Genomic DNA, 65,447 nt, shown 5'->3' on the forward strand with positions numbered 1-65,447 from the left:
AAGACAGTTAACCGCGACGATGGAAATTTCAAACTGTCTCCGCGAGAAACTCACATCGTAACTTCGCTTTGCGATGCGTAGTTGGAAGGAAATTGCACACGCTCTTTCGCCTCTCTCTCTCTCTCTCTCTCTCTCTCTCTATTTTTCTCTTTTTACATTGACAAACATCATTACGATCTATAGTTTACAGATGTCAAGAGAAATCTCAAAGACCTAGATAATAATCAGATGAATCACGCGTTTCCGTTCGTCAGTTGAAGTGAGAACTCGAGATAACTCTTGGACGGAAACCTCGTTAACTCTTTCATTTCGAGTTACAAGAGAACTTACACGGGAAACAGATTCGATTACTTGAACAAGAATGATCGCGAATGAAACACGTATCGATCTTCGCGTTTCATCGTTAGGAAATATAAAGCTCACGATGAATTCTTTTTAAATGTGGAAATATAGCGGAATGTCGCAACAATTGGCTAAAATGGAATCTACGTGCTCATTACGACATTTTTTGTTTCGACTTCTATCACATCTTTTGTTCGCAATACCTCGAACAGAAAGGGGTAAAGTACGTGAATCTACGGACACCAAAATTGATTTATCTAGACAATACTTTTGCGACAGAGAAAAAAATTGGATACAGTTTTCGATCGTAACTTGTTCTCATCCCATAGTTAACTGTGATACAAGAATAGATTCTCAATAGTTCGATCAGCTTAATAGCGCGAATAAAACGCTATAATGATTATCAAATATACGTCATGACTTCGGGATTTAGCTCAAACGCGTCATACTTTCGCAACCTTCGCTTAAAAAAAGGAGAGAGATATACATATCTATAAAGTGTAGGTTTTGTACGCACCAGTTTTATGATGAAAAGAAAGTAGCTTGGGTCTCGGGTTGCGACTATTTTTGTTATCCTATGGTGAGCGGGGTAAAATGAGGAAAAATTAGGTCTTTAACAAGTCAACCAGGAGTCCAAGTAAAATCTCAATTATAAGATAAATACATCCTCGAACTTAGAAATTGGATTTAAAAAAAAGAATGGCATACATTTCGAAATTATTAATTGAAATCGAAACCTAATCGGAACGGAATACAAATGCATATATACAGGCTGTCATTTGTCATTAAATGACAAAGACAACTTTATTTTGCGCTAATATATTCACTTCAGCTTTTGGTGGATCGACAAGATCTCGCGGTATAATGACAATACGTCAACAGACAGACTATGTACTATTCCTGGCGAAAGGGTATCCAATTTGCAACAACGGATAAACAGAAGCACGGTAAATTATTCGTGACGCCCGCATGCCCCTATTACTTCCATTTTATCGTAATGGAGAGCTCTGTGCTCAGAGACCGATGTCCCCTTGGAATGACTCCAACAGTGCGACGCGATACGTCGATATATGTAAAAAAGCTCTATCGAGTTGACGATAACGGAAATGATGTGCCGATATTACATCGCGACATTGGCAATACTCGTATATACAAATCGCAATTTTTAAAATATTTTTAAAGAAAATATCAAATAACAGAAATGTATTATTAATATTGCACCGCATTAACTAAATTTTCAAAACACGGTAATAAAATCTATACAAATTTTGACGTAAAAATATATACTTAATATAGGTAAATATAAAAACGGATTAAACCATGAAATCCTTAATACATTTTATTATGCTGTTAAGTAAAATCTGTATTTCATAACTCGAAATATTTACATTTTTACTTTCGCACAGTTTAAATCAGTGTACAACGATCACTTTAATAGTGCTCTTCCAACGGAATTCGCTATATGTAAAATATACGCACAAAAATGCTAGGATACAAAAAATCTCAAAAATTATAAAGAATATTTCGTCTGTTTATTTAAAAAAAATCTATTCCTTCAATGTCACATTAACTTCGAAATTAGCCCCGGCAAATTTTAAATCGGAATAGTCCGACTTTCATTTGCGAACAATCGAACACGAGATAAGTTACGTCTTGGCGATTGGGTATCGATTACCACGAATGGGTTACAGCGAGAAAATCGAGGGAGAAAGAGGGGAAAAAGGCACACCGTCTCCTTAACCTCGCTTTCTGCTTCCGCGAGCAAGGCAAACACCTTTCAGAATCTACCTCATGCGAGCTCTTCGGACGTGCTGCACACCGGTTCCACTTCGAAATGTGGCGACGTTCATCGCAACTTCATTTCCAGATAAGTGCGAGATACTTTATCGGAGGCAACTGTGCGTCATCGATCTCAATCTCTAGGGCAATTCTAGGAGGTGTGCGCACGTAAAATACATAGACCCTATTAACTTTTTAAAAAAGAAGTTTTTTTGTGGATATATCAGAGCTCTGTAACAAGTTTATAGGGAACTACTGGACTTAATTAGATACTTTTATGCTTTTAACAGGAAATGTTACATGTCTTTTACAAGAATTTACATAAATCTAGAGAAGTTTGTAGAATATAATTGTGTAACTTTTATCTATTTAGTACAATTGCTATCCTTTATGAATATATTAGAGATGAAAATTATTTGCATCGCACGAAATATTAAATATGGACTGTGATTTTAATTAATTAATTTTTAATTAATTTAGTATATCAACGAATATATAAGCAAACTTGTCGTCTCAAGATCGACAGAAACGTGCTACCTATCGTAATTAGTCAAATCGATATCCAACCAACAAGCCCTAATAAACTCGATTAACTGACTCAACTGTATTAAACAAAAATTACATGATGCCAGTTTCGTTGATTGTCCAATCGCGTTGTTTTAACAATTGAAACATAACAAGTTCTTAATGAAGCAACAATTACTCTCTATTGTGCAGTCTAAACTATTTCCCGATAAATGTGTTCGTTTTAAGTGCAGTCTCGTTGGCGCTTAGTAATTTATCGGACAAGCTTCCTGATTGTCAAATTTAACGAGCAAATAATGAATCACGGTTTATACTTAATTCCTCTCAACGACAGGGAAATCCATTCGCCAATAAATGCCTCTGTTTCATTGTCAAGCCTCGACATCGATTGGTTCATGACATTCATGAGCTTTGAAATACAACGCTACCAAATTCAATGCGACTTCTCGAGATAATTATATTCTTTCAATAAATACGATATGATCCCTTTTTTTACGCCTAAACGAACATTTATATAAAATTTGTATATAAACTTATGACGATTTGCTTATGTTACGTTATTTTTCATGACATATCAACGAAAAGTTCGTCTTCTGAATTAACAGAGTAATTATATATAGAGAAGTTTAATTAATTCTGAAGTAATAAAAGATATGTTATAGGTATTAAATACACGTATACTTTTCAATCCGTTCTAAAATCTCTGTTTACCATCTCTTCCATGAAATTACTCCCAGCAAATATTCGCTACCACGAATTTGTTAATACCAATGCCATTCGGTAGCTCGATTAACCGAAAAGCCCTTCAATCAACTGTACGAAAATGGGACATTTGATCAAACTTTTGACGTTGAACGCGGACGAATGAAGTTTCCGAAAGAAATAACGTCTCGATTGATCCCTTTTGGGGTTTCCAGATGGATGCTTACTCACCCTTTGTCGATCACCCAAGGGTCGGATGCCCGCACAAGGCTATGACGTCGTCGGCGGGAAACGTCGCACAGATCGGGCGTCAGCTGAAGCGAGCGAAGTATGACGTGCCTTGCAGCAGCCGGTGCTTGCAGTGGCGAGAACGACGAGGTGACTTTTCACCACCGAGCACAACCGTCCTCACCATTCGAGGGTGCGCGGACGACTGAGGTCCGACCGTTGTCGTGGGTGTAGCTGTGCAGTGGCAGCTGGCTCCCTCTCACCCTCTCACCCTTGGCGAGAAAGCGCACGCTCTCTTTTATCCCCCAAGTTCTCCCCTCTTTCTCTTTCTCTCTCTCTTTCTCGTTCTCACTTGGTCACGAATTCTCCCTTAACTTCTCGGAGCTTTCCGTCCTCCTCGCGCTCGTCGAAGCGCGTTCTTCGTTCATCCGCAACTTACTTCGTTCATCCAACGCTTTCCCGCTCAGTCCCTCCCTTATTTTCCATTCCACACTGCTCTTTGCTCACACTCTCGACTATCCTCCGCTCTCCGACGTCGATCTGACTCCCTCTTCTCTTCGCGCGCTCCTCTCTTTCGCATTCTGAACTAATGTATCCTTTTTCTCCGATGTGTATACATAATCCTCTCTTCTTTTATCGCTTCCCTTTACAACATCTCTTGTTCTCTTGCTCAATCGTCTCATTCACCCTGCCTTACGACACTCTAGATCGTCGCTAGATCGTCTCCTTTCTCTTCATTTCGCATTTTTTTTTCATCTTCCGCTACCTACATCTCTCTTTGATCTACTTTTTCTCTCCCTATTGCATTATTTCATCTCTCTTGTACACGCGCATACTATCTTGGAAAATTTCGCACCCTGTGGCAACCCCACACCCACAGCAAGAAACGAACACTGGATCCGATCCGTCGACCGAGTTTACCCGACTGCGGAGAAAAAGAGAGAGAGAGGAGTTAGCTTCGATGAGGGGTGAACGAGTGAGTAGTAGCGGTCTGGTCAGCGGAAACGACAAAGACAAACGACGACAGCACGATCGTCGAGGTAAAACGAGCGAGAGAGAAAAACGAACGGTGCATCCGAGCGTCGTAGACGGGAAGGGCCCGATTTATTGAATCCAGGGGACCTATCATGAAACTACTTGCAATTCCAATCGAAAACGCGAGTTTCCGACAGCAATATTGTACGTGTTTTGCAACCGTGAATCTTTTTCAAAATCGGTTTATATCAATCGTAAATGAAAGGAAAAAAGAGAAAAATGTGAATTGGTTGGAACTGACTTCAAAAATATAATGTGCAAAGACATTTGACTGATTACAAATTTTAGTTTAATTAGTTTAGTATGTAGGGTAAACCCGGTATATACGCCGCACCTATCGAAAACTTAATTTATCAATTATTATTTACTATGTTTAAAGCAAATTAATTATACAAATAAAAACTTTGTATCATCTACTACTATAAAAAAAATATTAGAAATCTAAAATAATTTATTTTCCATATTAAAAAGTAACTTTCAAACCCCTGCATTTTTACCATTTATCCCATAGGGGGGGGATAATATGGCCACTCGTATATAATTCATAAGAAAATCACAAATAATCTATAAATAAGATGTAAAATGACGGCGTAACTTGCATTGTTTATTAATATATGACAATTTTTATTGTTCAGAATGAAAATTGGAATACAAATAGGACTTAATACAATTTTTTTAAATAGCTTCAAATCTTTGAAAATAATCTTTAAACGTTTAAGATTTATCAACATTTATGCATTAATGCAATGTATAATTGTTAGAATTAACAAAAACTTTTTAAATAGAGCGTCTGTGCTGCGGCACAGCATCCCGCTCGCTAAAAATGCCGTATATCCCAAATAGATGAGATATATATGACAACTAATTAAACAAACAATACAGGAGCAAAGCACTTGTATTTTGCTATACAACATGCTTTACTATTCCTCTACACATATGTATTGCAAAATAACCACTAAGTCTTTTACACGCTCTATAATAATCATTTTATGTAGATTATAAATTATGATGGCACTACTTATTACAGTAAAAAATTGATTTAACTCGCAATAATTTCATTAATATTAATAGTAAAGAACTGAAATCATAACATAATACTAATATACCATAAAGACATGTAACAAAGTAATTGACGGAAAATTATCCCCACTCCTTCTATTTTTTTTGACTTCTGCGGCGTATATACCCGGTTTACCCTATTTTTATTTAAAAAATTGTCTTTAACAATATATTTATAGAAAATTTAAAAATAATTTTATAAAAAATTAAAAATTATCAAAATTATCGTAAGTTTAATAATTTATATAAAAATAAAAGACAGTTTAAACGCTTAATGAACTAAAATAAATTAGACTTTACTTCAAATGCAATCTAAATTGATTCTTTTATAAAAAAAGATTGATCAAATCTATCCATTGCCAGCTATTACACTACTCGCATAGAAAATCGAGTTATTTAGGAAAGTCGTCCAATATGTTACGGTCTTTTAATGTGAACATCCCTTGCAAAAGGATCTCCTTTAGTGCTATGTTAGCGAGATTCAACGATACGTACCATATATATCAGAGCAGAGATTTTCAGAAGATTCATATTGCACGGCGTGTAACGAAATTTATCGCAACATTCGTTTTCGAAATAGAACGAATGTGTGCGACGCAAAACAAATACCGAAGAGTCATTAATCTCGAAATCGAGTATAATTTCAAAAGCTTTTTTCCCAATTTTAATAAAAATGATCAAATTATGGTTGTTTGCAGGCAATGACATTTAACATAGATTTAGTTTTCATAATTTAATATTTATCACAAGATTCAAACATACGTCCATGATGAAGTATTATATCTTATTTGTCGATTTCATCTTTTCTCTCTTCTCTTACATTTACAGCATTCAAAGTTAAGCGTTATAACCGCACAATTCGTTTAACTTTAATTCGCATTTTCGCGCTTTGCACCTTCATATTGCTCGTAACGCATAGTCCAGCCATATGCGAAAAGCTGAAATTAACAATTTCTCATCAGACTAACTTAAACAGTTTGTGTGAAAATAACCGTGAGTACCGACGATGACGCGTCCAGTACGAAACATCCAAGCAGACAGCTTTCAATTTGCCACGAAATAATTTACACTTTCCAGTACAGCGATTCCGCTGGGAAATTTATTGTGAATATGCATGCAGTACTTATGAATATGAATATGAGAAAATTATTATGCCAACGACGGCGCGCGATACAGGAAGTTCGCACGCAGAGAAGCTCTTCTGTCTCCATCTCTCTTGCTTTGCTTCCCTGTCTCCTTTCCTCTTTCTTTCCTTACATATACTTATCTTTCTTCTCTCTCTCTCGAGCACGCTTATTTTCAAAATCCTCAAGAAGCTTTACGCGAACGAATAGAAAAGTTACTGCATTGCATAATCGACGGCAGAAATTAAATTTGCTCAAATATAAATGACCTGCATCTGAAAATCGCGACTATATGTAACAGTGCAACAAACTACGTTTTAGTACATAGAACGCTTCTGTAATGTTTCCTAGGTGAGTCACGACGACCACATTACTCGTGATTTAGCGCAATGGTCAGGAAACGTCTGTGTGCAACACGTGCACGCATTAAAGTAAACTTTAAGCTATTTATTCAGAAGTAGAAACATGTAAGCTGCAAATCAACTTGAATGACGTATATATAATCTAACGTCACAAAAAGTAAAGTTTACTCTATCCAAATGAATAAATCATGGAAGATATGTATATATCAAAATAATAGAAGCATTTATGAATAAATTAATAAATATTTCTAGGAAAAATTTGAAATCGTATTCACGTGATAACGCGATGCACATCTCTAAAGCGACTTGACGGAATAAATAATGTGAAACTCGCAAGGAATAAAAACCTTCCTACAATATTGCTTTCATGAATTTTTTGTTTCCAAATTAATTTTCATAAATTTGCATTTACAAATTTGCATATTAATATGAATATCTAATTATCTTTATGTCTAGTTATTAACTTCGTTTATACACTATCAAAATTATTTTTAATACAACATATTAAAATTTTTTTTTTAAATCGAACATATTTTAATTAACGTGAAATTTATTAATTTTAAGATAATCTAAAAACAACTTTTTCAAAAAATTCTTTGTCGATATTATACATATATATATATTTTTTTAACCATTATTTTTTATGAAAAACAGAAAATTTTAAATAAATTGAAAAAATATAAAAATATTTGATCGTAAACAGAAATATAATAAAGGATTAATTTCAGAACAGTCAAATGGCATTAATTTAGAAAAGGATACCCGAAGGTCTTGACAATTCATATTTTTATATTTACTGAATCTTATCTCTTAAATAATAAATTTCAATGTTGACCTTTAAAATAAATTTACTAATATTTAACAAATTAATACATTATGTCGCTACATATTTCATTATGTCACGATCCCTTAACAAGAAAACATCACTTTCTTTGATTTTTGGATATTATTTACACTATCTGACAAAGAATATTATAATAAGTCATATCTATAAAAATTTATTGTAACTTCAATCTCTAATTTGATAATTTTTATTTTCATAATCTCATTCTTTGAATTTTACGAACGACTAACCTATGAACACATCTTATCATTATGACTTATATAAAGAATTTATGAACTTGACTTTACTTTTTTCTCGTTTTTAAACGAAAAAATGGTATTTATTATATCTTTGGATTTGAAAAATGTCACACCTTGTAATAATTTTTAATCTAATAGATAATTTGTCCAGCTTGTCATATGATCTTATCTTGAATAATTTCTTATTGTCTTTTTCAATTTAACTTTTCTTCGTGGCTGATGAAGACTTAATTAAGTTAAAACGTTCCTATTTATTTATATTTAAGAATTAATAAATTATTTTGAATTGTAATCCTTAATCATATATGCTCTTTATTGACCTATTTTTTATTTTTGCTTATCAAAAAGCTAGATATTCGAATATTTTAAATAAATGTTTTATATTTTTAAAATATTGACAGTTTAGATATTAATTTTTTTTTATTACTTTTTATTTTTTAATATTTATTTATAATGAAAAATTTGGTCATTTATAATTTATATTGTATTTAAAAGTAAATATTGAGTAAATGAAATTATTAAGTATCTCATGTCCTCATTTCTATATTATTTAAATCATTTACTCTCTTTATTTTAATATTATTTACTTTTATTATATATATATTTACAGATTACCTCATAAATTTCAGGTAAATGGTACATTTCACAATTAATATTGCGAAATGTAGAAATGCAACAGAACGTAGCAGTCAATAACAAGCATTGACGAGTCCTATTTTGTAAGCTTTGCATATGAATATACAAATACATTTTCATATACATAATAAATCTCATGTCAATTAACAACAAACAATTACAAAATAAATATTTGTTTTAATATTATTTAGTGTTACTTGCGGGATTGCCTTATAAATTTCAGACAAATAATATATTTCATAATTAATATTCTAAAATAAAAAGGCAACAAAGCATAGCGGTATATCAATTAACCATAATATTAATCATATAGTCTGTTGCATCCATTTTATATATTTAACACAATGGATCTGAGATGATATATTTATCTGTACTATTTTCATGTATTATAATTTAATTGTATCTACATGTATCTAGATAAGTGTCACACAAATCCACTACAATAAATTACAACAAGAAAATTACTTTGTCACTCAACATTACAATATGCAGTAGATTACATCAAAACTTTGTTAATCTGTAAAATATAATATTACAAGAACCACAGATCACAGCAACGCTTACAATAATAAGTATATTTATCAAAATATTATTGTGTATATCAAATTCTATGTATTTATTCTTTCAAAATATTTATATTTAATAAAATGGTTATGTAATTTTTGAAAAAATATTCGATTTAAATGTAAGCTTTTATAAATAAAACTCTGTTTTTAATTTTTGTTTAAAAATTGTCTTAATAAACAAAAAAAAAGAAACTAAACGAGAAAATAAAAGATTAATAAAGGGGTATTAATAAATTAATCCTTATAATAGTAGATTATTTTATATCCTTATCAAATTGCTCCATCCATTCCTAACAATTGCCAATGCCTTCTCTCAAGTTTTTTTTGTTGCAATTACACAAAACAACACTCGTGAAAACATTGCGCAAATTAAATATTGAATACGATCGCATAACAGCATTTCCAAAGTAAAATTAATTAAAACGCAATCAATTGTGTTAGCAACATAAAATAGATATACTATGATCACTTATATTAATTCATAATTTTCAATTTCTGTCGATTGGATTTGCACTTTAAACAAATAAATTGCGCAATGTATATGTTCGTTTCAATAAATATACCCTTCGATTCGCTTAAAAGTCTTTAATCACAAAAGTAAATACACGAACTGATAATCGTTTAATCTACGGAATAATCGTGTATGTTATCTCCTCCTATATCATGATTATAATTCTAATAGTAATGCAAAACATGAATCGGCACGCGTCGCTGCTTACCTGTTTGCATCTCGTCGTGCAAGTGACAACACTGCAGAACATGGAGACCTTTATGTAAGCACCGTACTAGGCTTAGAATCCGACTTGACGCGATAAACTTTTCATAATATATTAAACTCGGAATTTATCAGTACAATTCAATATTTTGTATTGATTTTATATGTCAGCGTATACCTAAGATTGTGTTATCATTCATGCTGTAAAATTGGAGCAAACAGGAAGTGTCACAAACTTAAGTTATTATTCCTTAACACGTGATCGTGATTATGAAAAAGTACAAATATTCCTTATAAAAAATTAATTATCACATTTATTGAATTGTTATTAACGATCTGTAAGCGCATTGAGATGAAGCTGCTTTTGCGAGCAGATATATCGTGCAATTATTATTTGCTCGAAGATGGAAATTTTAATTTATTGTATCTTAATACTTACGGATAATATTTCTTTAGCATGATGCTCGTTGATTAAAATATATCTCGCATCATGCTTTAAATGTTTCATAAATATTTAATTTGTTCATCACGATTTTCGGATTAAGAGAACGACGTAATATTGCAATCATTAGATCAATTAGTTCAAGTAATGATTGATACATAGAGCGTGAAATAATTCATGAATCACTAAATCGCGTAATTTACGTAATGGAAAGCTGCAATATATGCTGTCGTAATATATATCTGCCTATCTGTTTATCAACAACTAATTAAAAATATGAGGAATGAAATATTTGACCTAAAGTTATTTTATAAAGAGCTTTATGACAAACATACACACACACTGATTTTTTACGGTATTTAAAAGAGTGTATTGTTTACACATAAAATATTAGTAATAAAAAAAGTTAATTGTTTATTAATAATATTTTGTATACTTCGCAGGATTGTGAGGAGATACAGTTACCGATGTGCATAATATTCTTATAACTTTACTGACAATAAATAAAGATTTTTACTTTAGCATATTACAATTTGAACAATAACTATAATCACAATTTAACGAAATGACCTATAAAATAACTGCTCGCAGCAACAAGATATGATAGAACGAAACTGCTGGATTTCCGGATAAACATTGCGGAGAAAACAAGGATGGCGCCGCAACGTCGCATGTTTCTGGCGCCAAGCGTTCTTCATGTTAGAAGACACAAACATTAACAGTTATCCTATTTCTGTCAACAACAAACTCGCAAAATGCACAAGATATTCAATTGCATTGTAACTGTGTGATGAGAAATACATATATAATAATTTAAGAACATAATTATTAAATATCAGAATAAACGTATTTTAAATATTATATAATTAACTTTGATATAATTAACGTTAATTTAATTAAATAATTTAACTCATATTATAGAAATTAAAAAAATAGTTTTTTAAACATTTTGGATGTATCTTTTCCATAATTATTGCATTTTCAGAATTAAAACTGTATCAAACATTGATAGAATTTAAAGCATGTCTTTACATTACTCAATAGATACTTTATTTTACAATGCGTTTTGAATAATCCGTGTTTCTTTGATCTCGATACATTTTAATGAATTAAATGAAAATAATTGATGTGACTATTCGCCTTTATTTAATAATAATGTAACGTAAAAAGTCCATTTCATGCGCGCTGTTCCATTCTTATCCTTTTGAAAAGTTGCACGATAACCAGAAGTGATAGTGATTTAGCAAATATATCAAATAATCAAATGGAGTAGATGTCAAAATGGGACAAACGCTCATCATTTAACCTGCCGACTACGTGCGCTCAAAAATAGTTCAAACTCACTCATCTCGGCAATGTGTCAGCGTTCTCATAATTTATTCATCCCTTTGCCCTCTTTCTCTGATCTATCCTACGACGTCACAGTGACCCTCAAAGCCCATCCGGCTCTCGCGATTGCGTCGCAGCAAGCGGTCGACACGATCCAACTTTTTCCTGGCAAACAAACGGCATGGAAGAGAATTTAATATGAGCCGACAGCAGATCTCCGTTTGTTTCGCGAATACTATAAATTCGTAAGAAGAATCAGACGTGTTTGCACTCGCGGAATAATGCATTGTCCCCGCATGCCTGGTACTCTTTTGAAAATATCGTGGTAAACAGCATGCACATAGATAAATTATGCGAGACTCACACATATATATGTAAGTATACGTATACATTCTACGCATAAATTAAGTTACGATTTAAAAAATTTGAACAGTTCGATATAAATTCAATAATAAGTTAAACAAGGTCAGCTATATGAATAAATCAAATTAGTAGGAAAGCGCCAAATACGGCCGAGGTTAGATATTCATATACCTAATAATAATCTTTATGTAAAATTTAAATACATCTTTTAGTTATTTAAATTGCACTCCAATTGCTCTGCCGGACTTACAATTATAAACTAAATTAATCTCACAAATTAAATTAAGCATCGATTTAATAATAGTGCTATTAGTATCTTAAAATACTGTATTGAGAGAAAGAAATATGTCAATATATTCATAAATTTACCTTTAAAAAATTGAAGAACACAGGATAAATAAATGCACTTATTTTGTTTATTCACACTACACAATTGATCAACAATATTGTTATACTATCTGATAACTTGTTATTTTATCTGTCAAAAATTAATTATGACAAAGAGATGCAACACATATAATTTAATCTTATAAGTATTATAATTTCGTCAAAATATACAACATACAGACATCAAATATCGTAAAATATAACAACTAGGTAAATAAATGAAAAATAAAAAAGTAACGAAAAATAGATGTTATTGCGTTTCATCCGTCAGTCGCGCAAACGTTTAAAAATTGGGTGAAATTTCGTTCACATCCAAATTTGTTTTAATCGAGTTTTCGATATAGAAGAGCTCGCCAATTTGCGCTCTAATTATATGTACCGAATCAATTTCCCTCTCTCCCACCCACCGCAGCTTTGCTGTATGCCGACAGTCGTCGTTACGATATTAAGCCGAATATGTGCTGAGCATACCAATCAACGCTCGGCAAAGCTCGTTCATCCGGCGACATTAATTCCTCTACAATTAGAGCAAAATATCGGTAACGATATGGCAGTTGAATGTATTGGTTTTAATCCCCACGTTTATTGAAAAAAGCAAAAAGTTGAACGATGAATATAAATCTATATATTGTAGATTGATAATTTATTTTTGAAACGTTTTGTTTTCAGTTACATTAAAATTCACAAAGCAATTTTGTAGATTATAAATGTAAAAGATGATCCTAACATTCCAAATAATCAATTTTCCAAAATTATAATTCTGACAATTCTATCACTGCATATGTATATGTTATTGTATAACGTATCTTTTTTATTAATATTTAGATATATGTTATACATTATCAATTTTTATAATTATATTTGAGATTTATTAAACTTTATTATTGAAATTTATATGCCCTAATTATTTAGCCAAGAACATTTGTATTATAAGATTAAAAAGCGATTTTAGAAGGAGGTAAATGACATTAATCTCAAAAGACAAAAATTATACTAATTAGTATATAAGGACGAATTAGGTCAATGAAGATTAATGATATCAGCTTTTAAAAAATTATTATTGTGTGTAACAACGTTCTCCTTTTTCAAAGATTGACTATTGTATTGATAACCTAAATTCTCTGTACAAATATATAATTAAACATTATTTTATCAAAAATTATGTTATTCATTTAGCATTGGCGATTTAAAGGTTATACATTTTAAAGACAATTTTAAATACCTTTTTAATCATATATACTAATATAAATACATATAATAAAAAATTTTTTATTAATATTTCTTTATTTATATTTTTTCATGAAATCTTTTTTGTGTTAAAATCTATAATATATTAAGCTTGATATTTTAATTAATATTTGACATCTTAAAGGAATAATTTTATTTTTTAATAAATTACATTATAAATTTTATTCAATCTAGTTTGAAATCTTATTAAAATATTAAAAAATATTTTAGGATTAATCGATAGCTATTTTTTGCAAAACGAGAAAAATGAAAAAGGGAATAAAAAAGAGAAAATCACAGACGAGTCTTCTCGTCGAAACAAAACGATCGGCTCGTTATCGTTTTCTTTACTTTTACACTGTGGTTTATCCGCGAATACATTGAAGCGAAATTTCACCGACGCAACGCGTCGCATCTCGACCGGAAATGGAAGGAATCAGCGGGCCACCACCTTGTAATTTCCGGCAGGGCGAGATGGCTGAATCGCGAGAGAAAGAAGGAAAGAAATATCGGGAACAAATAATTCGTGATTGTTTCGCTATTGGGACATTGTGACGATAGTCTTTCTGCTTTTGTACGAACATGATTGTTGTTTCCGATAAAAAAAAAACATTTGATAGCACGAGAACTGTATATATATATATATTTGCTTAATATTCTTTTTTTATCATATACTCCACGTTTTATTAACATAGCGATATTACAACGACGCGATTTAGTTAACTGATAAGTTTATCATGACAAAAATATATTTTAAAGGCATGAATGATTTTATTCTTTTTGCTTTATATTGTCGATATAATGAATATACCTTCTTTTTATAAATAAAAAACAATTTCAAAATTACACAGTGCCATCATCAAGCTCGGTAAAAAATTACTGCAAAAAATGAGTAAAACTATTCTTTTAGAGTCACCTTAAGCTAAATTATTCTCATTATATCCACAAATTATTTTTGCGTCTCTTTATATCGCTCAGATATTGCGAGCTCGGGAAACCTACAATCTGCTTCGAATATTCGATGGTATAGTATTCTGCGCTTATTATCGCGTTCTGTTCTCGAATGTCAGCATGTTGGTGACAGGCCAGTCCTAATTGAATTTTCGCGCAGGCCTTTCATAGGGATACATTCGGCCTGTGCCTCTACATACTCTAGGTATGCCGCTACGTCGCGCGGAACTAATTAGCCATCGTGTGACATCGCCTTTGATCTCCGTAAATTAATAATAGCATGGCGCTGCCTCGACAGGGAATTGAATTCGGTTCCCGCTACTGATGTTTTCAGCATTCTCTCCTTTAGAAACCCAATAAAAGGCTTTGGTTTTATTCGCGCTGTGATTATTATCAGCAATTGTTCAAAAAAATAAAAATATCTAATATTGTGTGTGATATATATATTGAAATATTAAGTTTAATGTACAGAAAGAGGAAAATTGTCGATAATGATATAGGTCTCTTAAAGTGACCCCTTTTTTCCGCCTATTTTGTCAGACGCTCATTTTTACTTATTTTACGAAAAAGTTAATTATTGTAAAATTGTAAAAAGTATTATAAAATTGGCTATATTATCTGTATATAAAAGATAGTTTATAATCTGTATGTATGTTTCTAAAATTTTATTTTTAGGTTTTGTTTAAAAAATATTTAAATGTTTAAAAGTAATGTAATCATTGATAATTTTTCTCTATATTTACGGCATAAAAAGAAAATTTTAGAAAAAAAGAGTGAAATAAAAAAATTGAAAAAATTTTTTATTAATAAATATAAAAAAATAATGTTTTTATTATTAGATATTATTTATTGTTTTTTCTAATATTATCAACTAATCTAGTAGTAATATTGAAAAATAAAAATAGCACACAACAAACAAGCGAATTAATATGTCATACAACGTCAAAAAAGTAATAACCATTCGCCTCTATATTGGAGCTGCACATGTGAACAAATTGCACCAATAAACGTATTGGATTTTTAGCGTTCTCCCTTTTCCCATCGTATCGCCTTTCGGGTCGCTTTTATTATCACCTCGCCATGTCCCTGTGTTATATAGCCGTATGCGTGTCACTATTATCTTCGATTGAGATAGCTGCACTTTATACATTGTCCGCGACAGGCATTACTGTAACGCGAGACAAGAGCTGATGGAACAACGATAAAGTGGACGGACGAAACAGCAGTACGTGATACTAAAGGTGTAAACCAGGAACATTCCTCCTTGCGATTTTTCTCGCGTCCGTGATTCTTCTGAAATCGCGTGAGATAAAGATTGCTTGAATCTGCACTCTATACAGAAGAAGAATTATTCTGCGGACGTTGCTAAATCGATATGTGTTGATATATTTGAATATTTTTAAATAATTGAAATAGAAAAAAGCAATTTGCAATAGATAAATATCTCTTAAAACAGCAATCTAAAAATCCAGAAAAAATATATTGTAATAAGACGATTATATTTTTTCTATCTTTAGAGAAAAAGAATTATTCAAACAAACTCTATATTTATCTTTTTTGTTAAAATATCATATCAATCAAACTTCAAATTGTTTCTAAAAATTGTCGACTGTATTAACTTGCGAAAGTGTATTCTAAATAAATGCATTTGATGAGATCGATACAGAAATGTCACTCGGGTTGCGCTTCCGCTTTCTAAACACCAAAATATCACAAGCGACGGACTGTGTCGTGTAGAGATTTTCGAAATAAAATTATGGACGATTTTGTAGCAGTATAACAAAAAATTTATAATTGCATTTTCATCATTAACTGTGGATCTTAATGAGTACACTACCTCTAAAGCTTCTTAGCATCGTAAAAACCAAAGAATTTCGACTAAAAAGAAGAATTGCTTTTTCATTGCTTTACAGTCTGTCAATATCAGAAAAAATATCCAGTAACAAAATTCTTAAATTAAGCAATATAGTATTAAAAAGACAATAATTGTATTAGATACATTTATAAAATAATTCCTACTTTATTAGTCAAATTTACTAAATAAAATAAAATTTGAATTTAATATCTATAAAGCAACAAAATGTTTATAAAATAATATATTTATTTATAAAGTAATAAAATATATATACATTTTAAATAATGTAAATATTATTAAATTAGTTTGAGAGAATTTTTGTTCATTTAAACTGTAATTTTAAATAAACAAAGCCTCCCAAACTATATTAATGTTTATATATTTATATAGAAATATGTAGATATATCATTAGGGTCATTAATTTACATTAATGAATAAAAAGCAATTATTATTGATACAAAGTAATGTAACACTAGCAAATATGTTTATTTATGCAAATTTCGACGGGATGAATTTTGTTCCTTATCTGAAGATAAAATCTGTAATGAATATTGTTTTTAGTAATGAATATTATTATTAGCATAAACACTGTAAGCTGTCGGAAAAAGATGCGTGCTTATCACGTGTCTTTAGATCTCAATATCATGAACCGTAGCGCATCTCGTATGTTGTACGTGTAAATGAAGAAGCTTCGCAAAATGAGCATCTAATAATAATTCTATCGAAATTTTACCGAAAGAATAAATATATCTGAATAAATACAATTTTTCAGAAAACATACAATATAATACATTAAAATAGAGACACTATTTTTCTGAAAATTCACTTGTTAAATTAAAAAAGGAGAATTATTGTTATCCAGATTTAGAAAAAAGACTAAATATAGAATCTATATACGAAAAAATTTTCTTTCGATTTTAGAAAGTAAGAAATAAATTATTTGAACTATTTTTTTTAAAAGATAAAAAGATCCATATTGGGGAACATATATATTTATATATATTTCAAACAAATTTTTTGTACTTTATAAATTAAATCGAAAATGTAGGTATATAATTACAAAAATGATTAATTGATTATATACAAAAATTATCTTGAAAAAATATCCATTTTGTTATTAAAGGGTAGGTTTTAGCAATTTTATAAATTTTAAAATAAGACAAGAAATTTTTCTAGACATCTCCTTCGCCACCGCTTTAGTCCGGCGATCAAATTTTATATACCGGCTTTACAACGACGACGTCACACGCAAAATAAGATCGTTCATCGTCGGTAAAGGTTGACGCAGCGCTCACATCGTACAGCGATATGAGAGAAAGGGGAAAGGAAAGGAAGTGAGAGAAATATAGAACAAAAAATGGTTTCCACGTTGCTCTACCGCCCACGCTCCTCCCTATTTTTCATCATCCGACCTCGGTGATGCTCTCCCGACCGTTCTTTCATTTACGCGAGAGAAACAGGAGGCAAGAGCTGAAAGCTTTCTGAATTCGAGCCTTCTCTCTCTGGGTTTCGTATATCCGGGTCTTTCTCTTCCTCTCCCTCACTCTCTATTTCCTTTCGTCAGTATCCTCACGTTTCCTCTCTCGCATTAATATACCGACGACTCAGGATTAAGCACGTCTACGGTTTATCTCCTTCTTGCAATACGTTTAGGCACCTCCACACATGCCTCGACCTGCGTACTGCGCAGGATAGGATGAAAAGCTCATTTACCGAGGAGCTTTATCCTATTTCCGCCACGCGTCAACTCTCGAATCCGAGAGAGCAACTCGACGATCTTGACGAAATATGTACAGTACACGTAATAAAAACGCAGTAAAAGAATTGGATGCAAAAATCATATGACATTTGCACGACTTTGTGAAGATTCAACTTTTAAATGTGAAAATTCGAATTGATTCGAATCCATTGGCGCAGTGGAAAATTCAAGCGCCGCAGCTATTATTTCATGTAGAAAAGAAACGCAAAATGTCAAGTTGTACTTTGAACGTAAAAGGTTTCGAAGAATCGTACGGAAAGCACTGCGATAATTGGCAAAGAATCATGAAAATTTAGAAAATAGAAACTTCATTTCAGAAGAAACGGAGGTGTCACGATACTCAAGAGACTAAATGTACAGATACGATCGAATATATGCGAAACTAGGTCAGAATGCGTAATGAACACGGAAGAATGAACACATCCAAACCAAGTTTATTCGAAATATTCTTTTTATGTACCTCGCCATTTCGACGATATTCGCTCAGACAATTGGAAATACTTCTCCTTGTTAGTTTATAAGTGCCATAAAAACTGTAATTTAGTGAGTCGCACTTTGCATCGCCAATTTATTTTCGTTGCTCACGTAGATACTTTTATATTCATTATACTACTGTTGTCTTACTATCATCTCTTTTTACTATTTAAAATCTTAATGTTTTTAATTTATTTTAATTTCTTTTCTAACATTTTATTTTATCACACTAATTTTCCAATTTCTGCTGCGGTAATTAAAAATAAAAACATAAATAAATATATACTACGAATATTAATGCGACTACAAATAGAAAGCTAAATTATTTTCAGGTAGTAAAATTGCTTCTAGAAATTTCTCGTATAAAATGTACAAAAAGAATAGCTCTGCTAGAATTTACTTTATGACTCATCTTTAACGGACTCTTGAGTCATTGTCACATTCTCCAGTTTTTTCCTACCTGGCCCTTTTACTGGCCCATTTTGGTATGTTAAAATCTTACGTTATCGGTTGGACCTCTGATAGAAAACTCCGCCTCTTTAGTCAACAAAAGATCCTTCTAGCTCAGTTCGAGTTAGTCTAATTTCGTAAGCCGTACTCTCGCCATCAATCTTAGCTCGCTAGTCTGTAAGTTTGCTTGTAGCACCGTTGAATAAAACTTGATCAAAAGACAATCGTCGAACCTTTCCTCATGATTACAAGTTGTGGCGTTCTGCGCTCGTAACAACGCACGCACACACACACACACACACACACGCACGCACACACACACACACACGCACGCACGCACGCACGCACGCACGCACGCACGTACATATATATACCATATATATCTCTCTAAATTAATATACATATATATATATTTAGAATTATAAATTTTATATATATATCAAAAAATAAATGCAAAATTTATATATATGTAAATTTACATATAAATTTTGCATTACTTTTTTGATAAAATTTTAAATTCTAAATTTTTTACAGCTCGAATGAATATTTTGTTGCTAACAAGAATAAATTGAATAAAGAAGAGGGAAGCAGAAGCAGTAGTAATAGCAGAAAAAGAAAAAGAAGAAAACATGTTATCTGATAACTTAGAAACAAAGAAACCGCCTCCTAATTGGTTCATTGTGCAGGACGTAATAAATCGACAAATAGGTAGTAATCCGTTATTCCAAAGAAGATTTTATAGTTCTTTACATGCAGTAAATCGACTAGAGTTGAAGTACAAATTCTGTGATCTTGAGGTAAATTATTTATTTTGTTACATGTTGACTTATTATATACAATGTTTTATACTTTACTTTTATAGATCATTTTTATAGATTTTTTAAATCATGTATAGCGATATGTATTAAAATTTTTATTATTTATAGGATTTTACTGATGTGGAGGCCTTAAATTTCAATCAAAAAGGAAATTTATTAGCACGAGCCTCTGAAGAGTTAGTTTCCATTTGGGATTGGGCTGCAAGAAAAAAGCGTTGTTGCTTTTCAAGTGGCCATATTAGACTAAGACAGGTACGTATTTATATTATATAATATATATAAAGTATTGCTATTTGAATGTTTTGTAATAGTTATTCTGATTTAATTATATTTTTTTATTAATTTTTTTAATTTAATCGTATATGTATTTAGGCCAAATGGCTGCCTTTAGATGTAGAAAATTTTATGGTCACTTCTGGTTACGATGGTTGTATACGTTTATTAAATCTTGAATACAACTCATCGAAACAATTAATGCACTATGATTCATCCAGTCCTGATTCGCAACATGGATGTCCTTTTTCGAATTACTGGTCAGTGGCTGTGCATCCTGAAATACCCTATGTCGTGTTTTGTGCTGGACTCGATTCGATTTTATCCATAGATATCCGAGAGGATACACCAAAGTAAGTCATTGTTATTAAAAAGTTCATATGTAATAATGTTTCTTATATATTCTTTGTTTATAGCATGCAGAATGTCTACATATAATTTTTTGTGTACCAAAAATCGTTGTATTGGCTGCGTTCAGCAGACTCAACGGTTTTGCAACCGTTTTATAATTCGTCTCGCTGATTGGATTATATCTACTTTTAGATCTAAAGAAATAGTCCTATCTCAACGAAGAGTCATAAAATAGTTATAAAACTGTTGAATCTGCTGAACGCGATCGTTGTCTGGCGTTAAGTGTAGCACGGGATCGTCTTGTGTACTTATATGCAAATCAATCTCATTGTAATTGAAAGATGACTGGATCGTTATGACAGCTATAGCCCGGTTCAACCAAAATAATATTGATTTATTCGTTGAATATTATTCAACTTACTGTTAATCTTTTCCTAATTCTTATAATTGTTTCTGTTTTTTTTAATTCCAAGAATTAGAAAAACATGAACAATAAGTTAAACCGAAATTTACTTATATTGTTTGCACCGGAGCTAGTGCCTATTTTTAAAATGTAGATTAATTTTAATTTTTGTTCAACTTATACTTTGGACAAGAAAAAATGATAAGAATCTTATTGAATCGTACATTTGAAACTCAACAAACAGAAAATAGGATATGCTAGCATAAAAGATCCAGGTTCGATCATTATAACAAAAAAAGTTAAAACAAAATTAAATTTAATCTACGTTAATTAGTACAAATGAGCATAAGTCGATTAAATTCTACATAGACGCAATACTAAATTTTGACAATATTCAATACTGAAGACCGTTAATATAAGAACTTAATTAATACAAACACGAAGCCTACGCAGTCTAGCTTGGATCTTTAATTGCTTACATATACCGTGGTACTATCAGAAATTAAAACAAATGAATAATTAACTAATATACGTAGTCCCCCAAACTGCGCGTCGAACAATCGTTGGTCTTGAAACGCAATTCTAATAATCTGAAAATACTAAATCTGGAAATAATTCTTCTTATTGTGAAAAATATTACCTCGGCCGGGAGTCGAACTCGAATACCTTGCTTTACGCGCAAGTGTCCTAGCCAATTAGACTACCGAGGCCTTAGTAATATTCTTCGCAATAACTTGTTTTAATTGGTGATAATACCGCGGTAGTTTGTAAACAATTAAAGATCCAAGCTAGACTATTATAGGCTTCGTGTTTGTATTAGTTATACTAATAAATTTTGAGTTTACATGATAAAAGTGTTTATTTTTTATCTGTAATACACATGTTATATATATCCATTATAATATTATATACATTTACGTTCATATCCATAGATTGCTTGATATAAAGAGCCCTCGAAATAGTAAATTAAATAGTATACATTGTAATCCTTCTAATAGTAATGAATTTTGTGTTGGCGGTGATTTTCCCTGCGTAAGGGTGTATGATCAGCGAAATATTTCGAAACCACTTTATCAATTATGGACCACCAAGTATAACAGGGTATGTATTAGTTTGTTTCAACCCTATTACTAAAAAGTTTATCAATATTTAAAGAAATACTACAGTATTTATGTTTTTTACATGAGTTTTAATTACATATGTAATTTAAATGTATTAGAAGGATCGTGACGCCTTTGCAACAAATACCATGTATAATCACGATGGAACAGAGATTCTCACATTGTGTAATTGCTGTGAAATATTATTATTTGATAAATCAATGTGGTCATGTGGAGGAAATTCGAATCATACATTATTTGAACGCCATCAATTTAGTTCTGTACCTGGTGAAATGGACGAGAGACATGTTAGATGTAATTATATTATTATTATTATATATTCCCGGCATTTTATTTTTTTTTATTCTTAGAATTTTTTATTTTATGTATATTTCAAAAGAGAAGAAGCATACAGTAAGATTATTCAATGGTTTATTTGTTGATTAATTTTTATTCTGAGATTATTGTTTAAAAATTTTTTTATGTACATTTTTTATATTTTTTTCCGTATATGTAATTGAAAAAGCGACGCTTTAAATAATTCTGATTTATTAATAGTTGATATTAAGTTGTCTCAGTTATGTGTTGTGATTGCAGCGATACATGAAGTCAATTTTTTCGGACCTAACAGTGAATTTATTATATCTCCATCCCGTTATGGTGATATATTCATTTTTGACAAGAAAAGAAAAACTGCGGCACAGTGGTTGATAGGAGATTACAAATTCGTTAAGTATTTTCATTTTGTGCATTTGATAAACAAATTTTTCTTTTTCGTAGTATGTGTTGCAAAATAACTTTTATTCATTTAATGTATAGGTGAGTACTCATCTTTGCTTAGGTCATCCCCATATTCCTATCCTTGCAACGGCAAGTGAGTCCGATGTCCTGATATGGATGCCTTCGAGTAATAAAGATCCAACAGAATCAACATTTAAGACTGTATGTATAGACAATAATTATCTGTGTGTTTTTTTTGCATTTTCTTTTTCTTGCTTAATCATATAATTTAATAAATAAATAACATAATTTTTAAAATAACGTCACTAAAATAAGCAATATAGTTGAATACAATAGATTAGTGGTACCAATAAACCATAAAATTATGATTTATGCATTTCCTGTTCTTCATAAGTACATCAAGTTCAGTAGAATAGAAGGCAAGCATATAACGATTTCTTTTTCCGATTACTTGCATTACAAAGATATATTTGTCATAGAGAGTTTGTGAAAGTAAGTTTGTTCGCCTTATTCACATTTTTTACACTAAGCATTTTGTCTTCTTTCTCTTCACTCACACACACCCACACGCACGCACTACGTCCAATATATATCAGGAAATGGAAAATTACTCTTTTTAAAATTATTAAGTTACAGTTACTCGTTATAGAGTTAAAAAAGTAACGAGTTACCGTTACTAATTATCGCTTTTTAAAGTAACTCATTACAGTTACCGTTACTCAAAAGGTAACTTTTCGTTACGTTTCCGTTACTTTTTAAAAATTAGTCTGAAAATGTACTTTTGCAGTATTTTTTGTTCAAACGTTAATAGAAGCAATATGTACATATATAAATAACACTGACACTATGTATAGTTTTATTTTTTAGTTTTTTTTAAACACAATTTCGTAATTCTAAAACCTGTAAAATATGCAGCAAACTGAGATATACACATGTCCGATGTATCACATAGATAAAAGATAGAAGTGCAAAATAATTTCTGAAATAATGGTACTGTATATATTTCTTAGCTATCAAAGATCACTTCAGGATCGCTAGCAGTTGACAACTGTTAAGTTATTTCAGGAATTTTTTTATACTTTTTAGAAAACTGGAAGATTATATAGGATTGTATAGGACTATCTGAATTACAATATAAGTTAGAAATTAAAAGGAAAATTAAGAAATACACATAATCTGTATTACAGTTATATTTTTACTTAATCTATACTACTTTTAGCTGTATATCAAATATTTTGATAGAAAGAAAATTATAACGCTATATAATTAAAATATATAACAGAAGTTTTGCAAAAGAGATGTTTTGCAATTGCTCGACATAAATGTACACAGAAATGTACAGAGTAAAGTTACACAGCTCAATTAGAACAAATGTGTACGATGTTTAGATTAAGTTAAACTAAATGCTTGTACGCCTGTATTAAATAAAAACATTCAATGTACAACCACATTTATAGCTGTCGTAATTAATAACATGTAATTGTTATGATATGATAGAATAACGTGTCCAATCGTATGCAAAGTAACGATAAAAGTAACTGTAAATTTCGTTACCGTTATCCAAAAAATGTAACTACGTTACACAGTTACCAAAAGAAAGAAAATGACGCAGTTACCAATAAAGTTACCAAAAAAATAACTTGTAACTGACTTCGTTATAAGTAATGAGTTACTTCCATTCCCTGATATATATTTATCTCATTTTAAGTGTAAAAGTATAAGCCGTGTAAGCAAGGCAAACGAACTTATTATTGTGTCATAGATATGTCGATATTAAATTGACTATTTTGTGTCTTTTCTAGTATCTTCATGAAGATTTCTACGACTTAAATTATTTAAGCGACGATGACTACAATGATAGCGATTATTCCGACGATTCCTACAGTGAGTCGGAAGATAGTCACGTCCGAGGTGCCAGTGAATCACCAGTGAATCGCGGATGGGAGGCGTATGTTATTTTATATCTTTTGTTTTTTGGTTTTTTGGGGATTCTGTTAATATATATTGTAAGTGACGAATCACAGTGGGATGAGATAGCTACTTTTTTTCCAAAATTAATATCTCTGTAAATAGAATAGTTAAGAATATGCAATAATTATTTTTGTGTTCCTAAATAGTTATTCTTTGATTTTTACACATATGTATACATGTATTTTATTTTATGATAGCTTTTTGTGCAACAAATATTTATATAAATAATTTTTTAATAACTAAATGTAAGCTTCTTAAATATTCCATTTATTATTAATTATTCGTTATAATCATCATTCTTATTGTCGAATAACAATAAATATAATTACACAAAAAGTACGTTATTGTTGCTACAACTTAAAATAATAATATTTTTCGCCCATCAATGTTATTTATAAGAACTGTAGTCCGGTTGTGGCGACTATAAGGTTTTTTCCGTATATACACATTAAAATATTGATATTTTACTAATGTACATGTACCTCTAATCCAACAAAAGATCAAATACATCGGGATGAAAATCGAGTTTCTTCTTTGACAAAATTTTCCTTTTTTCCGATACTATTGGGTCTGAAGTAATGAGGAGCATATGTATGACGTCTGCATTTGTAGCAATTCTTGATCGTTTTCTTGAGTGATGTAGGCGTATGCTTCTGTAATTTTCATGTCTTGCTTCCAGAGCTTCTTCCGATAGTTGACCGATTGGATATGATAATGATTCAATTACTGCTGAGCTATGAATTAAAATTTTATGTAATCATGATGGCATGTAATATCATCCATATAACTCAACATATAATTTGAATGTGTCTAATGCGTATGCATCGAATTTTTTTGTATCTATACACTTTCCACTTGATAGGACTTGGAGTATCACCGAAAATCGTTCAATTAATCGTTTGTCGATCTTTGTTATGCGAGAAGTAACTTCTGGATCAGAAAAAAATCGTCTTGCGGTATTACCATCATTAGAAGTTCCAGAACCTTGTCTAGGAACATCTATTATTAAACCTAATTGTCGAAATTAATTTTGAATACGCTGCTTTTCTGCTGCTTTTTGTTTCTTTTCTTCGATTCCTTTTACCATCCATTTCCGAAAAGACAAATTATATGCAATATGGAGTACACATTCCATAGTTTTTATCCAGGCATGTAAAGTCGACAAACCAAATTCATAATTTTTATCATAAATATTTTTTCTGTAGGATTTGCTTGACAGATGATACAAGTTGCGGCAGATGGAGTAGATGTGATTGCCTAGCTGGGCTATACTTTGTCATCAATCATTGTAAGAAGAAAAACATGTTTGATTGAAGAATTTTGACCCAAGACAGTTTTATAAATTGTTTCTGAAAGTTGCGAAATTTTTAATTTCATATTTCCTGCTTCAGTAACTATTTTTTCATATGATCCTTTGGAAAATTCGAATTTGATTGATCTGCAGTATCTTACTGACAAAGGTAGTGGATTTTTTCATGTAACTGTATCATTTCTTGAAATATTCAAAGGTACCGCTGATATAACAAATAGATCAGAATCAGAAACATCAGCGACATTAAATGCTTGTTTATATTCTGCCTGGCCCGATGAACCATCACAACCCCATTTCCAAGTCATCATCAATTGATTCTCAGGCAAAGTTAGTAATATACTTTCTTTCAAAGAAAGAATTCTCGATACGGTATGATCTACAAGAGATTGTAATTCTACACTAGCTCCAGTTTCATCGACTTGTACCTATATTTTCAGGGTAACATTTCTTCTTATATGTATATACCTTACTATATGGAGGAAATAACGAACTATTATGTGCGATTGCAATCTGTCGTAATTTCAAGTATTGCTCTTTAGAAAGATTTAAATCAATCAGGAGCGCCAAAGCTTCTTCGGAATTCAAGAGGGTATTTCTGATTTTGCGTTTGTTGCATTTTTTGCCTTCATATTGTATGCATAGTTTATTTTTTCCATGCCATGCTTTTCAAAGATCTAGAGCTTTGTGTCTCTTTTACTACTAATAGAACAATCTTCAAAATTAATTGTAGGTCTACCTACAGAATATGAAGTCGGTCTGCTAAAAGAAACAGCAGTATCCACTTTGAGAACAAATTCTTCTTGAAGCCATGCTTTATGCTTGGTAAAAAAAATTTCTCTTAGAAAATTTACTCTTCTTCCATCTTCGCAAAAAGAGTTTGTGAAAATTTTCATATTTATCTTTTATTAATTGTACATAGTCATTTGACAACGCAAATTTATTCTTCGACTGCACTGCTAATGTGTTAAGATCTTTATCAAATTGTAATAGGATCGTAACTAATTTTTCTTTTTTAATTCGATATTCCATTCTCATTAAAACTTCTAATTGTATATAGCACGATATATGTATAGTCACCAAATCAGAAACGCACACGAATAAGTTCATGTTGCAAAGCATTAACTGAGACTGAATCAAACAAAAGAAAATGCATTTAAACAATTGAAGTCACTCAAATGTTTTAACTAAAGGCGCCAACTATGTGGCACGCAAAAACGTTCTCAGTGTTACCACTCTTTCTGTCAGCAAAAACAAATTCGCGTTTTGTGCAGATTTACGAATAATTTTAAAGGAAGTATTCTCTTAGATATATTTTAGAAACATTATAAATAACAACATTTTATGTTCAGTAAGCAATTATTAACATTTTTTCTTTGTTGAATTATTGTTTTCGCATATATTGTGTATACTGTAGAATATTGCGATAGAACCAAGGTTCTAGAATATTGCGTTTTAATGCGACCCGGGCACGCCAAGTTTTTTCTTCACTATAATCCAGTTGACAATTATAGTCACTTTCGGTCTGTCTTATGTGACTGGCGTAATAAAGAATACTTGGTCAATTATATTTATCTCATATCTGTTTTTGATCAAGAAGTTCAATATCTTTTTTATGCACTTAGCGTATGTTTTTTCTTTTTTTAAAAAAATGTTTTTTAAGAGTTTATATTTGTTTGAAAGTTAATACATGTAAATAAAGATTATAATTAACACAAAATAAACGTATTTCAATTAAACATATTTAAAAAAATCACGTTTCTTCCAGAATTTTAATTAATTTTTATCATAATTAATCAGAAATATATATTATAATGATTTATCATGATAAAATGTGATTTTTTATTTTGGTTTCTTTTTATTTATATTGTTCTTAACCTAACAATATTTTATAACTTATTAGAATAAGTTTTAATGTTTAGAATATTTCAGTTTTTGCATTTGCAATTTCGCTTTCACTTATATTTGTTTATATTATTTATCCGACAATTTATACGAGTGCATATACATGGATGATATATGGTAAATAACGAGAAAAAGAGAGAGAAAGAGAAACATATTTTAATTAATAAAATAAATAATGTTTTTAAGAGAGCATGCTGTGTGGGGTTTACTTATTCACTTTTTAATTATTTAAATATGTTCAACAATTTATTATAACAAATAAAAATAGGATAATTTATTACAATATATAGGATTTATTTGTTACTTGTCTTTTTTATAACCTTTAATTACTCATATTAAAAAAATTAATTTTTCCTAAATGATATCTAGTGATTATTTTAATAAATGGATATGTTGTTTAAAATTTGCAATCATGCATTTATTTACACATTAAGGCTATCCACATACATTCAAATAAACTTCAAATAAACTGATCAAATGGCTTGTGCATTCATATTTGACAAGTTTATTGGAATGTGTGGCCGAAGAACAAATCAAGGTACAATAGTTATTAACTAATTGATATAATGTAGCATATATACATCTAAAAATGAGATAGTTAATATTAATAAAATATATAAATTTATAAAATTATATTTCTATCGCATTTTATACGATATGATATTTATATTGTCATATACACACAGATAAGTCAATCAAAAAGAAAAGGTTATCAAATATCAATAATATACGTAGCACAATTAGAGTTATAAAACATTTCTAAGTATTTTTAGCTAATTTTTTCCTCATTAAAACCATTCTACTTGATATTTTTGTCTAAAAATTATATAAATGTTTTTTCATATTATATATATTCAGTTATTAAGGGACTGTACATAAATAAAAGATCTATGCTACACGAAAAGAACAATTTGGCTGAAAGCAAAAAAGATCTAAAATTTCCTAGACTAAAAGATTATATTCTATAAATAATTTTTTGAAAACTCAAGTCAATTATTTAAAATATTAAATTTTTTGCAACATTGTTGCTCTTTTTTTAATTTTCAATATAATTATTTTGGTAATCCAATAAAATTATTTTTATATATATATAATAGGTCTATATCTAACAAAAATTTAAATTTTTCAGCGAAATTATTGTACAATGTGTATAAATATACATATATATGTATATATACATATATATATAGATATATATATATATACACGTAAATGTGTGTGTGTGTGTGTGTGTATATATATAATATATACATATTTATATTAAAGATTTACAGTTTCATTGAACAAATTACTGTAAGCACAGATATACATAATGATATACATTCCCTAAAAATTACCTTCCGCCTAAATTATATATAAAACTATTTTTAATATTAATTTTATTTTCAAAATGATTTTTTTTATTAAAAATATATCATTTTAATAGCGTTAAGGCTTGTAACTTTGCTTCAATTTTGATCTTAAAATTTTTCCGCTCGGATTCTTCGGAATATTATCAACAAATGTGATTCCACCTAAGAAAAAGAAAAACAAATATAATGCACGAATTGTTCTAATAAAGTTTTTAGTTTTATCTATCTATAATTCTTATTGAATCTAGTTTAATCGAATTACGTGTAACAATTACTTTTTTCTCTAAGTTTTCTTTAAGTATTAGCAATATTTCTTTGGATATATACTCTATTCTAAGATAATAACTGTCCTAAAACTACATGCAGCAATCTATTGCTATGCTAATTAAACTAATCGCGTACAATTAAAAATGTTGAACAGTTAAAAGGGATCAAGTCATACCTCTCAATTGCTTGTAATCGGAAACCTTTCCTTTTATGAAGTTCTTAATGTCGTTCTCCATGGGGTTTTTACTTTTCTTCACCACTACAAACGCTTTCGGTACCTCACCATACCTCTCGTGCGGAATACCAATCACTGCTGCTTCCTCCACGTCAGGGTGCATCCGTAGCAACGCTTCTAGCTCCGCTGGTGGTACCTTTGACCAAGCAAAAATAACGTTAAATTGAAGCACGTTCTAAAATACTTTAAACGCCGCCGAGAAATAAAGTACCAAATCGTAAAACTTTAAAACTTTGTGGTAATTGATGATATTTTAGATATATTACAACTGTTATTTATCAATAAATAAAATAGCAAATGTTTTAATAATAAATCAAAATGAATAGAGAAAAGATGAGATTAATATAATATTACTTACAGTAAATTACATTACATTACAAATTTTTTTCTACTTAAAAGTATAATAATATATCCTGCAGATTTTAAGAAAATTCACGATTTATTTTCTTTATAAAAAATTCCCAAAGGTGTCCTTCTTATTCTGAACCGTTATAATATTTTCCCTCTTTAAATAATTCTTACAACATAAAATAATAATATTCAAATTATGAGATAATTTATAATCAATAAATAAATACTATATCAGATTTATGTATAAATATCAGAAAAAAAGAGGATTTTTTATTTATATATCTATGTATAAAACCAATGCTTTTTAAAATTATTTATACAATTAGAGTTTACTTATCACATATCAATCAACATTGTAAAAAATATATATCTTCTTATTTAAAGAATTATATCAAATTAATTACACTATAATTGTAAGATTCTTATTGAAATGAAAAGAGAAAGCTCTTTTTTGTCAGACTAAATCATTACCTGAAATCCTTTGACTTTAATAAGTTCCTTTAATCTATCTGTAATATAAAAATCAAAATCTTCATCATAATAAGCAATATCGCCCGTTTTTAGCCATCCATCCTCGGTTAGAGTATTCTTTGTAGCATCTTCGTCATTCAGATACCCTTTCATAACGTGTGGTCCTTTGATCCATAATTCGCCCGTTTGACCACTAGTACTGACATCCTTCTGTGTCGTTACATCCACCAAGCGTACTTGGCAACTCGCTATATTTTTTCCGATGCTAGAATATTTCTCTCCAAGTTCAATGAAGTTCACTGGCGAAGATTCTGTTAATCCGTAACCTTAAAGAAACACCACAAAACTTTAAATAATCAAACTTAATACCAAAGTAAATATTTTGTTACATTTCATCAATTTTCTTTTTTCTTCTTTTTTATATTTAGATATACTGAAAGAAAAGATTGGCTGCTGCAGTAAAATACAAAATGCTTTATAATAAAGAATTTAAATCAAAATAAGTAATCTTTAAATTATAATAAATAATTACTATAAAGATAAATATGTTGTGAAATTCAACGACGAGAAAACAATTCTACGAAAAAAATTACAATCTGATATAAAAAAAACAGATTTGCAATGCGTTACTGATGCGCTGTTTGAATTGTCAAACCATCTCTGAGGTCAAAAATAATTTTGCTGAATAGAAATTATGTTTATATAACTGCTGAATAAGTTACAAATTTATATATCTAAATAAAATCTGTCTGCGAAAAATATGAATAGATTTTGTTGTTTAATGCTGGCACTTTTTTCAAATAAAATTAATTTGTCAAATTTTACGAACTCGAATGTGCATCAAACAAGAGTAAAATTTAATGCAACGCCACTCTCGATACGACGAACTTTATTCGACTGCGCCGATTCGTTGGATCTCGTTAAAAATTGAATGTATACACCGCTTGTTCGAGCTCAAGCTTGCAAAGCCCACAAATGCAAAACTCGTCCACCCTCCTCTTCCCTCTCCTCGACATTTCTATTTCCACCAGAAAAAAATATATATATATCTGAGCTTTCAAAGCTCGCACACGTCGAAACGCGATCCCGAAATTCGATCCAAAAAACTCGATAAATATCTCGTTCGTTCGTGGATTGTGAATTTTGTTTCGATTTTGGCTCGATTTTATAGACACCCACCTTGACGGAATTGGCAGATTTTTGAGTCGACGTTGTACTTCTCGTAGAATCTATCGACGTCCGTTTTAGCGAGCGGCGCGGCGCCACTCATTATCAAATGCACATGATCGAAATGATGATTCTTCACAAGAGAGGAAGCCGTAAGAAATAACACTATGGGAGGAACACAAAACAGCGCGGTCACCTGTGAAGTGCCAATTCGTCGCGAATTTAATCCTTTTATAATTTTTTTTTTACATTCACAAAAACAATTACATTTTTCTATAATTGATGATATAAAAACATAATCATAAAAAGATTTCTTTTTCTTTACATTAATTTAAACATATTTACAGACAATTAAGCTTAATTTGTCATTCTGACATAGAAACTTTTTATTTAAAAAGCTTATTAAAATAAAATATCTAAAGAGGAAATTTATTTTTGAACATAACAGACGATAATTTACCTTGTTTTTTTGTAATATGTCGGTGAATATTTCCGGTACAAATTTTGGAATGGTGATTATTTTTGCTCCAAAAGCAAGACGTGGAAGTATCACAGCATTCATTCCATAAATATGGAAAAATGGTAAAATGGCAGGTACTACTTCTTGAAATGTGCCTGAAAAAAATTAAAATGTTTTAATATGTAATAGAGTGATTGTAGAAGATAGGAAATCATTTCAAATAAATGATTTTGCAGATAAGAATATCGGATTTTGTGAATACATATGTATACATATAATCAACATACAAATATATCAATTTAAAATTCGAACAATTTGAAAATCATGTCAAAAAGGCTGAAGTAATACACTACTCAACAAAATTAAAGCATCAACTGTTCCACCCTACAAAAATAACGAGAAAAAACTTACACAAACTTCATAAATCTTAAAATTTTAAATATGAAATTTGTGAGGTACAAATTTCGTATTTAAAATTTTAAGATTTGATGCATCTTTATTTTTGTTTGTGTAATTTTATGAAATATCGGTAAGATTGTTTTTTAAATAATAACTGTTCTGAAAAGTACAGATTTCAAGCTTTAAAATGCTTTTTTAAACATTTCGATATGATGATTTTTAACAAAGTTATTCTACCTTGAAGTATGTCTATTTTTGCAGGATAGAATAGGTGATGCTTCAATTTTGTTGAATAGTATAATTCGTTAAATAAAATAAAAGTTACTTGTAGGAAACTGAAATATGTCGACAGAGGATTGAACCATCATTATATTAGACACTAGATTGCGATGTCTTAACATAACACCCTTTGGTAATCCAGTCGTACCACTTGAAAATGGTAAAATTGCTACGTCATCACAAGTTGTGTCCGAATTCACAGGTGGCAATGATTTACCTCGCGTTATGAGATCCTGAAAAATTTTACATGTTTATATTTTTACTTAACTTTTTCTTTGGCAATTTTTAAATATTTTTGATTAATTCGCTTAAAATCTATTTTAATACTGACAGAAAAAGGTATGGAACCCTCCGGCATAGAACCAGTCTTATCGTCAATCACAATAAAAGGAGTTTCATGTGAAAGACATGCCCTTTTTGCAGCGAGCGCTGTAGATGCAACTGAGGTGGAAGTGATGACTGCTTTTGCATTGGCTTTCAATAGCTGAGTCATCATTTCCTCTGAAAATTTTCATTATGTCTATCAATATTACAATACACTTTGACCTACTTCCTTATCTTATTTTTATCTTATATAAGTTGAAAATATTTATTGAAAATTATTGTTGAAAATCTATATTATGTAAACCTCAAATAAAATAATATATTTATTGAAGTAAACCAATGAAGAACCAATTAATGAGAACAGGTCATAACGGTCTTTTATAAGGTAATATTTTTCACAATGAAAATTAATTATTTACAGATTTTAATATGTCATTCAACATTATTAAGATCGATCTAAGGTGCGCATAGAGCATCAAAAATTGTTAAATTTTTAGTTAATTTAACTCGTGATATTACTGCGGTAGTTTATTAGAGCTTGCAAGTTCGAAAAAACTTGGAGCGCAAATAAAAAATCTATATACGTAGTACATAAATTTACACAAAATTATATAGTAACACCTAAGATCTAGCTTGACCATTACAGCCTGTTCTCATCGATTTATTGGTTTAAATATTCACGGTACTTTAAGATTTAATATTATATATATATTTAATGTAAAACTTACCTGCTGTATACATCGGATTTACAGTAGTAACAGTAAATCCACCTGACAAGATTCCAAGGAAACTTAAAATTGTGTCTGGAAAATTGGGTGCCACTAGTGCTACCACATCGCCCTTTTTGAGACCTATGTTCCGCAAACTTCTACCGATATAACTTGTCGCATCTTTGGCTTGCGCAAATGTGTATTTTTGGCCATTTATACCACATTCCTGCAAAATATGTTATAAAATTTATATCGTATCTACATTCTCCACACCGTACATTTACCGGTTACAAATAAACCTAACAGTTAATTGTGCTTACATTTGATTATATTTTCCATCTTTGCTAGCATTCTTTCTTGATTTTTCCATATACACGCACAATTTCCCCCCACATTAAAATTTGTTAAATAATTCATATTGGTCTGTTTAAAAAAGATGACGCGATTAGTGTTAGAAACGTTCTACGCACACAAATAGAATATCTATCGTACATAAAATGGAAATCTAATAAATCAGAAAATTACCAAAGCAATATGATTAGGATAACGCTCGCTGTTATTCCAAACAAACTCATGGATCAAGGTTTCAGGATAAGTAATATCACCACTCGGAGACATAATAATCCTCTCGTTATTTGGTCCCGTCACAATTCTGGTTTGCTTCGAGGTCGATGCACGCCTTAATGTAGAGTTCAGAGTCCTTATTCCTGCATTCAGTACTCGACTCAGCCTCTGGATACCACGAAATGCGTGTGTTGCCATACTTGTATAATGCACTACTAATTTATCAGTAATTAATTACACAACTCGTAATCTGCAAGCGTAGTAGACAAATTAATGATAATGAAATCATAAAATAAAGATATACTATAATAATTTTATATATTAAAAATAATTGTAGAAATGTTAGTATTGACAAAATAATATAATACATTGAGTTATATATACATGTTATCGAACCTTTTTTATTACATGTTTTGAATTAAATCGCATATAAACTTCGCAAGAAATACGATTTATAATACATAATTTTTTTTTTCAGAAAAGAATTTATTACAGAAATGCTACAGGTATATAATATGTATACATATATATGCAAGATTTAAATATAAATAAGTAAAATATTTACTAAAATGGTTTCGACATAAAATGTGTTATGTTTATTATTATATAATGTAGAAATTCAATATAAAAATATGAAATATGAATATTTGTTTTGCAAATAAAAATCTACAATTATGTAATTAATTATCATGCAATTGAATGATACATGATTTACAGAAAAAAAACTGCGTAGTTACTGTCGCGCAGTCAGTAAATATAGTATGAGTATTTTAAGCGTTATATTCATTCGCAAATTTATATACTTACTCATTATCGCGACACTTTTTCATATATTATACTAAATACTTTTATAATCGACTATATTATTACTTCTTTTTTATATAAATACAAAAGTCATCCAAACAAAAAACTTTTATTTTCATACCGAATAAATCTATTTTTTATTAAAATTAATAATCTTTATGTACATATATGTATATATGTGTGTATACATATGTATTAAAGATTTGAAGAAAACAAACAATAAAAAATTATAAAAGAATAAAATGAATTTTGTTGTTCTTGTTATATAACATAATAAAAAAACGAAAAAAAGGAATAAAAATAAATTTCAATGCATTTTATGCAAATCAAGAAATTGATCACTACAATATTAAATACAATATTGAAGTAACGGAAAAAAAAACAGAAATGAAAAATTATAAAAGATTAAAGTAAATTCTTCTAAGCTCGTTACGCAATAGAAAAGTAAAAAGAAAAATATATAAATAAACGCGACGTTACTTATTTAATTCAAGAAATTGACTATTCATATATGATACATTAAATTGTTTTATGATATTATTATCAGAAATAATTTCCAGAATTAAAATTCTTTCTTTTATTATCAAATCTTATTGGACCGAGAACTGTTTTAAACTAAATAACGATGAGAACATTCTGTAATGGTCAAACTGAATCTTGGATGCTTTTAATATAATTTCGTGTAAATTTATATACTATACTTATGCAGATTCTTAAATGCGCGCCTAAATTTTTTTCAACGTAATGCCGTTGCAAGATCCGGCCTCAGTAGTCTAAAGGCTTAGGACGCATCGAATGCTAAAGATCTGGGTTCGACGTCCGACCGAGGTAATATTTTTTGCAATATAAAATAATTATTTACAGATTTTTAATATGTCATTCATAGATTTTAATGTCATTCAACATTATTAAGATCCAAGGTGCTATGAGCATCAAAATTGTTAGATCAAATGTCAATGTACGTGATAGTACTGCGGTAGTTTATTAGAGTTTGCGTTGTAAGTCTGAAAAAAATTTCGGCGTGCATTTAAGAATCTACATACGTAGTATATCTACATACATGTAATCTACATACGTAGTATATAAAATTCACACGGAATTATATTAAAAGCATCCAAGATCCAGCTTGACCGTTACGGCATATGTTCCCACGATATTCTTTCTTTTATTTTTCCTTTTTAAATAAAGAAGTTTCATTAGTGCATCGTTAATCGTATTAAAAAATTTCAATGAATTTTACAATGCTAAAATAAAAACGCTAAAATTTTACTTTGAATAGTTTCTTAAAAAAGTATGTAACAAAGTCCATTACATATAAAATTCATCAAAAATATGCGTGTAATACTAGTTCATTGTGTTTTCAAAACGGTTGTTATACATTACTTCTAAATCGTTACGAAGAAAATTGTGATAGCTTAATAATTATTTTAAAAAGAGATACACACATTTTGAAAATATTTTTAACACACAGTAGATGAAAACTCACATCTGTATACATATAACTATTTTTATATATAGTAAGTTCTTTATATAAATACAATATCTTAGTTTTATAAAGACATAACTTTATATAAAATTTAATAATATTCTCGATGAAAAAGTTGATATCATATGTATTATAATTTCTGTTTCAACGATTATAATAACTACATTTTGCGATAACAAATGAACTTTGTGAATTTATCGGTATCTCTTTATATTCTCTGCTTCGTCGTTTTTTAAATTGTTATACTCTATGGGTATTAATATCAGGGACATGTCTACCTCAATTGATATGAATACACCGATTACGAATGTAAACATGCTTACTCATATCCTAAGAATTGAAAAATAATTAAAGTTAAGAGCGTAGAATTTTAACATTACACTGTAAAAAATAAAATATTAATTTTAACTCAAAGACGTTGAGTAGATTTTCATGCAAAAATGTTAACATTAACACCAAAATGTTAATTTTAACATTTTAGCATATCTCAGAAAATCCACTCAACGTCTTTGAGGTAAAATTAACATTTTATGTTTTACAGTGTAATTAATCACATAACGTATAAATTGTCAAATGTGTAAGAATTGCTTTAATTGCTTTTTTAAGTTGCCAATATGTTCATTATTGTCAATTAAAAAATCCAATTTTCAAACGTATATTTTTAAACACTAAAGTATTTTTTATCTCTTTAAAGAGAGGCTCATTTATGAAAAAATTATTCATGTAAATATTATAGTATAATTCTATTAAATATCTGTAGTATTTATTAATACTGTCTCTTTCTACAGAGGAATGTATCTCTTATCTACTTTTTATTTTATTTTATGCAGTATAATATTTGCATTAATTATAATGTAAAGAATATCATGTTGAATAAAAAGTTTTATTCATTTTGTTTATATATATGTGTGTGTGTATATATATATACATATATGTATAAACCATGTATTTACATTACTTTTTCTTATTTATAATTACATACAGTGTAAAAAAGATTTTACAATAAAAAACAATTTTCTTTATAAAAATATACATTACTTAAAATATTTATTTGATACTATAAAATTCAAGAATTGTATCGATAAAAAATACATTTGTTTTCCGACTTCACAGATAAAACCATTTTTAATTTAACTGTTCAAATATTAGTTTGAGATATGACGGATATAATTATCTTTCCACTTCGATATCATGAAACTTTATATATTCAATGAAATTTAGTTCTATTCCATAATTAATAAATGTCAATAGCTTTTAGCAAACAATATTGTTATTATTGTATGTACAGTGACAAATGGTGTAAGAATTAAAGATTAAGTGAATGTGTAAATGATTTCGCGCTCATATGTATACGTAAACAAACATATATATATATATATACACATCCAAGTTCATGTGTTGCATGTTATGTTATAATTCAATATGCAGGTTTTATTTAAAAAGAAATAAATTTTAAAATAAACAAATAAATCAACTTTCATTTGATATTTATTGAAGCTTACTGTCCCTTTGTATCTCGACAAAAATAATATCGCACATCGATAGAATGTTAACATGATGGTATTGTTAATTATCATACATTACGTTGTATTATATTCCGCATACTTCATTATGACATACATGCAGATCAAAGTACAATCAGTACGAACGTTTAGATAATGCCTCTATTTTGCTTATTGTTATAAAAATTTTTTTACATAATTCATATTTATGGATTTATATGTACATAAATTTTTCATTCGTCATCCTCGCTTGACAAAATTAAATTATATTATTTTCAATCTCTTCGTCAGTTCAAATAAATGATCACATAAACACTACGTCATTGTGTATACATATATATATATGTTTGACAGAAGATAGTACTGTGTTTGATAAATATATATATATTTTTTTAACATACATTTTCTCATGTGACTTTATAATTAATGTTTAAAATTAATTTACTCAATATAAAAATGAATTAAACGAGTTTTTATTTCGTCTTTTAACATAGCGTATTTTTGTTGCAAAACATCACTTTTAGTATTCTATAATATATGCTAAATACCTTACTAAATAATTTATTACATTTTCAAAAATCACGATGCTATAAATTTAAATTGAATAGTCTCTTACGCCACTTGTTTCTTTCCGAGTGCAGTAGATCGCGGTTGATCTATTTTTAGAAATGTTTAGAAAGTTATTTCATTGACGGTAATATCTCATGATGTTTTAACAAGAAATATAACATCACAATATTGAAACGCTCTAAAATTAAAGACTTGCAATTTTTGCGCGCACATAATATGTATGTTATTTCACTCGCGCAAACTGAGCAACTGCCAATTAGATCGCCGTCGATCGGTCGTAATTTACTGACGTTTACGTGGCCGATTTCACTGGCAGACTGTCGAGTTTTCTTCAGACGAAGAGATATCGTCTGACTCCCCACCATCGACTTCTCATACTGAAGTATGACAGGCAAACAAGAAAAGAAGGAAAATGAAAATAACTAATTCTATATATTGTACTGTAACGAACTAAACGTCCTATGAAATTGATGATAAAATATATCAACAGTTATAAGTCGTGTACAGCAACTATCGACATCTTGAATTTATAAAAATGATTTTTCTTGAAAATAGTCTTCATACCTGCTTTATTAGTTGGTACAATGTAATGATACAACAAAAGAATTTTTTAATTATGTAAAAATATTTATTATGGAAAGACCAATAATAGATGTAAAAAAATAGTAAAAAAGTTTATTAAAAAATACTGAGGAAAATCAAATATCATTATTTTTAAGATATAAAAGATTTATTAATATGTGTGTGTGATTACTTTAGAAATAAATTACGATTTTAAAATAATAATTAGGTTTAAATATATATTAAATTTTGAATTAAGTTTCTTTTTTTTCCAGAATTCTGCTATTTTTATTAAAAAATTGTAAAATATTTAATTTAACAGAAAGAGTATGATAAAAAGGGATAATTTCTCTCTCTCGAATCAGTTCTTCACTTTTGAGTTAAAATTAGTCCTAGAAAAATTTAAATCGATAACAATACATAAACTCGTAATAAATAGTAAACACATAATTATTTGATATTGTACAATAAAATAAGGTTATAAAATTTACTTGTAAAATCTTTTGATTAGAATGTATAAATAAGTCTATAAGTTATGTTATATTTATAATTGTACAGATAACAATAACACATATTTTTACAATATATAATAAGAATTTTTCCAAATCTAACATATAATGTAAGATTTTATACACATTTTATAATTTAAAATCTAGTGTATTCCTTAAATTATAATATTATTTCTTTTATATTATACAGTTTTTTTTTCAAATTATGTTTAATGCTATGTCAATATTACTATTCATTCAATATTAATATGATAAAATACCATTTGATACGCATAACAATGATATTTACGATTTAACGATATACTTGTAATATTTCAGAACTTCTTTTTAACATTTAGTGCCATTCAGCAATAATTAATTTCTTATAAGCAATAATGAATTTATTAATAGTACAGCAAGTATAGTAAAATTTAATATATTGTATATCGTGAAATCAATAAACTACATGCATTTATGGATTTTTGTACTAATTGATACTCGTGAATTGATATTTTAAAATAACGACAAACTTTATGTTATATCGTGTTATTTATTATTAACACGCTAAAATAAATAATTTAATTTAATTATTAAAGCAATTCAATACTAAACATGTAATTTTGGCGAGATTATTATTATTCCAGTGATATAAAATCGTATTTGAATTTATATTGCATGACTTTGCATAAAAATGACTATAAATATAATTAGTAGAAACAGGAAAAGATTTAAACATCTCTATCTATCAAAAAGCTATCAAAGTAGTTAACAAACTTGTTTTATTTAATTTTATCATCAAGCATATCAAATAATCAAAGACGTAAAATATTAAACCCTATTGCCATCTAGCGTTGTACCTAACGTAACGAAAAGTACGTTGCGTTTACCATAATGGATCAATAATATTGTACTAACACACGCGATTTTTATACATATAAAAATATAAAACATTTTGAGTATTTACACAAAATAATTCAAAAACTTTCAAATATTCTCAATTACATTTGCATATAATCATTTTTTAGAAATTTATTTACTTTTACTTCAATTTTATATTAAAGACTTGAGCTATGCACGTTTTTTTAGTTCTTAATAATTATTAATCTTTGTTTAACTCTTTAACTTCTTACACTTATTTACTTCAGTTTTATCAATTGATTCTATTAGAATAAGTACTTTATGATAGTAGTTGCTTTATGAAAACACTGATTGAGGCTTTTGCTTTCTTTGATTTTTCCGTCAATGTATTGTGCAGAAATAATGGGATTAGTTTCCTCCTCCAGTTTTTTTGTGTCAGATACCTGAAAAAGTTTCAAAGAAAACAAGGGTCGAAGACTGACCGGATCGTTTTCTTTTCTTTTTGTTTCATATTGTCTACATTTTTCTTTTCGAATGATTCGTCATTATATTTATATATTTATAATATTATATAATATTGTACTACGCTCATATTTTAACTATTTAATTTGTGTAAATTGTATCTTAGATAACACAGAGTATTTATGATAAATATTCATAAATATTTATTTCTAATTATTTTTTTAAATATTATATAAATATTTTTTATATAAGCTTTATTTAAAATATGATTAAAATACGAACTAAACATTTTATATAATATAGTTATATAAAATTAGACAAATATAAATAAATTCATTTAGTAAACATTTTATAAATATTTCTAAAATGTTAGGAACGTCATCCGTTTTTATCTAGCTATACATTATACTACTAAAGCGAATGTTATTTTGCAACTATTGCAAGTTTTCCTTTTTAAAATAAGACTATTTTAGATTTATTGATAAAAAAAATATATTTTAGTTGTACGCACGTTCTCTTTTGTTTTTGATATGTATATTAATTAAAGATATGTAATAGTTATAAATCTATTATAGTTATAAAGTTGTTAATATTTAGCTTAGTGTTCATAAATCATCGAAGTAGCAGTTTCTACAATTTCAGAGGATCTTTGGATGTGGTACAACTTAAAATGAGTAATCGAAGAATGATTAAGAAAATTGATTCTCGATTTCAAGAGAAAATATTTCTTTAATTATATTTTATAATAATAAAAGGGATTAACTTCATGATCTATGCAATCTAAGACCATGAAAATATTAACAAAATATTTTGATAAATATTTTATAAATGTTCAAATAAATTCTATTTTATAAATACTTGATATTGTGTGCAGTTTGAGATTGTCATCATTCTTTGCTACTTTATTTTAAAGTGCTACTTTATTTTGTTATCATATATGCAAATTTTATAATACGTAGGCTCTTTGATCGATTTTGTATGCTTTAAGTTAGTTTTTATTGTTTACAACGTTATTATACTTATCGCTGTTGTAGTCGAACATATGACAAATCAAAAACTCAAGAATTTAGTGTACCTGCCTGACCGATTCACATCCCTGACTCTAATAAATCAACTAAAGGTCGATGTCTCTTTTGTGTATTCGTAGCTCTATTTAAGGCCTACTCAATATACTCAAGTGTCTTATACTTCATTATTTAAGAATGTTTGCGACCTAAGTTCTTACTTTTTTCATGAATTAATTAAATAATTATATTAATTTATTACAATATAAGTATAAAGTGCACGATTTTTTAATAATATTGCAGATTTCATTGCGCATAAGTAGTACGTTCTTCATAAAGCCGCTAGTTTTATCATTTCTGCGCGTTGATTGTTTCAAGCTTATCGAGACGGTAATGCGTCGGCGCATTTTCATCGACGCCGACGCCGACGCCGACGCCGATGACGCTTGACAGGACCGTCTCAGAAAGTCTTCCAGTAATACGTATCAAAAAATAAAAATTTAATGTAAAAATCCGAAAGAATACAAACATATTTATATTAAATACGGTTAAAATTAATTATAAATTCACAATAATAATAAAATAACACAATGATTTAAAACAAATTTTATATTTGTATTTTATTCTTTTTTTGTTTAGTTATTATTTCATCAATTTATATGTAAATAATTTTTTAAATTAAAAAGAAAAAATGTCGCTTACAAAACTCTTGCAAAGTAAGTTAATATGCTATACAAATTATTTTATAGAGATTGTATAAATACATATTGCGGAAATAGTAATTAAAGAAAAAAATTTTAATACGCTGTATAATGATTTAATTAAGGGAATGTAATTATACACTAAAATCTATCAATGTGCGGATTTATAATCACGCGTTGGACATGATTTTGATGTTTTTGTTCTTATAATACCTAGAACTACACATGCCGGCACTGCGACATCCCTATATATATATGTATATATACTTTGAAACCTGCGCCCAAGGGTGACGGCCATGTCGACGTGGACTCTGCAGTGCTCCCCCGTTTCAACCTGCGTACACCCTCGGTTGGCGACTACTCATACGAAGAAACGACCGCTTTTAGGATACGGACAGGGCCATCTCAAAGCAAGTAATCGTCGCGCCAGATTACTCTTGCACGCAGCATTTGGGCTATGAATGAAGACCCAACCCTTTCACCTCGAGGTAATCATACTCTATATATTTAGTGATATACCTTGTGTCATATTCGCTCGATGTGTTATTTCATAGACAAGGGAATCGTAGAGCAAAATTGAGGTTGCTTTATTGAAAAAGTCACGGGTTATCATAAATAAGGAAACGACACGCTTCATCGCGCCGTGATTAAAAGTAATTAAAAAAAATATTAATGTGCGTGAATGAGTGGCGACGTTTTTATCGATTGCATTACTTATGCATGTGTACCTCAAGGAAGAGTATTCTTTGGTTGTATACATATATTATTACGAAGTGTATAAGGTGGATACTTCCACTCGTGCGTCACTTTGACGTTTGCCATTTATTAGTCGATCATAATACGTCCTTAATTAAAATATAATGCACATGAATAAGAAATATGTCAAAAAAAAAACTGTATTAACACATTTTGTACGGTTTAAGAGTATCTACATAAATATAGAACGTGAAGAACTCTCTCTTCCGTTTGCCTTGATATGAAAGGTAATCGATTTGCAACTCTTTAGCGGAAAAGAGTTACGAAGTTAAATTTTTTTTAACCTTTTTGCACATATTATGAAAGATGCATACATGTTTGCACACATGTTTATAAAATAACGTTATATCATCATTAGGTTTTGGCAGTGTTGCTTCTATCTGTGATTCCATGGCCAGGTCCCAGCGTCTTTAAAATATCATGCCCCCGCGATCGAGCATCTGTAGTGAGGAGGATAGTTCACAAGGTAAAAGAAAGCATTATACCTATCATCAGATTATTAATTAAAATTATATAGTAAATGGACTACATGCAAAAATGTCTCTAAAAATAAAACAATTTGATACAGAAATATGAGGATTATACCGAAAATAATAAGTACTTATTTTTAATAAATTAGGATTTTTTTTATTATATAAAAACCAATATACATCAACAAAATTTTGTTTGCTATCCTACGTAACCACTATTTTTTTGTAATTATTTTTAATAAATTAGGATTTTTTTTATTATACAGGGTGTCCCATTTTAATCTATCGGTCGAAATATCTCCTAAAATACGCCAATGTATATATATTGTTCACCGTTCTAGAAGTTTAAATATTATAAATTATCTTGCGATAGAATTCCAGTCCAGCTGTTCAAAGATATAGTGACGCATTACTTTACTGATTCCGTCAGACTAACATGCGCATGTGTTGATCTCTATAACTGGTCCTTCACAAAACTAAAAATAATAATTAGAATGTGCCACATCATGATTGTAAGAGAGATGAGGAGGAGTTTCCCCTTTTTTTTTCGAAAAATTCTTTCGAAGTGAAATAAGCGGAGTGGAACCATTCGTGCTACAGCATGATCTTTCTTATAATGCTAAGAGAACGTTGGAGAGGCCAATTAATGTTATGAGACGACGGAAACAGTGTAATATGTCATTATCGATCAACTGAAACGGAGTTCTACAACAAGAGAATATTCAAACTTCCAAAACTATAAGAAAAATATTAACAAAAAGGTATGAGAATTATTTAGAAAAGTAAACAAAAGATTGTAGATTAAGATGATGTATATGTACTTGATTTTTTAATAACAAAAAATCTTCATTTATAAAAAGTTATTGGTTATTACTTTCGATATACATGACATATTTTATATATACTTTTAAAAATCTGATAATAATTTTTTTAATAATAGTTAATTGATAAATATGATAGACATAAAGTTATAAAGAGATGAGTACGTTATAATGTACTAATAATCTTTTGACTTCGTCAAAACTTCAGAGGTGGATCCCAATACTGAAGAAGTATCAGGTAGAATTACCGTTGGAATGTCCGTTTCACGAGAGTCGAGATATTTTTCGACCACAACAAAAGGCGAAACATCAACACAGGCCATCACAATGGACTTGCGGCCTTTGCGGCAAGTCCTTCTATGCCGAGAAACATCTGGACGTCCACTTCGATAACAGACACAAGAGCAATGTTAATACGGTAAATGAAACGTAAAAGATAAAAGTTTACATTGTCTCTCGATCATTATTGTAATCACAGTTGTCATTTTTCTGCTGAAGATCCCACTATTTTGCAGCAGATCGATTGCCTGTCAGAACTGTCTTGTAGTTCTGTAAATAAAGCATTCTCTAAAAAAAGACATCAATAAGACTTTCACTTTTTACAATGTTTCACTTTTTTACGATTTTAACAGGCAATCGATTTCTGACAAAATAAGATCCCCGAGTGTAATGTGACACCGTGATTGTAATATATTTTAAAAATTAAAATAACATAAAAATTGTTGGTGACCAATTATCAGAAAAATATACACGGAAAAAACGCCACAATTGGAAATAATAATTATTTTCGCATCAATAGATTTTATTTTGATAACCGTAACACGGAACATACTTTACATAGCCGTTAAGATATGTCAATCTTATCATTATCGTACTAGTATAATCTCCTTACAATCGTACTATAACCTTTGCATACAAACAATGTATTGATAGTCGACTTTTGATCGTGGCGATCGTTTTTTGCGAATGTTATATATTATAATTATTATATATTTTTTATAAAAAGATTCTGTTTCTTCATAATTATATTTTTTAAAATTTCTCTATTTCTCTTTTTAATTATTCCATAGTCTTTGTCTTAACAAAGTTGTCATTAATTTAAAAATTATCTTCGCTCCTTAACTACACAATTACACCAACAAGTTAAAGCTTTTTATCAACATCTCAGAAAAATGCAAGATCTAAGCATGTTCTTTCCTTCAGGCAGAAGACGCGGTATGCCTAGCGGACTACTGCGACATTATGCGTTGCGAGGTGCTGGGCAATCGCGACTTCGAGAATTCGGTGGACGACGATGGCGATCACCTGAACACCGACATCCAGGTGTGGCGCGAAAATACCGAACAGCAGAAGCAACAGCAACAGCCACGCAGCATTTCTATCGTGCCCTGCGAGTCGCGTGGCCTCGCCAGGATGTATCCTACAGATAAGTCCTGCGCCATTGCCGGCGGTGGAGCAGTGACAAATCTGCAGCGTTACTGCCGTCGTGACGACCACCATGACGACGGTGATATGCACAATCATAGATTAGCGAGATCGTCTTATCACAACGAGATCGCCGAAACGGATAATAAGAATGATTGCGAAGAGGATGAGGACGAAGAAGACGAAGAGGACATGGAAGATGAGGAGAATTTGGTAGAAGCGGCACTACCTGCCGTCGACAAAAAGCAGAGAAGACGAGGGTTGCATTTAAGGAAACTAAAATCCAATTGTAAGCCAGAGGAGTTGCAGAAACTGAAGACCCAGTGTGAAGTGAGTTCCTGCGAAATGACGTGAATGCATGACTACTGTGATTTTATTTTATTTTACACTGAGAAAAGTTTTTGTATTTATTATTATAATATTATAATAAAATAATTATTTTTCACTTTTATTTGTAGTGAACGTTTCTCTAAATCAATTTTCTCGTACTATTATTTTGAAATAATTAGCAGCTCCATTTTTACACTTATTACTTTGTGTTACGCGTTATAGTAAAAATAATTATTTATAGTCTTATATACTAAAAAGTTTTTAAAGCTATAAATATAATTATTGTTACTAATGTATTACATCATACTAATTATAATAATGATAATTCTAATAACTATAAGAGTGCTTAATCATAGTTATTTTATCATGCAATTATAACTACAAAAACTTTTCTCTTCATATAATGCTTTTTTAATATGTCTTCAGAATATTTTAATCAAAATTCATATTATTTTATTAGAAATAGAAACATCCTGATAAAAGTTCGCGCATTGTCTCTCAATTACTGTAATACGTAATGTATATTTTAAGAATCAGATATTTCAATTAAGATCGAATAGCCGCGATTTGAATAATGTGTGAACTTTGATCTTTTAAATATTATACGAGATAGACACGCAAAGCACGTTTACATACAAACCTATCTATGAATACCAATGATATGTAATAATCGCGTTTATCACACAATCGTCAACAGATACTTGTACGCGATTGCATCGCCGGATTACTCACTAATCTTTCTGTACGAGATTTTCAAGAAATCGAAGGTACACAATTTAATTATCCACTCCATATTTAAGACGGCCATTAATATTCTCTTATCAATTATGTATGATATCGATAGGAGAGCTAAATCGAGCGATCTGCTGGTATCTCAGCTGTGATAGATATTGGGAGGACACAAAAAGACCACAGCGTCACACACCCTGGTACCTGCTGACTGTCTTCATGCTGATTATGTTTTCGTCGATTTACGCATGTTACTACATAATCTGGGTTTGCTTCAAGTATGACAAATTGTTCAAGAACTCATAATTTTTTAAATGTTGATTAACTACGTTGTTTCTAATAAGAAAATTATTTCTACACCGTTAAAAAAACTATGATGTGATTAATTAAAAAAAAAATTATAGATACATTATCTGTAATTTTCTAAATAAAATATACTCATGTCAAAATTTTTTAAACGTGATAATTAAAACATAATTTTTTTGTCTGTGTTGAATAAAAAAATGAAAATAAAAGTAATCAAAAGAAATATCGTACGACATACATCATTACTTATATATTTATCATAAACACTTCCGCACTCTATTTATCATAAACAATAATCCCATACTCATCAGAGAAAATCATAGTAGAAGCTATAAAGGTGACATCTGTATGAGTTTTCGTGTAGAATTAATGTATGTAGTTGGATAAAAACAATTTTAATTGCAATAACGATAAAATAGTTTATTCAGTTAAGTACATTAAAACCCAAAACAAATAAAATGCATAACAGTGCATAAACATAAGACCGCTGGACCAATGAGCATCTTATGTAAATCAATATGACAATTTTATGCTGGATGCTTATTGGTCCAACAGTTTTATGTTATGCTAATGCTGTGTTATGCATTTCATATGTTTTGGGCTTAATTCTACACATACAAAACTTGTATAATTATCTTTTTCATTATGAAACCTAATACTATGTCATTTTCTCTGAACATACGTATTATTTTACATAAGATAACTTACTTTTTTCTCCATCCATATTTTTGTTTAATAATAGTTGTAAAGCTTTCGAAAGTACGTTTAGAAGACTGTTTCAAAAATGTAATAATCATTAAAAAATTTTTTTTTCTTTTGCTGTTAAAATTTCTAGGTGGCATAAAATAAAAAATAATAATACTTTTAAGATTTTTTTACGGATATTTTCTTCAAAAATATCAGAAAATTTTTGGGTTATCGCCGTGTCTTTATCCATTTCTAAGGCCTGATTGCACCAATGTGATTTCGATTTTAAGTGAAACTTAAAACTGTCTCTATCTCTCTTTCGACTTTAAAACGAGATAAAGTTTTAAGTCTCGCTTAAAATCAAAGTAACATTGGTGCAACTGGGCTTAATACCTTTAGCAATAGATAAAAGCACGGCGATAATCCGCAAACATTCTAGTATACTTATAGTATACTTATAATAAAAAAAAACGTTAATTGTTGGCATACTAGAATGTCTCTCCATACATCACTCATTTTATTAACGAAGAATTTAATTATTTTTTATTTTCGTTGGGTGTAGTACCGCAGACGAAGATAGACTGGACGGTGGGAGCATGGATTACAATGGAAGTACGGATCGCTCAAGTACTTCTCCGTTGCACGATTCGAGTATTCATAACGAGGGCAGATTGGACAGACGAAAGGGCGATCATGGGGATGAGAATCTGCCCCTATCGAGCGAGGATATGCCTGATCACTACATCTATGTCTCGTACCCGCCCGAGCTAAAGCGGCGACTTCTGGAGAGGTATATCGACTCGTGCGAAAGTGAAGCCATGAAATATATCCTACGTTAATTATATACAGTGATTCTCCTGCTTACAGCTGCTATAACAGGACTACACGTCTGTAAATTAAGGAGAAAGTGCATATGAGACGAAATTAACATTTTATTTGCGATCTGCACATGGGAAGGTATTCGAGGCTGAACTACTCACTCTCATTTTTCTCGTTATCCTCGTGTTTTGTATATCGAATGTGAATAAATGCATCGTGGAAAACGATATCATTTGCTCGTTCTATTTCTCTTTATATATTCTTATCTTTTAAAAACGCTGAATCATCGTACAAAGTATAAAATATAGGTATATACGTGTCATCAATTTGTATGATTATGATAATTATAATTCGTATTAGATCACCAAGAATAAATCAAGTAAGATAAATAACCCTATTTTTTATTAAAGTGTTAAGAACTAAACTCTTAGTTCTTAAGTATTTCAATGTGAGTTTATGTACATATCCAGTTCTGCAAATTGCGCGTCAAAATATTTTTCAGCCTTGAAATATAATAAACAGAACTACAGTAGTAATCATGTGTTGACAAGCAGTTTAATAACTTTATACCCATTATCTTATAGAAGTATCAATTTAATATCTATAAGAAACTTAAAAGCTGTAAATAATTTATTGCAAAAAATTAATATTACTTCAAGTGGGAGATTCTAACCCGGATCTGCTATATTATGATAACGATTGGACTTTTATTCTTGATTGTAACAATTAAAAATTGAACCTTTTCCAATATTATTTGACAGATTTTATTTCAATATTTTATATCAAGAATAGAGCTGATTAAAACAATGAGTTAGATTTAGAATATATGTAATTCACCACAATATATAATTCATGCTTTTTATTAAAACATTTATTTGATAAAATAAATTATTTATTTATATACATAAACCTTAATACTTATATATATATGTATAGATATATATAAGTATATATACCTCAAATAATTTATGAATCAACGATAAAGAGGTAGAACATAATTGTTTAATCAAAATTATTAAAAAATATTTAATTCAATTACGAAAAAAATAGGAAAAAATTCCACTTTATTTTGACTAGAACTGCATTTGATTTAAAGTGAATTAGAACTAAAACCAATAAGTCATCTTCATAGTTCCATCGGAACTACGTTGAGTATCCATCACGCTGGATTGGCGAACCAAACGGCGAATACTTGTCGTGCTCGGCCGTTGATGTTCTTCCAAAATGGATGAAGTAAACAACACTTCAGGTACTTCCTGCATCTCTACTGTCTCTCGCGTCGATAAATCCTGGTAAGAAGTCGCGATTGATGACGGTCTAAAAAATACAAATTGTAATAAATCGGGAGTTAATAATAAACAGAAAAAAAATATTAAAAAATTACATCGAGAATGTATAGAATATGTCATCAAAATATAAATCTAAATTACTCATTTATTTTTCTATAAATTAATATAATTATTATCATATATTATTTTGATTTAATTGATACTTTATTAATTATTTTGATACTTTAAAAGAGAAAATTTGTGATTAAAATAGCTTTTTAATGTTCTATGTCCTGAACGTAAAATGTAATAAGTGACAATTAATTGTCAAATGCATACTTTGTTGGAACACAACGGATGCAATCCGCGCATGTCCAATCTTTGCCAAATAATTCTCCTTCCTCAACCGTTTGTGGTAGACGGTGATGCAATGTTTCTGGTAGTCGAAGTCCGGATAAGCCACCAATTACCGAGATTGCGCCCAATATGACTAAAGGCAACACAAGATTTTCTTTCCCCTACGAATCATGTTCGCAAATATTTGATATATTACAAAAATATATATAGTAATCAAAGATAAACATTTATATTTTATCTTTGATGTTTAATAAGATAAAAAATTAAATAATACATCATAAAATTGAAAACTATTAGTAAATTATGCAAAAATTTTGTAAAATAATAGGAAAAAATAAGAAAACACTATTTAAATAGAATTCAAATATCAATTCCAACTCACGAGATATGTTACGAAAGGTATAATGATGAGTCCAAGGCCGCTGATATATGCGGAGAAGCCAATGGCAACGCCTCGTAATTGCGTGGGATAAAGTTCTCCGGCGAAAGGATAAATAATTAAAAATGACGCCGATATCGCAGATTTTGATATGAGAAATAATATCAAAGTCTCCATAACAGCATCTTGAAAAGATAATAATTATGAAACTGATACGTCTTAATTTTTTCTTAGTATTGCAATTTTAACTAATAAGGAAACTTATTGCTCTCAGAGATACTTGACACGTTACACAATTAACTGATTATATCGCTACTCTTGCTAATTAATCAAGTCATTAATTAATTGACCATCAGTGCGTACCGGGTGATAACAGCACCGTTGCAATGCACGACAATCCAGCCACGACCATACACAAGCAAAGCGGCCATCGGCGGCCCCATCGATCCATTACAACCCAACAAGCGATGTAACTAGGAATCTCGGCAAGAGAAGAAAACAGAAAACTCAAATGTTCTTCATTTCCCAAAGCTGGCCCGTAATAGGAAAGACCAACATACACCATATTATTGGCGAACCTAATAGCAATAAAAATTCATTCATTCCCGTACAACACAAAATGTTTATAAATTATCAGATTGTGTGATCTCTATACTGAAAATATTTTATCTAGAGACAAGTTTAATTAGAAGCAAATTATTACATTTAATTTATAATCAATTTAAATTATTGTTCTTTTATTATAATGTTCAAAATTTTTAACGTATACTTATACAGGGAGAGGCATTTAAAACAGGTTACTTGAATAATTCGCTTGTATTTAACAATAGAAGAAAGTGTCAAACAAAAATTGCTTGGTTTCGAGGAGCACATATAATGTGATGTCAATAATTGTTTTGTAGGTGGAGGCGCAAAGGATAGGCAAAGGTCTGTTTTTTTAAATAGAATAATATGTTTTTTACTTACATTCTGATAGAGCATTTTAAGACGAATACAATGACCTATAATTGAAGATTATTCAAGGTTACGCAAGATCAATAATGGAAAATAATTGAATGGAAAGTAAATAGTTTCAAGGCACTCTTCGAATAATTTCATGTCTTTTCTGCTTGTTGGTATATCGCTAATCGTTCAAGTGTATCACGGTATATAAATAAACATTGAATCGCACATAGCATTATCCATATTTACTGATCATTTTGAATTTATCTATCGATCGAAGTGCGTGTCTTGCAAAATGCGTTATAAGAAAACAGAAAAAGTCGATATGATTTTCATCTGGTGATCTATATATTTCTCAAGACACAAAAAGCACATTGTAGAATTAGCCAAATAGAGACAAACAGTAAGAAACAGGAAACAAAAAGCACATTGTAGAATTAGCCTAAATGACCTTCAATTATAGGTCATTGCATTCGTCTTAAAATGCTCTATCAGAATGTACGTAAAAAACATATCATTAAAAAAAACAGATTTGACCTTTGCCTATCCATTATGCCTTCATCTACAAAACAGTTATTGACATCACATTATGTGCCCCTCGAAACCAAGCAACTTTTGTTTGACACTTTTTCTTCTATTGTTAAAAACAAGCGAGTTATTCAGGTGACCTGTTTTAAATTCCCCTCTTTGTACATTGCGATATAAAAATCGCAGAAAAATCATATATCAAACATATTTATTCTTTTTTTCTAAGAGTAATCTGAAGTTTAATATAGTAAGCAAAATCTAGAAGAAAAGACCGCGAGAAAAAGTAGGACTCATTAGCACATGAATCGTACTTCTGGCGAATTGTAAAATGATTAATGAGCTTGTGTTTATGCATTTCAACTTACCAATTTAAAGTAATAAGACACGTTTTCAGACGCATATTTGGCGATTTGAAGAGCGAAAGCACACCAGGACCAGTTCGCAATCTCTCCTCCTCGCTCTTCGACCTCGACATCGTCATACGTTGACGTAGTTTTTGCGTGAACGATGCCGGAAGTTCTTTGCCATTTACACGGGCCAAAATCTCAAGAATATCATTAGCCTCACCTAAGCGACCTTTTGCTAATAGCCACCGCGGTGATTCCGGTAAGAACCTATAATAATCTCTAATTTTTCACATGAATATTTAACTTATATTTATGTGCAGTGCCCCAAACAGCACACAATATTTATAAAATATTTACGAGTGATTTGTAAATGTTTCACTCACCACCAATAAAAAAAGTATATCAAGAAAGGCGCGCTCGTGGTAATAGCGAGCGTTCGCCAATCGCGTATTAAATAAGTAACACCTGCCAGCATGCAAAGACCCAGAGTATAAAAAGTACAGGTCATAACCGTTACAAACGAACGGTAATTTGGGCCGACCAGCTCCAAAGCTACAAAAATAAATTCATAATAAAGCCTAAACTCAACTACAGATGCCGACAGACCTGAGATAAAATTTTAATACAGTAGAATTAAATTCAGGCTAACAAACTGATTGTGATATTTGAATGCTTACATATAATAAATGGTATCTGATAAATCGCTGGTATTGTCAAACCAACGACAAAACGTGTAGAGGCCCAAGTCCAAAAATTGTTCGAAATGGCCGTTAGAAAGCTACCAATTATTAATGTTGCCAAACACGTAAAGAATGATAACCTCCGACCGATTCTACCCAACAAGGTAAACAGATTGCTATCGATTATGTACAGAAAAATACATAACTTTTGCTTATGTTATTTAACAAAATGAAATTCTACGGTACAATATTGGTACGAAATAAAGTAGAAGATAAGCAAAAACAAATGTAGTAGAACAATGGAAAAAATATTTTAATAAATTTTAATAAATCTTTACATACATTTGTTCCTACAAAAACAAAAAAGGCAATGCGTTTTAATCAATTAAAAAGAAATTACGATCTAATTAATAATTAAGAAAACCAATAAGTGTTAAAAACTTCTAAAAACTCAATTTTAATAAAAAAAAATTAAATCGTGTTTGAATTATAGTTTACCTGTCATTTAATGTACCGAACAGATATACACCTATAGGGCCTCCTGCATTAAGAACTACTAAACCAATTGTTGGATAGATCGCACGATCGCACACGAGATCAAACTATAACATGATTTGCTAATGTAATAAAGTACAGCGTCTAATCAAAATATTTTGCTTCTATTATTAAAAAGAAGATTATTGTATTTTTTAATTTCTTCAAATAAAATTTCTTGTAAATATTATACAAATTTTCTATATTGGAATTCAATGAAACTGCGTACCAAAAATATGAAATTCTGAAATTCGCAGTATACTTTAAATAATGTAATGTACTAATGAATTTAGTAATTCATAAATTATACTTCGTTGCAGATTCGCTGCAATTTAAGACGATAAGCTGTATTGATCATTTTTTTTCTGTACAATTAGACAAACGTACATCGATGACAATGGACGATGTTATCTCCGAAGTTTCATATTCCCAGCCGTGATCACAAGGCATGACAGTCCACGACGTGTTGGGCAAGTATGTCGCCACGACAGAGTAATTCTCCGTCGTCGTCCAGTCGATATCATATCGCATGCACTGGCTATACGTCGCGTTGTCATCCTGCTTTTACATAACATCTTTTAGCGTCGAACTATGCGACATCTCATGAATAATGCATTTACTACAAATTGTAAGACAGGATCGATCCTACCGAGCTACATCCGATCGTGTGAAACAAATGGTACTACATTCGCCTCCGGGATTAACGCATTAATGTTTTGGATTGCTACAAAATTCCACATATATGTATGTACAAACGTTGTGTTTACAAGGATTGACTTTTCCAACTGCTCCTAACACAATTAACAGGTGCGTTCTAAATATCAGTTTATCCTTGGTGTCTGTCAAATATTAAACGAGGACAATGATGCTTTCAAGCATTGTAAATACAAAACGAAAGGCATCCAAGATAAAAGTGAACTATAAATCCAAAATTAGCTTACTTTGTTTGCATAAGTTTCTAAGTACCAACTAAGCAAAATTCAATTTTAATCAACGAATAATATACGTGTATATCAGAAGAAGACAAGTTACTAGGAGAATGCAACATTAAAAGATAAGAAATTGAATATACGGAGTATATCTAGCGCTATTATACTTAGCGCTAAATAAAAAGATGTAGTAATAAGCAGATAAAGAAAGGAGAAATGACGCATGAACATGTAATGGACGTCTTTGCGAATTGACCTACAAGAGCAGCGTCGCATCTACAAAAGCATCAGCATCGATATCGTGTTCTCTCACACCAGCGCACCTGGCTCGCAGGAATGGCGAGGCGTTTTCTGCGAGCAACGTCCATGTTTTCCAAACCCGGCACCTTGCACCAATGCAATGGCATGTCCGCCATGAACAATTGATTAAAAGCGCAAAAACCGCACGGCAAACACGCCGGCAAGCAGACCAACCATAACAACCGTTTCTGATAACGACCAAACTCGCCAACAATCGGCAAAAGATCGTCAAGATCGAAGTCATCCTATAAAATATTTCATTCTATTCGCAATCACGATTTCAATCATATTTGAATAAAATTAGAAAATATATGAAGTACACGTCGCGCGTTATTATTTCGATAATTAGGGAACAAAAAGTGAATCAACTTAACGCCACTTCCAATATGAAATTTCGCTTCCGTGAATTTGGTGCATAATTGAAATAAGAGACAAAAGAATGTCGTTCAAGGAAGCAGCCGATAAATAATCTACTTACATCATTTTCCACGATCCCGGCATTATCAGTCTGCATCGAGTCGCCACCGTCCTGTCGCTCCATTTCGGTAAACTTCGACCTCGTCCCACGTTACCGAAAGCCTCGATGATACCTTACAAAGGCGTCACGTGACGTGCATTAGCCTCCATCCGTGGATGATTTGACCGATGCGAAGCGCATTGCATCGTTTTTCTTGCCCGTCTCCCTCCGTAACAAAAGCCTAAGAGTGACTTCTCTTTCTTGTGGACTCATAAAAGTGCACCATGCACCTCAATGATTTCAGTACTGACGGCGATTCGCCGCGCTGCGATTTCTATTAACAGGACACGGATCCAAAATACAAGAACACCAGTGAGTTCGAGTATTCTTCAGTTGCCGAGTTTAATATTTGATTTTTAATAATTTCGAAATTATATTTGTCGGTATATCTAAAATAGATTCTTAATCCACTTTCCAGTTTTCACGTTTCAATATTCAAGATACGAAAAATGTATGACGTGTTTCAATTTTCAAAAAATTACGATAAAAGAAAAATAAGTTCTTCACAATCTCAGAATATTCACACGATAGATTAGATGACGAATGATTATGGCGAGAACTGTGAAACATAACAACTGCAAACGTCGATTGTGCTTCTTTTTGTATAACGCAGCCGATGCACCCCCAGATGTAAGTCGCATAAATCCCCCTCAGTTAGAAAACGCGAATTTATGATTTATTATAAATAATGATGTCACACACCGTGACATCTTGATCAACCTGCACGCGCACGTTTGCACTGTTCGAAAGAATTGTATCGGAAATACAACGAACGAGCGGTTAATCTGTGACATAGGGTGTGTGCTCTTCTAATGCAATTAGATTAAAGATACTTAGAAAAGATTAAGAGTGACGTTGACACGCACATGCTGTTAAGAACGCATGATGCCAGCGATCTGATCGCTTCTTCATCCCCATTCCTGGATAAATGCGATTTTCGTTTCAAAAGTTCCATCGTGATAAAAATTTTTAATTCCATTGAAAAAGATCCTTAGATTATTCAATACTGAATTCTCTGGCGAGCGTAAAGATATAAATAATCTGAGACGACGATACTTACGGGACCTATTATAGAAATAGTGATAAAATAAAAAAGAAAATTTTAATTTCTGCAAAAATACTCTCGCGAACAAAAAGTGCAGAAAAATGCGCGATAGGTCTAAAACTGAGATATACGAAAAAGGGCGGTGACACATTTGGCTGTGCTTGATGTATTTGAACAACGACAGTATAAGTAATAATATCATCATCCCGTGTAAGTAGATTTCAAATGGAATTTATTTTCGGGCCATCATGTTTTTCGTGAGAGAAAAGAAAAATCATGAAATAAAAACAGGAAGCAATTCGCAATTTCTGCCGATTGAATCTCTCGATATTCGCATTCCCGACTCGCGAGCGCTTCTCCCGCGTTTCGAAGCTCGCTCGTGTTTACGAAGAAAGGCAAATTAAATCGGTGAAGAAACAGCAGTCGAAATGACTCGATATTATATGGCACTGTCGCTTGGCGATTCGTATAATCTTGTTTCTTGCACTCAACGGTACAGTCAGCCACATTAATGTCTTAAGTGATATGCAAATCGAATTGTTCCTGTACGATGCAACGTGGACGATATGCATCCCCGCCGTACGCATCGAGGACGTGCGAACGCCGAAAAGAACGTCTTCCCGTTTACGCGAAGAGTTATAAAATATTGCGTCGCGATATTTCTCCGTGTGTCGTAAAGGCCTAGTGGAGCCTTGCTAATCGAACGATCATTAATGTGACCAATTATACGCTAGACACACTTCCCGAAGAATCGTCCCCCAATCATTCCACGATCGCTCTGGCACTCACGTAAGCGATGTAGCCGAAGTCACATTGTCGTTGTCAATTATAAATCACCACAGGAAACACAATCCTCGCAAGCACCACACGACTGACTCGAACCGAATAGGAATAAAACGATAACGCGGTGCATTCAGTTCTCGCACCGCGTACATATGCCGCACCCTCTCCCGTTGAAGTTCGATTAGCTCCTTGCAACTGTCAAAAGTAGAGCTCGCTATCAAAGAAGCAAGCGAAAGAAGAAGAAACGCGCGTTCTTTCAAGATCGGGTTACAATTAGGATCTCGTCTACTCTTCTAATTTTCGGACACGCTGGTAAGTCAATAATTTCATAAGAAATAGTAGATTTTGATATTTTTTTTCTAGATGAAAGAGATCCTTCGAAAAGACAGAGAACACTTTGTTTGCACGAATCCAAAATTTAGATGGAGTAGACAGCAACTTTAATGTATATATCACCCCTATATATTACTAATTCTGAAAGTGTAAGTCAAACATGAACAGTTATCAAATTTTTCGATTTAAAATCCGTAATTTAGAATTTTACAAACGTTACGTATTGTCTTCATTCACTTGGCTCTCTAAAATTTCGGGATTTACTTGACATTGATTGAAATTCCCCGAGTAAATGCTCCGTACAGTCTGAGATGTTGATGGATCTTCATTGAAATATTACCTGCGTATTCTTATCCAGATCTCAATCACGCGATCCAATATCTAATTATTATCCTATTATATGTTGATTGCCATAATGTACCGTCGCAAAAAAGTCTGCGACAAAAATATCTTTACGTTACGTAATACGTAACATTTAGTTGACGTGGCAGCCAGTGGATTATGTAAACTCACGCTACATTAAATCTGATAGATTTATGTTCCCTCTTTTCTCGCAAATATTTCCCTTAAATATATAAAATAAAATCTCTTCTGTAACATCACATCACTCGAAATAGTATAATTATCTTCTTTATATTATTTATCGGTCAAAAATGTTAGATATGTCCGCAAGGCGCGAACAAATTTGGTGCTTTTCCCTTAGCTCGATACCGATCGCAGACGCAAAAAGGGCATCGATTTGAGCAAACGTTAATGATTACGTCCGATCTACGAAGGGATCACGCCGTTCGAAAAGTCAGCGATTAAACTGTCCCCTCGCATCGCGAGAGTAGGCCGTGATTTTTGCTCGTCGCCTGTCGTTCTTATCGCGACACAAAGGAGCCTTATCCTACAGAGATCGGCGGATCGAGTGCCAGGAGATTGCTTGGAGGAGAGGGTGGAGCAACGACGGCAGGCGGACGTCCACATCCAGAATCGTCCCCTTTATTTTCTTCTTTCGCTTCACCCACGCATATATAGGTCGCCCAGAAACACATTTTCTTCCCACAACGCGTCAATTATAATTAGCTCGATCCGATCGCTTTTCTCGATCGGCAGCAGCACTCGGCACTCTCTCGCAGCGCACCAGACGTCATCCACGCACGCAGCTTTTTTTGTTTTTTTTTTCTATTTTTTTTTTTAATTAGTTCGCCCACTTCGTCGCGACGGTGACGTCACTCTTGGCATTCCGCCCCGGAAAAAATTTTGTGAATCGCAGGGAGTCTCAGCGAGGTCATTTTAACGTAACGAAATATCATTTTAACAAGAGGAGGTATCGCGGCGATTTCGCGGAAACGAGAGATCCACTGAATTTTATCTAGACTCACGACAGACGCAATTTTCTTTATTGCTACGGCACTATTGGAATTTTCATTCGGTACAATATGTTACGGTTAATTACTATGGAACACGTGATTCTTAATTGACGGAGAGACTGCAGCATCGATAATTCTTTCCAGGAGTGGCGTTCGCTTGCGACACAATGAAAGGACTTCAATCGCAATTTCTGCAATTTAAAGTACAACTACAATCGGTTTTCCAAGTAAAATACTCTCTTTCGGCAATATCGGCGAGAACGAAAAAAAAAAAAAAAGAAGTACTCGCTTCTACTTTCCTGCGATACACTTGTCGCCACCGCCGCGCGGTTTCAAGCATCGAACAACAGATCTACGCGTTGGGCTCGTGTTTCGCGACTCGATCGTTAAAAAATATTATCGAAAATATTGTCTCGTACGTACAAGGACACCGCAGGCGAAAGGCGAATCGCGAAGACGCTCGCGAGCCCGCGGGATCAACTGGAAACTTCAAAAAACAGCAATATTGCACCGCTTTTGATGTAAGGTAGTTCTGGTAGATCTAATGTTTAAACTCTCCCCTTCCCCTGTCAAAAATGTACTTTAAATTAAAAAATACTACATGCAGTTGCAACGAGATATGAAGGCAGTCGTAAAAAGAGAAAGATGAAAAACATACTGTCGATCTTTCTCTTCCTCAGTATTTTTAAAAATACTCCATTATAATTTTTGGATCCAAAAATATACATCAGTATTATTAGCTATATAGAGATTAGTATATTAATAATATAGTGCGATCATATATTTCCTCGGGAAATGTTCCATCGATCCCGCAGACCGATAAGCGGCGCGATCCGGCCCGCCTCGCGATACAAAATTTATATTTACTTTTACATATTTGCTTGGCCTTCTGTTTCTCCATGCATCGACGATCCGTTCTCTCTTCTCGAACGTGACGCCGCGATTCACGACGAATCACGAGCCAACCACATTATCATCAACATCCTCATCATTATTATCATCCTCAACATCAACATCAACATCAACATCATCAGCATTATTATCATCACCATCTTCTCTCTCCGATCCGCTCCATCAATCATCATCGACGCATCCCTGGTAAACTTACTTACTTCACAGCGCACATCATCACTGATACAGCGTAATGCACACGACTTTTAAATATACTATGTAAAATACGCTCATATCACGTACGTTCGCTCTGGTAAGCATCGCACGCACTCTAGGAGTCTCGACGATGAAAAGGCTAAACAACTAATTAGTCGACAAGATAAGTCGCTTTGTCGTGCTATTATAAGTTCCCTCAGGCTGGCTTCGCATGTCGACGAGAAATCCTCGTTTTTGTCACGCATCGAGGACCTTCCGCTGCAAGGACGTCGCTTTCTCCGGATCATCACGAAGACGTCGTTACGGCGGAAAAATTTATTGTAAAGAACGTAGGCTTCGCGCAAATATTTTGCGATAACTTACAGTCTACAGTGATTATCTCACAGAGCGGCGTCGGAATCCGATAATTTTTTTTTCATGTTAAATTAACACTTCCTGTGTTAATCTCCTATCACTTTTAAGAAATCTTTGGCATACGAATTTTTGGAATATATAAACTTCTCTTGTTGCACGGATTATCCGAAGCTCTGTTAAAGGAATTTTAAATTCGTTCGATAAAAAAATAGGGATTAATTAAGAAGTGTCTAGTCTACGGGATAAAGGATTAGTTATTCGTCTGACGAAGATATCGATACTCGTTACGAAGCCAGTCTGATGAAGCACGGTACTCGAGAGCGAGTTTACCTCTGGCCACGATCCCGACATGTGCGTTTCAGGCTCGATCAGGTTGTCGAGGTAGAGGAGAAAGAGGAGCTTTGATCGTAGGATATGCTAGGATCAGGATCGTCCGCCAGAGCTTCGCCTCTACGATCGACGAAACGATCGCAAAAAGTCGCGAGGACCGTGCTTCCTTCAGGATAGAACGTCGACTCCTCGCACACGAGAGTCTCTCTCCGAAAATCACAGTCACATATATATCTATTTTTATTTTTTTGTATTTTTGTATCTTTTGTCACTTCTGTATCTCGTCGCTTCGTCTCCTACGCTCTCGCTCTCTCTCTCTCTCTCTCTCTCTCTCTCTCTCTCTCTCTCTCTCTCTCTCTCTCTCTCTCTCCATTCAGCGATTTCACGCTTCATTCTCTCATCTAACTCTCTGCCTTTTTCCCCTTATTGGCAAATTCGGCGACGCAATTCGCGGCGATTTCGCGCAAAAATTGAGATCTTTTCAAAAATAAACTCACGATTATTAAGTATTATAATAAATGAATATAATATATATGAAAACTTTTAAAATATTAATCGGAACAATAATTATGTTCTTCATCATATTTCTTATAGCCTTCGATAACTCACAACATAGATATGATCAGAGATCTTTTACTATTGAATATTTAACAATAAATTATGGATTTTAAAGAAAAAATATTTCTATCTTATAAAATTCTTATTGTTCAACAAATTAAATTTTCCTTTCCCATTTTTATTCAAAATCTGAAGCAATTAATTTTTTCGTTTTATATATATATATAATTCAATAATAATTTAAAGATTAATAAAAAGATATATGGTATAGATTAAACCATTTATATTTCATAGAGATCATATAATGTAATCTGTTAATAATAATAAAATTCTATAAATATGTACATTGATGCACAATTAATTAATATAAATAATGCAACTGAGAGATCTCAGAATCATCGATTCGACAATTATACGTTACGATTTTACAATTTAGCACCAGATTAATTTTAAAAGAACAATCGATCTCAGCCAAAATCGGAACGCTGCGAATTCCGACGACCGTCACACATAAAAATTACAAACTCTCGATTATGAATCAGAAGAATAGGCGAGCGATCGAGTTCTTTACAAGATACGGAAAGACACGCACCTCTGTCCTCTCCGTTGTGACACTTTCATTCTTTTTTCTTCTTTCTCTCTCTCTCTCTCTCTCTCTCTCTCTCTCTCTCTCTCTCTCTCTCTCTCTCTCTTTCTTTATCTTTTTCGAATTTTTAGAAAAATCTCTACTAAATGGAATGTATAAAAGAAAAAAATATACACGCGCCTCTTTACCGAGTCCATCGAGATCAAGAAATTGATTGCAATAGTTATCTCTAATCGTCGTTGGTAATAATCGTGTTAAAACAGCAAATTGCAACGAAATTTCGGCGTTCAGGACATCGTATTTCGATAAGAATAATCAATTTTTTGATAAATATAAAAAAGAACAATTAAAAAAAAATGTTATTGAAATACTTAATGAATTCGTATATCAGAATTACTCTGATGTTACAAATTTAATATTATTTGGTAGTTTATTAATTAAAACAAAAAAAATATTACAGATAAATGTTTAGTAGATTTTTGAAAATCGTTAGTATTCAACATAATCGCCTTAAAATGTATATGTACAAACCGCTTCGAATAAACATTGCCACAAGTTCGAAATGTTTTCCTGTGTTTTCACAAGACATTTTATTTTATTTTATTTTATCTCGTAATTTATGAAAGATCTTATCTTAGAAAAATAGTTTAGCCTTCTCTTAGAGAAGTGATCTCAATATATATATGTATATATATCTCCCACATTAAACTTTGATATTAACTCAACAAGTAGATTTCATGTCGACGATTAAACGCTTCTTGGTTATTTACAATTTAACAATATCTCTTACAATCGAAGATAGTATTATCATTGTCATCGATATTGAATCTAATAGATACGTGAATACAAAAAATCAAATTGACGTACACACCTCTTAAACAAACAATAAAAATCATGAGATTATTTTTCTAGAATTTGTGCGAGTTAGATATCTAAAAATATTTCTTGTGAAAACCCAGGCTACGAAATACAGTGGCAACATTTATGCGGGATAATATGCTAATCAATGTTATCGCGTGTTGTGTGCAAAATAATCCATAAATATAAAAATTGTTTGAAAAGTGCATTGATCTCGTCGATGAACGATTAAAGACATAAATTTTAATTTTCGGAGACACAAAAATAAATCAGTGAAACACAATCAACATGTTACACTGCATTCGACGGTGCCAATGAAATTTCTGAAGCCGTATGTCTCCGCGCCGGTATTTGTCAAAAATACGTTTTGTCTCCTCGCGTTTAATAAAATCAAAAAACTAGAGGTTTTTCTATATTTAATGTACTATCTCTCTCTCGTACTTGGAAAATCACGATAAGAGTGTAAGGATATATAATGTATGAACGCGCGAAGTTGCTACAAAATATTCAAATTACGAAAAAAGGATCTACTGGCAAAAGCATTTGGAATGCATGGCACTACCGCAGACAAGTTTCACGATGACGACGGAATAAAGTCGCGACGACAATTCGCGGTTAAGGAGCACGGCACTGACTATTCGTCATCAAGGACGCAGTATAAAAACGGAGGTAGAGATGTAGGATACTTGAAACATCCCGGTCGAACGTGGAGAAGGGACTTTTCGCGATTTCACCGCGAACTTAGATTCCTACAAAAGAGAGAGAATTACGCTAGATTACTTCTCTCCAGGCTACAATTCTAGACTACATCAATTATAATTTGACAGAACTCGATCAGTTTAAACGCGATCACGGTATCTTCTCAAAGTCCTAGCGATCCGCGAAGAGATACTCCCGTCGAGCAAATACACGAACGACGGGCGTTTCTACACAATTAACATACGATCAGGAAGACGATCTCACCCAGGATAGATCTCGAGTGGTCCAGACGTCTTACAAACGGGGAGAGAAGAGAGGAAGAAACGGGTGTTTAAAAAATGTCTGGACAAGCCGTGCAGCGTTGTTCCAAATGGCAGTGCGAAAAGCTCCTCGTCTGCGACACCACTCGTAAGTACCGTGATCGCGCGATATACTTGACCGCTCACTAAAAAGGACTTACATGATATCAATGGGAGGATAAGGGGAGAAATGTTGAGGAAATTGGGGATTGTGTTCTTGAGCATTCGAGATCATTTGCTCCTACGGACTTTCAGGCCGGACGAGGACTTCGGTACAACTAAATCATTTGTGCCATCAAAATATTAACTTTAATTATCCAATCAACAGCAACAGACATTCACGTATGGGGAAAAAGTAACATACGCATCATCTCATACACAACAGGTCACACGGATTCTCGCGCAGCATGATCGGATCAAGTTGAGTTCTATAATCTTCCTGACCTTTCGCACTCACACTCAGTCTCTCTCTCTCTCTCTCTCTTTCTCTCTCTCTCTTTCTTCTTCGCTATTCATTCAAACTTCATACTGTTGCATAGGAAAGCGATACTCTTTCTCTTTCTACGCAGGTAAATTCAGCGCGGTTCTAAACATTAGTAGCTAAAAACCACGATTCAAATAATGCACGTCATTGAGAAGCTCGGTACGAGCTTTACAACGAGTCAACGGCGAGTCACTGTAAATAAAAGACTCGGTCTCTCTCTCTCTCTCTCTCTCTCTCTCTCTCTCTCTCTCTC

The 65,447-nt window shown here is 31.2% G+C and overlaps 4 protein-coding genes across 5 annotated transcripts; 2 read left to right on the plus strand and 2 right to left on the minus strand.

The window, feature by feature from the left end:
* The first annotated feature begins 20,022 nt into the window (after positions 1-20,022).
* LOC108783061 (DDB1- and CUL4-associated factor 8-like protein 2) lies at positions 20,023-26,677 on the plus strand. Its single transcript, XM_018551509.1, has 9 exons — positions 20,023-20,190; positions 20,320-20,463; positions 20,584-20,837; positions 22,171-22,339; positions 22,458-22,646; positions 23,158-23,280; positions 24,882-25,027; positions 26,256-26,338; positions 26,442-26,677. The coding sequence occupies exons 1-9, from the start codon at positions 20,023-20,025 to the stop codon at positions 26,675-26,677; spliced, it is 1,512 nt and encodes a 503-aa protein (XP_018407011.1).
* Positions 26,678-29,692: 3,015 nt separating this feature from the next.
* On the minus strand, positions 29,693-39,476 carry LOC108783062 (4-coumarate--CoA ligase 1). The gene is made up of 10 exons (XM_018551510.1): positions 39,252-39,476; positions 34,805-35,093; positions 34,298-34,505; positions 33,577-33,746; positions 33,292-33,478; positions 32,568-32,722; positions 32,120-32,303; positions 30,941-31,266; positions 30,059-30,254; positions 29,693-29,778 (listed from the first exon to the last, which is right to left on the minus strand). Exons 2-10 carry the CDS (start codon positions 35,039-35,041, stop codon positions 29,693-29,695), a joined length of 1,749 nt encoding a protein of 582 aa, XP_018407012.1. The 5' UTR covers positions 35,042-35,093; positions 39,252-39,476.
* A 4,100-nt stretch (positions 39,477-43,576) lies between these two features.
* Positions 43,577-49,796, plus strand: LOC108783074 (uncharacterized). Of its 2 annotated transcripts, none has more exons than XM_018551525.1 (8): positions 43,577-43,767; positions 44,394-44,501; positions 45,535-45,744; positions 46,530-47,081; positions 47,779-47,848; positions 47,926-48,088; positions 49,366-49,593; positions 49,653-49,796. In XM_018551525.1, the coding sequence occupies exons 1-8, from the start codon at positions 43,741-43,743 to the stop codon at positions 49,696-49,698; spliced, it is 1,404 nt and encodes a 467-aa protein (XP_018407027.1). In that variant the 5' UTR covers positions 43,577-43,740; the 3' UTR covers positions 49,699-49,796. The 2 variants fall into 2 exon arrangements, with proteins under 2 accessions (XP_018407027.1, XP_018407028.1); XM_018551526.1 differs by having other exon boundaries at positions 49,671-49,796.
* Positions 49,797-50,721: 925 nt separating this feature from the next.
* Positions 50,722-55,211, minus strand: CarT (Carcinine transporter). The gene is made up of 9 exons (XM_018551520.1): positions 55,045-55,211; positions 54,622-54,725; positions 54,121-54,275; positions 53,827-53,995; positions 53,462-53,710; positions 51,990-52,204; positions 51,630-51,811; positions 51,230-51,408; positions 50,722-50,939 (listed from the first exon to the last, which is right to left on the minus strand). The coding sequence occupies exons 1-9, from the start codon at positions 55,186-55,188 to the stop codon at positions 50,729-50,731; spliced, it is 1,608 nt and encodes a 535-aa protein (XP_018407022.1). The 5' UTR covers positions 55,189-55,211; the 3' UTR covers positions 50,722-50,728.
* Positions 55,212-65,447: the final 10,236 nt, after the last annotated feature.

The sequence above is a fragment of the Cyphomyrmex costatus genome, unplaced genomic scaffold (assembly GCF_001594065.2).
Source record: "Cyphomyrmex costatus isolate MS0001 unplaced genomic scaffold, Ccosl1.0 scaffold141, whole genome shotgun sequence".
Classification (NCBI taxonomy): Eukaryota; Metazoa; Arthropoda; class Insecta; order Hymenoptera; family Formicidae; genus Cyphomyrmex; species Cyphomyrmex costatus.

Coding starts and splice junctions, on each gene's coding strand:
- LOC108783062 (XM_018551510.1), bottom strand. CDS start 35,041: ATGGCAACACACGCATTTCGTGGTATCCAGAGGCTGAGTCGAGTACTG. Junction 33,747..34,297: donor AAATCCGATGTATACAGCAG/GTAAGTTTTACA, acceptor GAAAATTTTCAG/AGGAAATGATGACTCAGCTA. Junction 33,479..33,576: donor AGGGTTCCATACCTTTTTCT/GTCAGTATTAAA, acceptor AAAATTTTTCAG/GATCTCATAACGCGAGGTAA.
- LOC108783074 (XM_018551525.1), top strand. CDS start 43,741: ATGAAGACCCAACCCTTTCACCTCGAG. Junction 48,089..49,365: donor ATAATCTGGGTTTGCTTCAA/GTATGACAAATT, acceptor CGTTGGGTGTAG/TACCGCAGACGAAGATAGAC. Junction 49,594..49,652: donor AAGCGGCGACTTCTGGAGAG/GTATATCGACTC, acceptor AATTATATACAG/TGATTCTCCTGCTTACAGCT.
- CarT (XM_018551520.1), bottom strand. CDS start 55,188: ATGCGATATGATATCGACTGGACGACGACGGAGAATTACTCTGTCGTG. Junction 54,276..54,621: donor TTCGGTACATTAAATGACAG/GTAAACTATAAT, acceptor CTTGTTGGGTAG/AATCGGTCGGAGGTTATCAT. Junction 52,205..53,461: donor TGTCTTATTACTTTAAATTG/GTAAGTTGAAAT, acceptor TATTGCTATTAG/GTTCGCCAATAATATGGTGT.
- LOC108783061 (XM_018551509.1), top strand. CDS start 20,023: ATGTTATCTGATAACTTAGAAACAAAGAAACCGCCTCCTAATTGGTTC. Junction 20,464..20,583: donor GCCATATTAGACTAAGACAG/GTACGTATTTAT, acceptor ATATGTATTTAG/GCCAAATGGCTGCCTTTAGA. Junction 23,281..24,881: donor CAGAATCAACATTTAAGACT/GTATGTATAGAC, acceptor TGTCTTTTCTAG/TATCTTCATGAAGATTTCTA.